We start from the raw sequence: 72089 nt of genomic DNA, 5'->3' as shown, positions 1-72089 counted from the left end.
ATTAATATTATAGTGAGAAAATATTTCACTAGCTTCTTTCATGATATGCCCAAATTCACAAGCTAGAAATATAGCGGTAACATGCTTAACGGAAGGATCGTGAATATTAGAAAAATCTAAGAATATCCTTTGTATGCATGGATGCATGCGAACAAATTATCTTTCAAGTTCAACTATAAGCAAAGATATTGCATCCGCAAGACTAGAAGTTTTGTTAAGAATTGATCCTCCTAGGATAGGTAATGTACCGACACAAGTAAATAAATCTTGGATAACGATAACCCATGATACATCTCCAACGTATCTATAATTTTTGATTATTCCATGCTATTATATTATCTGTTTTGGATGTTTTATATGCATTAATATGCTATTTTATATGATTTTTGGGACTAACCTATTAACCTAGAGCCCAGTGCCAGTTCCTGTTTTTTTTCCTTGTTTATAGTTTCGCAGAAAAGGAATACCAAACGGAGTCCAAACGGAATAAAACTTTCGGGATGATTTTTCTTGGACCAGAAGGCACCCAGTAGACTTGGAGTGCAAGTCAGAAGAGCCACGAGGCAGCCACAAGGGTGGAGGGCGCCCCCCCCGACCTTGTGGCCCCCTTGGTGATCCCCTGACCTAGATCTTCCTCCTATATATTCTCAAATACCCCCAAAAACTTCCAGGGGAGCCACGAAACCACTTTTCCACCGCCGCAACCTTTTGTACCTATGAGATTCCATCTAGGGGCCTTTTCTGGCATCCTGCCGGAGGGGGATTCGATCACGGATGGCTTCTACATCAACACCATTGCCTCTCCGATGAAGTGTGAGTAGTTTACCACGGACCTACGGGTCCATAGCTAGTAGCTAGATGGCTTCTTCTCTATCTTTGATTCTCAATACAAAGTTCTCCTCGATGTTCTTGGAGATCTATTCGATGTAATACTCTTTTGTGGTGTGTTTGTCGTGATCTGATGAATTATGGATTCATGATCAACTTATATATGAATATTATTTGAATCTCCTCTGAATTCTTATATGCATGATTTGATATCTTTGCAAGTCTCTTTGAACTATCAATTTGGTTTGGCCAACTAGATTGGTTTTTCTTGCAACGGGAGAAGTGCTTAGCTTTGGGCTCAATCTTCCGGTGCTCAATCCTAGTGACAGAAGGGGAACCGACACGTATTGTATTGTTGCCATCAAGGATAAAAAGATGGGGTTTTCATCATATTGTTTGAGTTAATTCCTGTACATCATGTCATCTTGCTTAAGGCGTTACTGATGACCCACAAGTATATGGGATCAATTGTAGCTCTTTTTGATAAGTAAGAGTGTCGAACCCAACGAGGAGAAGAAGGAAATGACAAGTGGTTTCCAGTAAGGAGATGTCTGCAAGTGCTGAAATTGTAAGTAGCAGGGTAGTTTGATAGCAAGATAATTTGTAACGAGCAAGTAACGATAGTAGTTACAAAAGTGCAACTAGGTAGCCCAATCCTTTTAAGGCAAAGGACAGGCCAAAACGGTCTCTTGTAATAAGCAAAGCGTTCTTGAGGGTACACGGGAATTTCATCTAGTCACTTTCATCATGTTGGTTCGATTCGTGTTCACTACTTTGATAATTTGATATGTGGGTGGACCGGTGCTTATGTGTTGTTCTTACTTTAAAAAACCTCCTACTTATGATTAACCCTCCCGCAAGCATCCGCAACTACGAGAAAAGTATTAAGAATAAATTCTAACCATAGCATTGAACTTTTGGATCCAATCGGCCCCTTACGGAATAGCGCATAAACTGGGGTTTAAGCTTCTGTCACTCTCGCAACCCATCATCTAATTGCTACTCGACAATGCATTCCCTTAGGTCCAAATATGGTGAAGTGTCATGTAGTCGACGTTCACATGACACTACTAAGGGAATCACAACATACATACTATCAAAATATTGAACACATATCAAATTCACATGATTACATGCAACATGATTTCTCCCATGACCTCAAGAACAAAGGTAACTACTCACAAATAATAATCATGCTCAAGATTAGAGGGGTATTAAATAGCATATTGGATCTTAACATATAATCTTCCACCAAATAAACCATATAGTAAACAACTACAAGATGTAATCAACACTACTAGTCGCCCACAAGTACCAATCTATAGTTCCGATAACAAGAATGAACACAAGACATGAACTAGGGTTTGAGAGGAGATGGTGCTGTTGAAGATGTTGACGGAGAGTGCCCTCCCCAAGATGGGAGAGTTGTTGGTGATGATGTTGACGATGATTACCCCCGGGAGGGAAGTTCCCTCGGCAGAATCGCTTCGCCGGAGGGAAAAAGTGCTCCTGCCCAAGTTCCGCCTCGAGGCGGCGGCGCTTCATCCCGAAAGTCCTCCTCTTATTTTTTTTCTTGGTCAAAATGACTCATATACCAAAAGATGGGCACCGGAGGTGGGCCGAGGAGGCCACAACCCCCCAGGGCGCGCCAGGGGGCCCTGGCGCGCCCAGGTGGGTTGTGCCCACCTGGTGGTCCCCCTCTGGTATTTATTTACTCCAATAATTCTTATATATTCCATAAAAAATCCCCTTGAAGTTTCAGCTCATTTGGAGTTGTGCAGAATAGGTAGCCTGATGTAGCTTTTCCAGGTCCAGATTTCCAACTGCCAGAATTCTCCCCCTTGGTGTGTACCTTCTAAATTATGAGAGAAAAAGCATTATAATTACTCCAAAAAACATTATTATGGATAAAAACATTATAAATAACAGTAAGAAAACATGATGCAAAATGGACGTATCAGTTACTCCGTTCTTTATGAACTTAATACTCTAGATGCATGCTGGATAGCGGTAGATGTGTGGAGTAATAGTAGTAGATGCAGAATCATTTCGGTCTACTTGACATGGACGTGATGGCTATATTCATGATCATTGCCTTAGATATCATCATAACTTTGCACTTTTCTATCAATTGCTCGGCAGTAATTTGTTCACCCACCGTAACAATTTCTATCTTGAGAGAAGCCTCTAGTGAAACCTATGGCCCCGGGTCTATTTTCCATCATATAAGTTTCCGATCAACAATTATGGTTTCCTATTTACTTTCTTTGCAATCTTTTACTTTATGTTCCATAAACCAAAAATATTACTTTACCGTTTATCCATCTATATCATATCTCATTTGGCAAATAACCGTGAAGGGATTGACAACCCCTTTATCGCGTTGGGTGCAAGTTGGTGTTTGTTTGTGCATGTATTCGGTGGCTTGTTGCGTTGTCTCCTACTGGATTGATACCTTGGTTCTAAAAAGCTAAGGGAGATACTTACTCTACTTTGCTGCATCACCCTTTCCTCTCCAAGGGAAAAACCAACACAAGCTCTAGAGGTAGAACGAAGAATTTCTGGCACCGTTGCCGAGGAGATCTATGCCAAGCCGAGACATACCAAGTACCCACTATAAAATCTCATCCCTTGCATTACATTATTCGCCATTCTCCTCTCATTTTCCTCTCCCCCACTTCTAAAACGATTTTCGAAAAGATTTTCCTTTTCTTCGCCCTTCTTCCGTTCATCTTCTTCGTTTGCTTTTTTGTGCCCGTGTGTTTTAAAACCCTTAGCTCTCATGGCTATTCCTCCCATTATCGTGAGTAATCCTGATAATGAAGTTCTCAACTTCAAACAAAGGGAAGGAGAAAATTTGAAAGATGCTTGGTATAGAATTTGCAATGGTCAAAATAGATCTACTCAAAAACAATCTACTGTTGTCCTTCTTCGTAATTTTTATGTAGGCGTTACTCCTTAGAATAGATATGTTCTAGATACCATTATAGGAGGAAATTTCTTGGGGAACCATACTTTTGATTCTTATAATGCTATGATAGATTTGTTAGGCCCCCACCTCTTTTGGTTAACAGTATTGCTTTAACTTTGGAGCATGTGATGCAAAGACCTGATATTATTGAGAATAAAATTGCTACCGTTGAGTTGATTGAAAATTTGGATAAAAAGATTCATAATCAGATTACTCAATATGGATCTAAAGTATGAGTTACTTTAAAGAATCTTAGGGAAAAGGAACCACTAGTTAATGAAAAGATAGATCAAGATTCTACTAGAATTGGCAAGTTAGAAGATATTATTACCAACTTGGGTTCCGCTTTTTCCTTCGTTAAAACTGCTCGAAATCTTCCTCCTACCAAGATTGCCAAGTTTACTTATGTTCCTAAGAATAAGGGTGAATCTTCCAGTAAAGACAATGAAGATCTTAAATCAATTAGTATTCACCCCAATTTTCTCGATATTATTAAGGAACCTATTGTCACGAATGAATCTCTCGATTTCTTGCCTAGGGATTTGATCATTTATAGAACCAAAGAATCTCCTAAAAATCATAAGTGTGTGATTAAATATTTACATGCCAAAGATGATAACACTTAGATGTATTCGTGTTTTATGCCTAGCTAAGGGCGCTAAACAATAGCGCTTGTTGGGAGGCAACCCAATTTTATTTTTGATTTTGATTTTTAGGTTTTGTTTTGCAATAAATAATTCATCTAGCCTCTAGTTAGATGTAGTTTTATGTTTTAATTAGTGTTTGTGCCAAGTAAGACCTTTGGGATAGCTTACGGTGATAGTTGATTTGATCCTGCTGAAAAACAGAAACTTTTGCGCCGAGGAGATTAGTTTTCATTTTCAATAGAAGCACGAAAAAATACTGATTATTTTTGCAGAGGATTAATAAAAACGTTTCCTTGGACTTCCTAATTTCTTAGGATTTTGGTAGTTACACAAGTATTCGAAATATCCAGATTGCTACAGACTGTTCTGTTTTTGACAGATTCTGTTTTTTGCGTGTTGTTTGCTCATTTTAATGAATCTATGGCTAGTATTGGGGGTATGAACCATGTAAAAGTTGGAATACAGTAGACATAACACCAATATAAATAAAGAATGAGTTCACAACAGTACCAAAAGTGGTGATTTATTTTCTTGTACTAACGGAGCTTATGAGATTTTCTGTTGGAGATTTGTGTTGTGAAGTTTTCAAGTTCTGGGCAAGTATTTGATGGACTATGGAATAAGGAGTGGCAAGAGCTTAAGCTTGGGGATGCCCAAGGCATCCCAAGGTAATATTCAAGGACACCAAGAGCCTAAGCTTGGGGACTCTTCGTCTATCAGTAACTTTACTTGAGGCTATATTTTTATTCACCACATGATATGTGTTTTGCTTGGAGCGTTTTGTATGATTTGAGTCTATGCTTTTTAGTTTGCCACAATCATCCTTGCTGTACATACCTTTTGATAGAGATACACATGAATCATGATTTATTAGAATGCTTTATGTGCTTCACTTATATCTTTTAAGCTAGGCAAATTTGCTCTAGTGCTTCACTTATATCTTTTTAGAGCACGGCGGTGGTTTTATTTTAAAGAAATTGATGAACTCTCGTACTTCACTTATATTATTTTGAGAGTCCTTAAAACAACATGGTAATTTGCTTTGGTTATAAAATTAGTCCTAATATGATAGGCATCCAAGAGGATATAATAAAAACTTTCATAAAAGGGTTTTTTATCATTTTTGCCATCGGCTATATAATGCTACTCAGTTTTGCCACTAAAAATCTTTACTACTCAAAAATGCCACCGTTAATGTTTGGTCAATACACGTTGACTGAAGGTAGATGACGAAACTATCCCTGTCCCATTTGTAAGGGGCGTATGAGAAAAAGAGAATAAAATTTGGGATGGTGGGGGTTCGAACGAAAGACCATAGGCTACACAGCGGGCGAGCTGACCAACTGACCCAAGGAAATGCTCTGTTGTGTAAGGAGATATATGTCTTATATACATATATCCGAACCTAACTAAACAGAACCCTTATCTAATCCTTTACCCGATCTGTTGTGGCAGTTTCCCCAGCCGGAACCAACATCCCCAGCCACCGCCGCCTACCAAACTCCTCACCTGGCACCGCCAGTCGCCGGGCTGCCCGACCAGCTCCGGCGCACCCCCACTGGCCGCAGCTGCGGCGCCTCCCGCCGACTGCCGCCACCCATTGCAGCTTCGACTCTTCCTCCCGCCGGGCACCGCCATCGGAGGCAGTCAGCTCTGGCGCTTCTCCCGCCTTACTCCGTAGCTCCTCCCGAGTCTTGAAGTGCAGTTGTTCCACGACAATGGCGACAGACAGCAGGACCGAATCGGAGGGTTGTGTCGGCCACAGGACGCCCCAACATGAGACAGGATCTGAAGTTCTTGCATTGTGAGTATACTAATTCTCAGTGTGCGTGTGTGGTTGAATATAACTTGTAGAGGTCAAAATTTGTTCATAGAATTTGTAGTAGCTGACTTTGCCTTACTGATAATCGCGTGCAATTTGGTACTTGTGTTCCTGATGGTTAGGATGGATGCGGATACTGCTTGTATGCTAAAAGTGTTGATGGAAACAAGCTGTGAGAGTAGCGATGGTCTCAAGTGATATGTTGGCGGCTTTGATTTTCCTCTATTCGTAGAACCTAGTATCACACACAAAACATTGCTGCACAAGCTGTGTGATAGCTATGCATGGGGGCGGTGTGATTATGTTGAGTTGAAGTACTATGACAGGGAGAAGAATAAATGGGTTGTTGTTGTATGTGATGATGATGCAGCAATGATGGTTGGAAAACATCAAGATTCAAAGAAAATCTCTATGAAAATTGAGGTTCTTCAAAAATCCCAAACTCCTAGCACACCTAGCCATAATCCACCTACACAACCTTGTTACAGTGAGAGTCAACATATAGGGAGTCAGGCAGTTGATGTTGATATAGTCAAGATACAGGGAGTCAAGCAGTCTACTAGTGTTGATGATGCTAATAGAGACATAACCGATGATGCTATACCTAATGATGTCGTTCTCTCGGATAATGATGATGATCAATAGTATCCAGACTTAGTCAAGAAGTCTACAAAAGAAGATGATTCAGCAGATATGGAAGAGGAAGATAATCCTCCAGCAAAGGAATCCACTGACACTGAAGAGGAAGATAATCCTCCAGCATATGAATCCACTGACACTGAAGAGGAAGAAGAGAATAGAGACATGGGTTTAGTTGATGAAGAGGAGGAGGAGGAGGACAGACCTGTTGTAGTATATGACAAGGAGAATCCATTATTTGGAGAAGGCTTGGTATTCCCCTCTTTGTTGGACTGCAAGAATGCACTTTCTACTTTTGCAATCAACCGTGAATTTGACTATACAGTCGAAAAGAGTGATTCTAAGAGGTTGAGAGCAAGTTGTGCATATAAGAGGTGTAAGTGGAGAATTCATGGCTCTTATATGAGGAATGGCACAATATTTTAGGTATAATTTGCTAACATCTAATTGATTTGTTTATTGTACCCTTTATTTTGTGGAACTAGTAACTATACAAATGTGGCAAGTTTAACATAGTAGCAACATACTAACTGATTTTGTTGTTTCCTACAGATCAAGGTGTGTCCTTTCTCTCATACATGGCCAACTAAGCTGAGAAGTTAGAAGTTCAAGCCGGCAAAGAGCAGGTGGGTTGCTGATGTTGTGCTGGATTGGGTGAGAAAGAACCCAGATATTGGCCCTACTGCTCTTCAAGAGAAGATCCATGAGAAGTACCACTTCACGGTGCCATACATGCGTGTATCTCGTGGTAAGGACAAAGCAATGGATATGATTAGTGTAAAATGGGAAGATAGCTTCCATCGTCTCTATAGTTTCAAGGCTGAGGTGGAGAAGTGTTCTCCTGGTAGTGTAGTGGAAATAGACAAAGAGACTATGCAGTACACAATCAAAGGAAAAGTGAGGGAGAAGGAATGCTTTAGGAGGGTCTTTGTTTCATTCAAGGCATGTTGGCAAGGCTTTTTAAATGGATGTCAACCATACTTGGCTGTAGACTCAACTGCACTAAAGGGGAGATTCAAAGGGCAACTAGCTTCTGCTTGTGCCATTGATGGCCGTAATTGGCTTTGCCAAGTTGCATATAGGGTGCTAGAGACAAAATCATCTGAAAGTTGGGCTTGGTTTCTTCAAAATCTGTGTGGGCTTATTGGGCATCCTGAAGGACTAGTCATACACATTGATGCTTGCAAAGGTTTAGAGACAGCAGTAGAACACGTGTGGCCTGGAGTGGAGCATAGGGGTGTATGAGGCATCTTGCTGCAAATTTTCGAAAAAAATTCAAGGGCAAGGTCTATGATGATAATCTTTGGGCTGCAAGCTTAACTTTCATCTCTAGAAAGCACAATTGGCATATGAAACAAATCCTTGCTAAGAAGAGTGTCCAAAAATATATGGCTGAACACCACACAAAGATATGGTATAGAAGCAAGTTCAATGAAATATGCAAGGTTGACTACGTCAATAACAACCTCGCAGAGTCATTTAATAGCAAAGTCAGGAAAGTTAAGTCTCTTCTTATTGTTTACATGTTGGACAAGATGAGGCAGATGATAATGGAGAAGTTTGATCTACGGATGAGGGTAACATTAGAAAAATGGCTTGGCCATCTCATAATACCAAGTGTGATAAAGACACTGCATGCCAAATCCAAAGGTAAATGTCTTGTATTCTTTCAATTGATTAATTTCATAACAACTAAATTCAATGATTAGTGTTTTGTGTTCTTTTCAGGGCTGAAGATGATGGTAATTAGACGCACTAATGCTGAGGTAGAAATTACTGCAGTGGACAAAGAGAAAAGGGAATGGAGGTACCCTGTTGACAAAGCAAAGGAAACATGTAGCTGCTGGCAATGGAAGGTCAAGGGTTCGCCATGTATCCATGCTCTGTACTTTATTACTTCAGTATGAGGTCTGGTATCAGAAATTGAACCATATGTACATGAGTTCTACTCCATTGCAAAATTTAAGGCCGCGTATGCGGACAACATACCTGCAATGGTAGGCAAGCAACAATGGGACATTGTTGACCCTGGCTTCAAACTAAATGCTCCAGTGTTGAGGAGGCCAAAAGGCCGACCAAGGAAGACTAGAATTAGATCTAGTGCTGAAGGTGCTGGCGTGGGCGCTAGGAAAAGGAAGTGCAAGCGATGTGGAGGCTTCAGGCACATTGCCAAATTGTGCACAAATCCTGTTGAACCAGCATTTGGAGAAGATGAGGCTGACCTCCAAGCTAGGGAAGCCCCTTTTGTGGCAGGAGAAGGCGACCTTGAACTATCAATGGTTGCAATCCCTGGACTATAAATGATTGCAAGTTCTGCTAGGTAACATGAAAAGAACATGTGCTTTTCTATATGTATTTTCAACATCTATTTTCATTCTTTTATGCAACATGACTAACTTCTGTACAGCTCAAAGACAAGTTTGAAGAAAACAAGTGTGAAGAAAACATAGAAGAATACTAGGAAAAGGAAGGACATGCAAAATGAAGTTTGTACCACAACCAAAGGACGTGCTGGTGGATTTGTTTCGTCTCCCATGCATATTCGAGTTGAAAATGCGGAACCACCAGACAGTCCTACTAAAAACACAAAAAGAAAAACGAAGCTACATATGTGAAGTTTGTGTGATCGTGACCTTATGCTTGTGAACCTGGACATCCTTCTTTTCAACCTTATGCATGTTTAAGAATTTGGACATTTATATTTCGACCAACAAGTGGATGTTATTGAACCTTATTTATGTTTGTGAACCTGATTTGCGTGTGCTAAGAAACCAACAAGTTGATATATTGAACCTTATTTATGTCTGTGAACCACTTTGTGTTTGTGTCATTTTCAGAAAATGGGCAGCCACCATGCTGAAATTTTCAGAGAAATTTAGAATACCATGTGATCCTGCTGTCATATGTGTTGTTTCTGTCAATTAGTGTGTGACCGTCAGAAAAAATTGGGCGTGATAGTCTGCCTCATTTGTTTATGTCTACTAGTACATATATGGGATATATCTCCTTCTACACCATAACATCTCCTTAGCTCAGTTTGTTAACTCGTGCCTTACTGGAGGTCATGGTCTTGGGTTCGAAACCCCATGATGCAATTTTTATTCTCTTTTCATGCGCCCCTTACATATGGTCCCACAAGTCAACAGAGAGAGAGGGGGGTTCACAAATAGGGATAGGGGTATTTCTGTCATCTACCTCCAGTCAACGTGCATTAACCAGACGGTAACGGTGAAAAATGGTATTTCTGAGTTTGTGTCTAACGGAACAGTGGCATTTTTGATTAGTGAAAACATTTAGTGGCAAAATTGAGTAGTGTTATACAGCCGGTGGCAAAACTGATAAAAACCTTTCATATAAAGTGCATTGAATACTATGAGAAGTTTGATTCCTCATGATTATTTTGAGATATGAAGATGGTGATATTAGAGTCATGCTAGTAAGTAGTTGTGAATTTGAGAAATACTTGTGTTAAAGTTTGTGAGTCCCGTAGCATGCACGTATGGTGAACTGTTATGTGATGAAGTTGGAGCATGATTTATTTATTGACTGTCTTCCTTATGAGTTGTGGTCGGGGACGAGCGATGGTCTCTTGCTACCAATCTATCCCCCTAGGGGGATGCGCGTAGTACTTTGTTTCGATGACTAATAGATTTTTCCAATAAGTATGTGAGTTCTTTATGACTAATGTTGAGTCCATGGATTATACACACTCTCACCTTTCCACCATTGCTAGCCTCTCTAGTACCGCGCAACTTTCACCGGTACCATAAACCAACCATATACCTTCCTCAAAACAGCCACCATACCTACCTAATATGGCATTTCCATAGCCATTCCGAGATATATTGCCATGCAACTTTCCACCATTCCGTTTATTATGACACGCTTCATCATTGTCATATAGCTTTGCATGATCATGTAGTTGATATCGTATTTGTGGCAAAGCCACCATTCATCATTTTTTATACATGTCGCTCTTGATTCAGTGCACATCCTGGTACACTGCCGGAGGCATTCACATAGAGTCATATTTTGTTCTAAGTATCGAGTTGTAAGTAAATAAAAGTGTGATGTTCTTCATTATTAGAGCATTGTCCCATCTGAGGAAAGGATGATGGAAACTATGATTCCCCCACAAGTCGGGATGAGACTCCGGACAAAAAAAAGAGGCCAAAAAATGAGAGAAGGCCCAAGAAAAAAATGAGAGAAAGAGAGAAGGGGCAATGCTACTATACTTTTACCACACTTGTGCTTCAAAGTAACACCATGATCTTCATGATAGAGAGTCTCCTATGATATCATTTTCATATACTAGTGGGAATTTTCATTATAGAACTTGGCTTGTATATTCCAATGATGGGCTTCCTCAAAATGCCCTAGGTCTTCATGAGCAAGCTGTTGGGGAACGTAGCATGCAATTTAAAAAAATCCTACGATCACGCAAGATCTATCTAGGAGATGCATAGCAACGAGAGGGCGAGAGTGTGCCCATGTACCCTCGTAGACCGAAAGTGGAAGTGTTTACTTAACGAGGTTGATGTAGTCGAACATCTTCTCGATTCAACCAATCAAGTACCAAACGTACGACACCTCCGAGTTCTGCACACGTTCAACTCGATGACGTCCCTCGAACTCTTGATCCAGCAAAGTGTCAAGGGAGATTTTCCTCAGCATGACGACATGGTGACGGTGATGGTGAAGTGATCCGCGCAGGGCTTCGCCTAAGCACTACGACAATATGACCGGAGGAGTAAACGGTGGAAGGGGGTGCCGCACACAGCTTGGAACAATTGATGTGTGTTAGAGGCGCCCCCTGTCCCCATATATAAAGGAGGGAGAGGGGAGGAGGCCGGCCCTAGGGCGCCTCAAGTGGGAGGAGTCCCACTTGGGCTCCTAGTCCAATTCGCCCCCTTCCTTTTATCGGAGGGGGAAAGGGGAAGGAGAGGGAGAAGGAGAAGGAAAGGGGGGCTCCACCCCTTCCCTAGTCGAATTCGAACTCCTCCCTTGGGGGGCATGCGCCACCCCTTGTGGGCTGGCCTGCCTCCCTCCTATGGCCCATATGGCCCATATCTTCCCCCGGGGGGTTCCAGTAACCCCCCGCTACTCTGATACGTACCCGATACATTCCAAAACACTTCCGGTGTCTAAATACTATCGTCCAATATATGAGTCTTTACCTCTCGACCATTTCGAGACTCCTCATCATGTCCGTGATCTCATCCGGGACTCCGAACAATCTTTGGTCACCAAAACACATAACTCATAATACAAATCGTCATCGAACGTTAAGCGTGCGGACCCTACGGGTTCGAGAACTATGTAGACATGACCGAGACACCTCTCCGGTTAATAACCAATAGCGGAACCTAGATGCTCATATTGGTTCCCACATATTATATGAAGATCTTTATCGATCGAACTGTAATGACAACATACGCAATTCCCTTTGTCATCGGTATGTTACTTGCCCGAGATTCGATTGTCGGTATCTTCATACCTAGTTCAATCTCATTACCGGCAAGTCTCTTTACTCGTTCCATAATGCATCATCCTGCAACTAACTCATTAGTCACATTGCTTGCAAGGCTTATCATGATGTGCATTACCGAGAGGGCCCACATATACCTCTCCGATACTCGGAGTGAAAAATCCTAATCTTGATCTATGCCACCCCAACAAACACCTTCGGAGATACCTGTAGAGCATTTGTATAATCACCCAGTTATGTTGTGACGTTTGATAGCACACAAGGCATTCCTCCAGTACCCGGGAGTTGCATAATCTCATAGTCAAAGGAATATGTATAGATCATGAAGAAAGCAATAGAAATAAAAAATTGTGATCATTATGCTAAGCTAATGGATGGGTCTTGTCCATCAGATCATTCCCCTAATGATGTGATCTCGTTCATCAAATGACAACACATGTCTATGGTTATGAAACCTAACCATCTTTGATTAACGAGCTAGTCTAGTAGAGGCATACTAGGGACACTGTGTTTTGTCTATGTATTCACACATATATCAAGTTTCCGATTAATACAATTATAGCATGAATAATAAACATTTATCATGATATAAGGAAATATAAATAACAACTTTATTATTGCCTCTAGGGCATATTTCCTTCAGTCTTCCACTTCCACTAGAGTCAATAATCTAGATTACATTGTAATGATTCTAACACCCATGGAGTCTTGGTGCTGATCATGTTTTGCTCGTGGAAGAGGCTTAGTCAACGGGTCTGCTACATTCAGATCCGTATGTATTTTGCAAATCTCTATGTCTCCCTCCTTGACTTGATCATGGATGGAGTTGAAACGTCTCTTGATGTGTTTGGTTCTCCTGTGAAATATAGATTCCTTCGCCAAGGAAATTGATCCAGTATTGTCACAAAAGATTTTCATTGGACCCGATGCACTAGGTATTACACCTAGATCGGATATGAACTCCTTCATCCAGACTCCTTCATTCGCTGCTTTCGAAGCAGCTATGTACTCCGCTTCACACGTAGATCCCGGCACGACGCTTTGGTTGGAACTACACCAATTGACAGCTCCATAATTCAATATGAATACGTATCCGGTTTGTGACTTAGAGTCATTTGGATCAGTGTCAAAGCTAGCATCGACGTAACCATTTACGATGAGTTCTTTGTCACCTCCATAAATGAGAAACATATCCTTAGTACTTTTGAGGTATTTCAGGATGTTCTTGACCGATGTCCAGTGATCCACTCCTGGATTACTTTGATACCTCCCTGCTAGACTTATAGCAAGGCACACATCAGGTCTGGTACACAACATTGCATACATGATATTACCTATGGCTGAGGCATAGGTAATGACTTTCATTTTCTCTCTATCTTCTACAGTGGTCGGGCATTGAGTCTGACTCAACTTCACACCTTGTAACACAGGCAAAAACCTTTCTTAGCAAATCCATTTTGAACTTCTTCAAAACTTTATCAAGGTATGTGCTTTGTGAAAGTCCAATTAAGCGTCTTGATCTATCTCTATAGATCTTGATGCCCAATATATAAGCAGCTTCATCGAGGTCTTTCATTCAAAAACTCTTATTCAAGTATCCTTTTATGCTATCCAAAAATTCTATATCATTTCCATTCAACAATATGTCATCCACATATAATACTAGAAACACTACAGAGCTCCCACTCACTTTCTTGTAAATACAGGCTTCTCCAAAAGTCTATATGAAACCATATGCTTTGATCACTTCATCAAAGTGTATATTCCAACTCCGAGACGCTTGCACCAGTCCATAAATGGATTGCTGGAGCTTACACACTTTGTTAGCACCTTTAGGATCGACAAAACCTTCTGGTTGCATCATATACAACTCTTCTTTAAGAAATCCATTACGGAATGCAGTTTTGACATCCATTTTCCATATTTCATAATAATAAATGTGGCAATTGCTAACATGATTCGGACAGACTTAAGTATCGCTACGGGTGAGAAGGTCTCATCATAGTCAACTCCTTAAACTTGTCAAAAAACTTTTGCAACAAGTGGAGCTTTGTAGACAGTAACATTCCCATCAACGTCAGTCTTCTTCTTGAAGATCCATTTATTCTCTATTGCTTGCGATCATCGAGCAAGTCAACAAAGTCCACACTCTGTTCTCATACATGGATCCCATCTCAGATTTCATGGCCTCAAGCCATTTTGCGTTATCTGGGCTCATCGGCGCTTCCTCATAGTTTGTAGGTTCGTCATGGTCTAGTAACATGACTTCCAGAACAAGATTACCGTACCACTCTAGTGTGGAACGTACTCTGGTTGACCTACGAGGTTTGGTAGTAACTTGATCTGAAGTTTCGACCAAACTCGTAACTCAAATATTTGCCTCCGTGATCAGATCGTAGAAAACTTTATTTTCTTGTTATGATGATTTTCCACTTCACTCTGAAATTCTTTGAACTTTTCAAATGTTTCAGACCTATGTTTTATTAAGTAGATATACCCATATATGCTCAAATCATCTGTGAAGGTCAGAAAATAACGATACCCGCCGCGAGCCTCAACACTCATCGGACCGCATACATCAGTATGTATTATTTCCAATAAGTCAGTGGCTCGCTCCATTGTTCCAGAGAACTAAGTCTTAGTCATCTTGCCCATGAGGCTTCGTTCGCAAGCATCAAATGATTCATAATCAAGTGATTCCAAAAGTCCATCTGCATGGAGTTTCTTCATGCGCTTTACACCAATATGACCTAAACGGCAGTGCCACAAATATGTTGCACTATTATTATTAACTTTGCATCTTTTGGCATCAATATTATGAATATGTGTATCACCACGATCGAGATTCAATAAAAATAGACCACTCTTCAAGGGTGCATGACCATAAAAGATATTACTCATATAAATAGAACAACCATTATTCTCTGATTTAAATGAATAACCGTCTCGCATCAAGCAAGATCCAGATATAATGTTCATGCTTAACGCTGACACCAAATAACAATTATTTAGGTCTAAAACTAATCCCGAAGGTAGATGTAGAGGTAGCGTGCCGACGGCGACCACATCGACCTTGGAACCATTCCCGACACGCATCGCCACCTCGTCCTTAGCCAATCTTCGTTTAATCTGTAGCCCCTGTTTCGAGTTGCAAATATGAGCAACAGGACCAGTATCAAATACCCAGACGCTACTATGAGCATTAGTAAGGTACACATAAATAACATGTATATAAAATATACCTTTGTTCACTTTGCCATCCTTCTTATGCGCCAAATACTTGGGGCAGTTCCGCTTCAAGTGACCAGTTCCTTTGCAGTAGAAGCACTCAGTTTCAGGCTTGGGTCCAGACTTGGGCTTCTTCCCAAGAGTGACAACTTGCTTGCCATTGTACCGCCCCGGACACACCCGCCGATGGTCGTTACTCCTGGTGGGATCTAGACTGGCCCCACAGATCAATACTAGTCTTTTCTGCACACTTTGTCCTCACTCGTGCGCACCCAGGAGCAACTTCCCGGTCGGTCACCCATCCTGAAACTACTCCATGCTGAGCACGCTTAACTTTGAAGTTCTGTCTGAATGGCTTTCAGAAAAGAAGGAATTCCTTATTGATATTAGTAGTCTATCATCCCTATTAAGCGAGGCTATCACATACACCCCCACTTAGAGGAACCGACGTCCTCATCGGGCCATAGGAACGTTCCCTCTTGCCACATACGTCTGTGCATTCAGTCCGGTACATGTGCCATGTCGTGTGCCACGATGGGTCACAAACGTCATGAACAACATGACCGCATACCTGTCCGCAAACATCCGTGTAACCGCGAGGGTCGGCTCTGATACCAACTTGTAGCGCCCAAGATGCGGTTCTATCCCAATCACGTGATGAATTCATGATTGGGGCTCAACCGCATTTCAAGCGCATAGCAAGGTGGATATCATTACAACATACCATGTACTGAATGGATGAGAATACAAGATAAAGGCTTACACTCGCCGCAAGCCACAACATGAATACATGAATACATCAATACATAGCAATCATCATACAGAAGAGCAGGATCTGACTACGGATGAAATAAAACCAAAAAAAGAACGACATCCACCCTGCTAATCCCAGGCTCCCCGACCCGGAACCTATCCATTGATCGAAGAAGAAGAAGAAGAAGAAGAAGAAGAAGAAGAACTCCAAAAGCAATCAAGCATCACTCTCACATTAGATCATCGCATTACATGTACCTGCAACTGTGGTTGTAGTAAACTGTGAGCCAGGAGGACTCAGCAATCCCATTAACATGGGTATCAAGACTAGCAAAGCTTAATAGGTATGGAATGGATAAGTGGTGAGGTTGTAGCAAGCACTAAGCACTGTATGGTGGCTAACTTATGAGTACAAGAGTAAGATGAGAAACTACGCAAACGGTTGCAAACTAGTAATGATCAAGAAGTGGTCCTGAACTACTTACATTCAAACATAACACCACCGTGTTCTCTTCTCGAACTCATTCGAAAAGAGACACGTCACGGTTACACACACGGTTGGTGTATTTTATTTTGAATCTCGTGTCAAGTTCTCTACGACCGTACATTAAAAATTCCCATCTGCCACATAGCCGCGGGAATGGCTCTCGAAAGTTTAAACTCTGCAGGGGTGTCCCAACTTAGCCCATGACAAGCTCACAATCCGTGGAGACAATCCTACATCTCTGGACCCTCCGATCAGACTCGGAATCCCGGTGCACAAGACATTTCGACAATGGTAAAACAAGTCTAGCAAGACATCGCGGCGTGCCGACACCCTGATAGTAGCCGCGCGTATCTCGTCCCATGCCACGTCCGGATGAACACTACGTACGGCAACCAAATACCCTAGGTGAAGGGGCGGCACCACAAGTGGCTCTGTTTTGGGACCAACACCATCAGCACAGGCCCCCTGTATTATGTTGAAAGAATCCCCGGGGACGCAACCGCCTATGCTAATTAATTAATTATCAGGTTTAGTTATTATGTTGGGAAAAAGGTAAAACCAATGTTGGGCCTTGCTGGAAGAGTTTTATTCAAAGCGAACTGTCAAGAGGGGCCCATAAACCCTCATCATGTTAGGGACGCAAAATCAAGGAACATAACACCGGTATGACGGAAACTAGGGCGGCAAGAGTGGAACAAAACACCAGGAAAAAGGACGAGCCTTCCACCCTTTACCAAGTATATAGATGCATTAATTAAATAAGAGATGTTATGATATCCCATGATATCCATGTCCCAACATGGTGTTGGAGATATGCCCTAGAGGCAATCATGTATGATGATATTTCCTATGTGTTTATGAATAAAGATAGTCCTTGGACATTATCAATGATGTGTATCAGCAAGTACATGACTTGTTTGTGGGACTATGCATTGTACGATGACTGTCCTAAAAGGTCCCTAGTCGAAAGTGCTGTGTGGACGCGTAGCCAACTAGACTAGCATATGACACGGTCGATGGCTTGGTCTCACTAGCCATGGAGCATTGGATGCTAACCAGATAATATGGACTTGGAAGGATCTGGTCGAATTCGACGTAGTCGGATCCGAGTCGGGAAAAGGTCCGAGTCAGACAGACCCAACTATGAGACGCAGCGATATGTCATCTGTGAGTCTCGAGTACAACATATGTTCTATGTCCTAAGACCTGAGCTGACGCATGTACTCGGGATGGTGACAGACTTGCTTTGGGCCAACCAAACGCTACTCCGTAACTGGGTAGTTATAAGGTAGGTTTCGGGTTTGTCCAGAACCATGCTGCGAGATGTGGTCGAGCAAGATGGGATTTGCCCCCTCCGATCAGGAGAGATATACTCTGGGCCCCTCGTGTGATCCGACCAGGATAAGCATGGACATGTGACAAGGACTATGAGATAATCTGGTTTTTGGTCGGCATCACTGGAACGAGAAAGAGGTCAGGCTAGCACAAGGATGACAGACTCGCCTTGAGCCCGACAACATATATCGTGTGGCAAAAGAAATGGAAGTATGATGTACAGGTTCGCCTAACTTGCTTCATAGTCTGTTTGGTGTTCGGCATGCCTTGCTAGAGGCTGCTACCAACTGTGCAGTTCGGAGGTGATCCAAACTACAACCAAGCCGGCTTGAACCTAAGGGGTCGCGCGCTTAAGGGAAGGAACCTACGAGGTTGGATCCGATGGCACTGGTCGGATGTGATCCAGCTATATTCGGATTGTGTCCGAGTAGACTTATGGGCTTTAGGGACCGTGCGAGGCCCTGAGCCCGCGACGGACGCCTATATAAAGTGGAGGTGCCGCACACTCACACGATTGATCGCTTCAGGGCTGTCACTAGGGTTTGCATGTGTTGCGAATAGACACCTCCACTCGCCGCCGGTTGTATGATCGGACCTAGCAGTCCGCCGCACGACATTCCTCCTACATGCGCAGATACCGTTAAAGGCAGTGCACTTGCGCCGCTCTGGCGAACCTGTGCGTGGGAACCGACTACCGGCTGTACGAGGGAGATCGGACGAGGATGAGATGATCCACGTGGACGCGCTGCCCCAACTCTTCTTCTGCTGCATGACACTACGCATCTAGTGGTAACGAACTATGATCCATCTCCCGTAGCATGTTCTTCGTTGTTCTGCGCATAGGAAAATTTTAATTTGCAGTCAACACACCCTACCGTAGAACCCAACACATGGAACAACCTGCAATTGCACCTGCAACTAGCAATGCTATAAGAGGGGTTGAGCAAAGCGGTAACATAGCCAAACAACAGTTTGCTATGAAGGGTGAAAAGGTTAGAGGCTGTCATGGCAAGTTGGGAGGCTTGATAAACGAGCGGTAGGTAGCGCGACATAGCGATAGCATCGAGTCAACTAGCATAGAAAAGATAGTAGTGAGATCCAAGGTGATGGTCATCTTGCCTGAAATCCCGCTAGGAAGAAGACCAAATCCATGTAGAAGAAGATGAACCAATGTAGTCGAACAGATCCTCACAATCGCAACGTAACTGGAACTTTCGAGAAGAAGCACAACCGGAAAGAAGCAAACAACACGGTGAACCAAGAAACATAAACATGGCATGATGCACAACCAAGTATGATGCATGTCCATTTAAATAAGGCATGGCATGACAAAGTACAACAAACAGTACTACAAGTTAAGTGGAGCCCAATATGTAACGAGTTGCATATTGACGAAGCACCACATTCAATTATTTAGTTCACTCTTGTTTATGTACTCAACAATATTAAATATTGGTTAACATGGCAAGAAGTGAGGCATAAGTAAACTACACATTTTAGGAAATTTAAATGAGGTTGAAAATAACAAACAACAATTCTGGAAAAAATCCCCATATGCATATTTTGAATTAATGCAAACAACAATTTTAAACATCTTAAATGTTGTTATCATGATGCGGATGACATGCACAAGTTTTATGCGATTTTTATGAAAATGTTGACATGAGCATGTTATGAAGCACTTGTCACCGTGGCAAAACGAATGGGGTGCCACGACAATGACAACGGAAATGGTGCCATGACAATATTCCGATGATCTGACAACTCGTCGAGATGTTGGTGCAAAAGAAAGTGTGACAGGAGCGTGTTATGCAAGGATGACGGGGTGATTCTAGATACCAAGTTCCCACGTGTCATGGCAAATGAGGAATGCACAAGCGGCGATTCCAACATGGTGCAAACACAAGCATCTCATAAGACGCATGTGCATTCGCCCACGGACGGTCGTCTCGGGGTTATACCTTCGAAGCGTGCATTCGGGGTGGTTTGGGTCAAGCGGTGTAGTCGTTCACGGTCGTCGTGGAAAGTAGTGGTACTCGGCGATGGTGGTGGAAGTAGTGGTACACGTTTCGTAGTCGTACACATTCTGTAGATGTTCAGGGTCGTAGTGAGGAACTTGACGTCCACAGGATCTTCGAGGGTCGACGGTAGTGGTACACACGAAGGTAGTCGAACTTGACCCTTGCGTTACACGTGTCTTCAGTGATGGTAGTCGTACACATGTTGTAGTTGAACTTAACGGATCCGAGGGCTCCGGGCGTCGTGGTACTTGGCGTCCAAGTGGGTTCAGGGAGACTTGTGTATTTGTGTAGTCGTACACGGGACATGTTGCCGCGGTCTTGGCGGCTTGAGCAGGGCTAGCGCGGAGGCGATCGAGGCCGCTGGGACTTGAGGGATGTGTGGCATGCGGATGCTGGCGAATGGGGCCCACACTGACGTGGTCAGCACGGGCACGCGCATGGCCTCCAGCAGGACTTGGCGAACAATGCAGAAGCAAGGCAGTGGCGACGCTGCTCCTGCGGCTTGGCAAGTGGCCTGCGGTGGAGGTCAACTCCAACACGGACGGGGCACCAGAGTCAGATCCGGCAGTGACCTTGCCAGATCTTGGGACGAACAACGCAGGTGGTGGACTTGGAACTCCGGACGTCGATGCGACTGGAGCATGGGGAGGCGAAGCAGGCGTCAAGGCAGGGGCAACGAGAGCCGGAGGGGACGCGGGGTCGCGATGGTGGCGGCAGGCCGGCCTGGTTCACGGGCGGAGATGGCCGCTTCGATGGTGGCGCGGGAGGCCGGGTGCGACGCCATGGGGAGGCGGCGACACGAAGTAGGGGAGGCTGCAGGGGCAGCGCTGGTTGTCGATGAGGGCGACGGGGAGGCCCGATGGCGTGACACCAATGGCGGTGAGGAGGAGGCTCACGCGGAGGAACGACGCTCGGCGGCGAGGCCGGTATCGAGGAGGAGGTCGGCGCCGCGATGAACAAGGAGGGGATCAAGGGAAAGGGACGATGGGATCGGGAGAGAGAGGCCGCTAGGGAGATGGGGATCGAGGGGAGATGGCGGCGCTGCGGGAGGGAGAGGGTGAGATCGAGAGGAGGGGGGTCGGGCGCCCTAGTGGCTAGGGCTAGGAGCGGGGGCTGCTTGGGCTTAGGTGCAGATGGGCCTAGGAGGGCTGGCATGGGAGTTGGGAGGCCCAGTTGAGCTGGCTCTCCACTCTCTCCCTCTCTCTCTAATTCTAATCTTAACAGAAAACTTGCAAAGAAAAATGAAGGGTAGAGCTGGAATTCCAACAAGTGACATATTTTCCTGGAGACAGAAAAATATAGAGGATTTAATGAAAATGGTTGGAAACAGTTTAGAAGATACAAATTCAAATGAATTTGAATAAAACTCAAATTGTTTGAATTTGGAAGCTATTTAAATAGAGACCAAATGAGATGAGATTTTAAGTGGTAACCCTACATGAATAGCATGATTTATGGGCAGAAGCTGGACATTTATGGATAAACTAAAATTGCAACTCAATTTTGCTAAAAGGCTCCAAAGGAAGAAAAGAAGTTAAGTTGGATAAAAAGGAAATTTGAAGAACGGTGCAAATGTGTTATGGGTGATTCCAAGACAATGGAAAGGTTTAATATAGCTCCCTAAATATTGGGAGGATATGTTATAAAGAGAACTCACCATGTGAATTCCCTCAGTTTAAATCATTGTTGAGGAAATCGTTAACTGGTAGCTGCTCGGTCGGCTGGTGAGTAGGGGATTAATAGGCTAATTGGCAAGTTAATCGGCCATTTAATCAATTAATCGGACGATTTATCAGGTAATCGGCTACTCGGGGACCCTATGAGTAGGGATTAATCGGCAAGTTAACTGGTTAATTGGATGAAATCTTGAACAGGGGTTTAAATAGATCTAAAGATCTATGCAATTTAGAGAAAACATTTAAGTTGGTAATGATGACATGATGCAATGCAAATGATGCAATGATGAGATGCAACAAACAACTAAAACACACAGCAACAACGAAATAACTGGAAGGCCTCTGGAGCGTCGGTCTCGGGTCATTACAACTCTCCTCCACTTACAAGAGATCTCGCCCCGAGATCTAGGGATGGCACAGGAGAGAAGTGGAAAAGGAAGAGGTAAAACAAAGTTGCTTCTTTGACAAACGAGTGAGACCACGAGCCTTGAGAGGTTGGACAACTTTAAAGAAAGAATGCAACGGAGATGAATGAGATTGAAAAGCTCCATTATAAAAGAGGAACAAGGAACATTATGAGAACCTTGTGGGTTGAAAGTCATGACACAAGAGCTTAACGAACCAAAATAATATGAAACCTGATACGTCTCCAACGTATCTATAATTTTTGATTGCTCCATGCTATATTATCTACTGTTTTGCACATTATTTGGCTTTATTATCCACTTTTATATTATTTTTGGGACTAACCTATTAACCGGAGGCCCAACCCAGAATTGTTGTTTTTTGCCTGTTTTAGGGTTTCGAACAAAAGGAATATCAAACGGAGTCCAAACGGAATGAAACCTTTGGGAACGTGATTTTCTCAACGAATAAGACCAGAGAGACTTGGACCCTACGTCAAGAAAAGAAACAGGAGGCCACGAGGTAGGGGGGCATGCCTGCCTACCCTAGGCGCGCCCTCCACCCTCGTGGGCCCCCTGTTGCTCCACCGACGTACTCCTTCCTCCTATATATATCCACGTACCCCCAAACAATCAGATACGGAGCCAAAACCCTAATTCCACCACAGCAACTTTCTGTATCCACGAGATCCCATCTTGGGGCCTGTTCCGGAGCTCCGTCGGAGGGGGCATCGATCACGGAGGGCTTCTACATCAACACCATAGCCCCTCCGATGAAGTGTGAGTAGTTGACCTCAGACCTACGGGTCCATAGTTAGTAGCTAGATGGCTTCTTCTCTCTTTTTGGATCTCAATACAATGTTCTCCCCCTCTCTTGTGGAGATCTATTCGATGTAATCTTCTTTTTGCGGTGTGTTTGTTGAGACCGATGAATTGTGGGTTTATGATCAAGTCTATCTATGAATAATATTTGAATCTTCTCTGAATTCTTTTATGTATGATTGGTTATCTTTGCAAGTCTCTTCGAATTATCAGTTTGGTTTGGCCTACTAGATTGATCTTTCTTGCAGTGGGAGAAGTGCTTAGCTTTGGGTTCAATCTTGCGTTGTCCTTTCCCGGTGACAGTAAGGGCAGCAAGGCACGTATTGTATTGTTGCCATCGAGGATAACAAGATGGGGTTTTCTTCATATTGCATGAGTCTATCCCTCTACATCATGTCATCTTGCTTAAGGCGTTACTCTGTTTTTAACTTAATACTCTAGATGCATGCTGGATAGCGGTCGATGAGTGGAGTAATAGTAGTAGATGCAGGCAGGAGTCGGTCTACTTGTCTCGGACATGATGCCTATATACATGATCATAGCTAGATATTCTCATAAATATGCTCAATTCTGTCAATTGCTCAACAGTAATTTGTTCACCCACCGTAGAATACTTATGCTCTTGAGAGAAGCCACTAGTGAAACCTATGGCCCCCGGGTCTATCTTTATCATATTGATCTCCTACTACTTAGTTATTTCCTTTGCTATTTACTTTGCCTTTATTTTACTTTGCATCTTTTATCATAAAAATACCAAAAATATTATCTTATCATATCTATCAGATCTCACTCTCATAAGTGGCCCTATAGGGATTGACAACCCCTATTTGCGTTGGTTGCGAGGATTTATTTGTTTTGTGCAGGTGCGAGGGACTCGCGCGTAGCCTCCTACTGGATTGATACCTTGGTTCTCAAAAACTGAGGGAAATACTTACACTACTTTGCTGCATCATCCCTTCCTCTTCGGGGAAAACCAACGTAGTGCTCAAGAGGTAGCAAAACCACACTGGTATAACGAGATAGACAAGGAACAAGAATGACATAATTTGGACAGCACTCCGCTTGAACATGGAACGAATGGAACATGAACTTGACAAGATGGGGTGATAACTCGAAGAGAGCAGCAACACAATGCCTCAGGAAAAGAATAGAAGCTCAATCGTTTGAAATAAAAAGAACGAAGTAGAAAATGACAACTTCTACCACATTGAAGTAGAAAAACATCCTTACAAAGAAGGATTGAACGGAGTTGTTGGAAAATCAACAACGAAAAGACAAAGATTGTTGTGAGATTATGGAAAACATCCCAAAACATGAGGTGACAACCGGCCACTAATGGAAACAGTTGATTGGATTGAGATCAACAAGGAGATGAAAACTCCTTTGCCGAGAGAATAGGAGGAAACTTGGATTATTGATAGGCACCACAATTAGCAACATTCCTTATGGAAGGCTTTAAGTGAAATATAACCCAAGATAACTCCAATGAAGAAACTATGGGTTCAAATATCTCATTCTTGAGAATTAAGAATGATATACTGCCACCTCAAAAGATAAGGGAGAACCATTGCACTTCGGAATGCAAGATGAAGAATGCTTGAGCTCCTCTAACAAGAATCTTGGAGAACACTTCAAGAAGGAATTAAATCCTTGATGAACCACCATGAAGAAACTCTCGAAGAACTCTGGCGGTCGCAAAGAAAGGAAGCTTGAAAAGAATAAGATGAATCCTTGCATTGATTAGATGGAGCTTCGCGATGATATAATCGAGAAAACTTGGAACCCCGAAAAAGAAAGATGAACAATTGAAACCAATAATTTTGATGAACCTCCGGAATAAGGAATTGAATTTACTCGATGAAACAAGAATAAGAATTACATTATGCTTATCCTTCATCAAATAAATTGATGACCAATGGATTTGGCATACTACTCATTCTTGTTGAAAAGGGGTTAAGGAGAGATATAGCGCAAACTTGGGAAAGTCTTGAACGAACCACCAGTAGGAATTGAAAAAGAACGTAGCAAAGGGATGAATCACTGGGAAGAATTAGAAAACGAACTTGACAGAATTTAGATACATGAGAACGAATAGATCATGAGCTGACTAGAGAATACTTGAATGATGCACCGGAACAATTGGGGAATGAGAGTTGAACATTGAGAATGAATAAACCCGAAATGATGGCCTTCGTAGGAATAAAATGGAAAGAACTCATGAAATTCTTCGGATGGGTATGAAAAGAATTCTCACAACTAGAAATGATTTGAGAGGATGGCATGAAGGTAGAACCACGAAACTTTAAGAGAACGGACCAAGAATTAGGAAAAATTCTTCTTCGGTCTTCAAATGTTGAGACTGATGATGAGAACCACCATGACAATTGATGAGCCACTCCGGAACAATGAAGAATAGAAATGATGAACCAACGATGAAAAGAATTTGGAAGCGATCTTGGAGAAGGCATTAGACTGATGAAAATTCATTCTTACGTCAAACTATGAAAAGAATTTGAGAATAGCTCCGGAAAAATTAGAATAGTCGGGCAAGATCCTGGGAAAAGACATGTGGGTTAGGTCCCACTCAAAAGAAACACCGTTGGAAAACATTGCTTAGGAAGCGATAATGCACCGGTTGATTTGAATGGCTTGTATGAGATAACTACCTCAAAATACCTTGAACGGATTGAGAATAGAAATGAATCTTCCAAGATATCTTCAGCACTCGGAACAAATGGAAAGCGAGAGGTGAATGATTAAGAGATACACCGGCATAAGAAAGCACTTGAAACGAGGAAGGGGATAAGATCAACACCGAAAGCTTGAATTGAATCCACTAGAAAAGAATACGAGAATGAAAAATAATAAACTTGAAGCTTCATGAGCATCTTCCTGAGAATCACCGGATAAGAACATTGAAAGAAAAGACGGAAGAGACTTCTCACAAATAAAAGGATACATGATTATGAAATCTGAATCCCTGAAGAAAAAAGGGGTGGGAGGACGGGATAAACAAAGACAACTTGGGACAGATGAAACAAACAACATTGAGAAAGCTGAGAATTGATCTCGCCAATGTTGAAATGATCGGATCCACTTGAAGAGAAGCACGCCGGTTGGAAAAGAATTAACATGACAACCTCGATGATCAAGAAGGATTAGTATTCACATACAAATATGAGAACACCGCTTAGGAAATGTATGGATTCAACACTTGATATTGAAGCAACTCAAATACAACAACTCAAAAGAAAACAAAGGATTTGGCTTGCAAAAGTAGCCAGAAACAAATACATAACCCATCATGCATTTGTTGGAAGGATAACCCTAGGTAACTACTTGAATTCCCACCTATGTACTCCTGAAACTCTCTGGTTATGCAATCTGGTGTTGGGGATACTGGGAGGCACAAATATCTCACACAACTAACAAATCCTACACTCCAACACTATCCATCCGTCAACACATAACCGAGAAAACCTCGGAAATTGTGTACCTCAGACCTTCGAAAACATCCGATATACTAGATGTGGAAATACATCTGATCGCTCTCCCAGTACTGGCTGTCGTCAAACTACTTTCACCACAAATAGTATAGAAGCATTTTCGATGTCGGTGACCTCTTATTCCGGAACTGAAAAGATAAACACTGTGACGAAAACACCATGGAGATCAACTCATCGGGACACTGCCACAACCCCTAAATGACAGGAGGCACCAAGACAGAATTCCCATCACAATGATATCGCAACAATCCAACAATACCCGCATGATCCTAAAAAATTGAGTGAAAAAGGATAGAAGAGTGGGAAAACACCTACGTCATGATTCCTCACGATAGCGACGAAGGGGCTGAGGAGTAAAAAGAATTCCTACTCTCCGATATAACTAGACTCAAAAATAGATTTCTTCTAGACTCAACAACGGCAGTGGTTCGATCAATCAAGGGGGCTCCTAAGGTCAGTAAGGCTCTGATACCAACTTGTAGAGCCCCGGACACACCCGCCGGTGGTCGTTACTCCTGGCGGGATCTAGGCTGGCCCCATAGATCAATACTAGTCTTTTCTGCACACTTTGTCCTCACTCGTGCACACCCGGGAGAAACTTCCCGGTCGGTCACCCATCCCGAAACTACTCCAAGCTGAGCACGCTTAACTTTGGAGTTATGTCCGAATGGCTTCCGGAAAAGAAGGAATTCTTTATTGATATGAGTAGTCTATCATCCCTATTAATCCAGGCTATCACACCATTCTTCTTGAAGTTCCCCTTCTTTCCCTTGCCATTTTTCTTGAAAATAGTGGTCTTGTTAACCATCAAACTTGATGCTCTTTCTTGATTTCTACCTTCCCAGCTTTGAGCATAGCAAAGAGCTCGGGAATTGTCTTATCCATCCCTTGGATATTATAGTTCACCATGAAGCCTTTGTAGCTTGGTGGCGGGATTAAACACCTCTGTCAATAACATTATCATCCGGAAGATTAACTCCCAGCTGAGTCAAGTGGTTATGGTACCCAGACATTTTGAGTATGTGTTCACTGATAGAACTGTTCTCATCCATCTTACAACTATAGAACTTGTTGGAGACTTCATATCTCTCAACTCGGGCATTTGCTTGAAATATTAACTTCAACTCCCGAAACATCTCATATGGTCCATGATGTTTGAAACGTCTTTGAAGTCCCAATTCTAAGCCATAGAGCATGGCACACTGAGCTATAGAGTAGTCATCACACCGCGTCTGCCAGATGTTCAAAGTGTCTACATTAGCGGGAGGGGGCTTTTCACCTAGCGGTGCATCAAGGACATAATAATTCTGTGCAGTAATGAGGATAATCCTCAAGTTACGGACCCAGTCCGTGTAGTTGGTACGATCATCTTTCAACTTAGCTTTCTCTAGGAACACATTAAAATTCAAGGGAACGGTAGCACGGGCCATTGATCTACAACATAGATTTGCAAAAACTATCAGGACTAAGTTCATGATAAATTAAGTTCAATTAATCAGATTACTTAAGAACTCCCACTTAGATAGACATCCCTTGAGTCATCTAAATGATCATGTGATCCATATCAACTAAACCATGTCCGATCATCACGTGAGATGGAGTAGTTTTCAATGGTGAGAAGCTCTATGTTGATCGTATCTACTATATGATTCATGTTCGACCTTTCGGTCTCCAGTGTTCCAAGGCCATGTCTGTACATGCTAGGCTCGTCAAGTTTAACCCGAGTATTCCGCACGTGCAAAACTGTCTTGCACCCGTTGTATGTGAACGTAGAGCTTATCACACCCGATCATCACATGGTGTCTCAGCACGATGAACTGTCGTAATGGTGCATACTCAGGGAGAACACTTATACCTTGAAATTTTAGTGACATATCATCTTATAATGTTACCTCCTTACTAAGAAAAATAAGATGCATAAAAGATAAACATCACATGCAATCAAAATATGTGACATGATATGGCCATCATCATCTTGTGCCTTTGATCTCCATCTCCAAAGCACCCTCATGATCTCCATCGTCACCGGCTTGACACCTTGATCTCCATCGTAGCGTCGTTGTCGTCTCGCCAACTATTGCTTCTACAACTATCACTAACACATAGTGATAAAGTAAAGCAATTACATGGCGATTGCATTTCATACAATAAAGCGACAACCATAAGGCTCCTGCCAGTTGCCGATAACTTTTTACAAAACATGATCATCTCATACAATAACGTATATCACATCATGTCTTGACCATATCACATCACAATATGCCCTGCAAAAACAAGTTAGACGTCTTCTACTTTGTTGTTGCATGTTTTACGTGACTGCTACGGGTTTCTAGTAAGAACCATTCTTACCTACGCATCATAACCACGACGATGTTTCGTCAAGTTTGTTGTTCTAACCTTCAACAAGGACCAACCATAGTCAAATTCGATTCAACTAAAGTAGGAGAAACAGACACCCGCCAAGCACTTTTATGCAAAACAAGTTGCATGTTTGTCGGTGGAACCGGTCTCATGAAGGTGGTCATGTAAGGTTAGTCCGGTCCGCTTCATCCAACAATACTGCCGGATCAATATAAGCCGTTGGTGATAAGCAGTATGACTATCATCGCCCACAACTCTTTGTGTTCTACTCGTGCATATCATCTACGCATCTAGCTCTAATAACATTGTTGGGGAATGTAGCATGCAATTTCAAAAAAATTCCTACAATCACGCAAGATCTATCTTGGAGATGCATAGCAATGGGAGGGGGAGAGTGTGTCCACGTACCCTTGTAGACCAAAAGCTGAAGTGTTTACTTAACATGGTTGATGTAGTCGAACATCTTCTCGATTCAACCGATCAAGTACCGAACATACGACACCTCCGAGTTTTGCACACGTTCAGCTTGATGACGTCCCTGAACTCTTGATCTAGCAAGGTGTTGACGGAGTGTTTCATCAGCACGACGGCATGGTGACGGTGATGGTGAAGTGTGATACGTCTCCAACGTATCTATAATTATTTATTGTTCCATGATATTATATTATCAACCTTGGATGTTTTATATGCATTTATATGCTATTTTATATGATTTTTGGGACTAACCTATTAACCTAGAGTCCAGTGCCAGTTTCTGTTTATTTCCTTGTTTTAGAGTATCGCATAAAGGAAAATCAAACGGAGTCCAATTGACCTGAAACTTCACAGAACTTATTTTTGGAACAGAAGAAGCCCACGGAGTATCAAAGATGGACCAGGGGAGTCTCGGGCTGCCCACGAGGGTGGGGGGCACGCCCACCCCCTGGGCGCGCCCCCTGCCTCGTGGACAGCCCGGAGGTCCACCGATGTACTTCTTCCTCCCATATATACCCATATACCCTTAAAACTTCGGGGAGCACAATAGATCAGGAGTTCCTCCGCCAGTAGCCTCCGTAGCCACCGAAAACCAATCTAGACCCATTTCGGCACCCATCCAAAGGGGCAATCCTTCTCCGGTGGCCATCTTCATCATTCCGGTGCTCTCCATGACGAGGAGGGAGTAGTTCTCCCTCGGGGCTGAGGGTATGTACCAGTAGCTATGTGTTTGATCTCTCTCTCTCTCTCTCTCTCTCGTGTTCTTGAGGTGGTACGATCTTGATGTATCGTGAGCTTTGCTATTATAGTTGGATCCTATGATGTTTCTCCCCCTCTACTATCTTGTAATGGATTGAGTTTTCCCTTTGAAGTTATCTTATCGGATTGAGTCTTTAAGGATTTGAGAACACTTGATGTATGTCTTGCGTGGTACCCGTGGTGACAATGGGGTATTCTATTGATCCACTTGATGTATGTTTTGGCGATCAACTTGCGGGTTCCGTGACCTTGGTAATCTATGCATAGGGGTTGGCACACGTTTTCGTCTTGACTCTTCGGTAGAAACTTTGGGGAACTCTTTGAAGTACTTTGTGTTGGTTTGAATAGATGAATCTGAGATTGTGTGATGCATATCGTATAATCATACCCACGGATACTTGAGGTGACATTGGAGTATCTAGGTGACATTAGGGTTTTGGTTGATTTGTGTCTTAAAGTGTTATTCTAGTATGAACTCTAGGGTTGTTTGTGGCACTTATAGGAATAGCCCAACGGATTGATTGGAAAGAATAACTTTGAGGAGGTTTCGTACCCTACCATAATCTCTTTGTTTGTTCTCCGCTATTAGTGACTTTGGAGTGACTCTTTGTGGCATGTTGAGGGATAGTTATGTGATCCAATCATGTTATTATTGTTGAGAGGACTTGCACTAGTGAAATTATGAACCATAGGCCTTGTTTCAACACATTGCATTACCATTTGTGCTCACTTTTATCATTAGTTACCTTGCTGTTTTTATACAATTTCAGATTACAAAAACCTTTATCTATCATCCATATTGCACTTGTATCACCATCTCTTCGCCGAACTAGTGCACCTATACAATTTACCATTGTATTGGGTGTGTTGGGGACACAAGAGACTCTTTGTTATTTGGTTGCAGGGTTGCTTGAGAGAGACCATCTTCATCCTACGCCTCCTACGGATTGATAAACCTTAGGTCATCCACTTGAGGGAAATTTGCAACTGTCCTACAAACCTCTGCACCTGGAGGCCCAACAACGTCTACAAGAAGAAGGTTGTGTAGTAGACATCAAGCTCTTTTCTGGCGCCGTTGCCGGGGAGGTGAGTGCTTGAAGGTATATCTTTAGATCTTGCAACCGAATCATTTTGTTTCTTGTTTTATCACTAGTTCAGTTTATAAAAGAAAACTACAAAAAAATGGAACTAAGGATGCCTCATATGCTTCATCTTTTTAATATCTATCATGAAAATAAGGATTCCGATAATTGTGCTCAAGTGCTAGAAGAAGAATGCATTAGAATGTTTGGCACTAAATATTTGAATGATGAGCTTTATTGCAATGTTGTTAGTATGAATTCTTTGAATATCCATGATGCTAATGATATGCAAAGCCACAAGCTTGGGGATGCTACGTTTGATGAAGATATTTTTAGTCCCCCAAGTTTTGATGTGCAAATTTATTATGATGAGAGCATGCCCGCTATCTATGATGATTATTGTGATGACTTGTATGCTATAAAGAATAATGATATCCATGAAACTTGTCATCATGATTTTAACTTTCAATTGGATTATGCCTCACATGATAGTTATTTTGTTGAGTTTGCTCCCACTACTATTCATGAGAAGAAATTTTCTTATGTGGAGAGTAATAAAATATGCTTGTGCATCATGGAAATAGTTCTTTATGTGATAGTTATATTGTTGAATTCATTCATGATGCTACTGAAAATTATTATGAGGGAGGAACATATGCTTGTAGGAATTGCAATAATATCAAGTTTCCTCTCTATGTGCTTAAAGTTTTGAAGTTATGCTTGTTTTGCCCTCCTATGCTAGTTGATTATTGTTCCCACAAGTTGTTTGGTCACAAAATCCCTATGCATATGAAGTGGGTTAGACTTAAATGTTCTAGTCATATTCTTCATGATGCTCTTTTTATGTTACAAGTCTTATCTTTTATGTGAGCATCGTTGAAATCATCATGCCTAGCTAGGGGCGTTAAACGATAGCGCTTGTTGGGAGGCAACCCAATTTTATTCTTGTTCCTTGCTTTTTGTTCCTGTTTAGTAATAAATATTTCGTCTAGCCTCTGTTACGATTGAGTTTTTATGTTTTAGTTAGTGTTTGTGCCAAGTAGAACCTTTGGGACGACTTGGGGAAAGTCTTGTTGATCTTTCTGTAAAAAACAAAAACTTTAGCTCTCACGAGAATTGCTGCCATTTTTTTATTGGAGAGTGATATTTAGTTAATTATTTTTGCAGATCATTAATAGATAAATTCCTCACGTCCAGCAGTTTATTTTAGAATTTTTGGGGTTCCAGAAGTTTGCGTTAGTTACAGATTACTACAGACTGTTCTGTTTTTGACAGATTCTATTTTTCATGTGTTGTTTACTTATTTTGATGAATCTATGGCTAGTAAAAGAGTTTATAAACCATAGAGAAGTTGGAATAAAGTAGGTTTAACACCAATATAAATAAAAATGAGTTCATTACAGTACCTTGAAGTAGTGTTCTGTTTTCTTTCGCTAACAGAGCTTACGAGTTTTCTGTTAAGTTTTGTGTTGTGAAGTTTTCAAGTTTTGGGTAAAGATTCGATGGACTATGGAATAAGGAGTGGCAAGAGCCTAAGCTTGGGGATTCCCAAGGCATCCCAAGGTAATATTTAAGGACAACTAAGAGCCTAAGCTTGGGGATGCCCCGGAAGGCACCCCTCTTTCGTCTTCGTTCATCGGTAACTTTACTTGGAGCTATATTTTTATTTGCCACATGATATGTGTTTTGCTTGGAGCGTCATCTTATTTAATTTTGTTTTGATTTCTCTTTGAATAAAACACCAATATCTAAAATTATTAAATGTTTGAGAGTCTTCACATAGTTGCATAATTATTCGACTACTCATTGATCTTCACTTATATCTTTCAGAGTAGTTTGTTGTTGCTCTAGTGCTTCACTTATATCTTTTTAGAGCACAGTGGTGGTTTTATTTTATAGAAATTAATGAACTCTCAAGCTTCACTTATATGATTTTGAGAGTCTTTAGAACAGCATGGTAGTTTTCTTTGGTTATGAAACTAGTCCTAATATGATGGGCATCCAAGAGGGATATAATAAAAACTATCATAAAAAGTGCATTGAATACTATGAGAAGTTTGATACTTGATGATTGTTTTGAGATATGAAGATGGTGATATTAGAGTCATGCTAGTTGAGTAGTTGTGAATTTGAGAGATACTTGTGTTAAAGTTTGTGATTCCCGTAGCATGCACGTATGGTGAACCGTTATGTGATGAAGTCGGAGCATGATTTATTTATTGATTGTCTTCCTTATGAGTGGCGGTGGGGGACGAGCGATGGTCTTTTCCTACCAATCTATCCCCCTAGGAGCATGCACGTAGTACTTTGTTTCGATAACTAATAGATTTTTGCAATAAGTATGTGAGTTCTTTATGACTAATGTTGAGTCCATGGATTATACGCACTCTCGCCCTTCCACCACTTCTAGCCTCTCTAGTACCGCGCAACTTTCGCCGGTACCATAAACCCACCATATACCTTCCTCAAACAGCCACCATACCTACCTATTATGGCATTTCCATAGCCATTCCGAGATATATTGCCATACAACTTTCCACCGTTCCGTTATTATGACACGCTTCATCATTGTCATATTGCTTTGCATGATCATGTAGTTGACATAGTATTTGTGGCAAAGCCACCGTTCATAATTCTTCCATACATGTCACTCTTGAGTCATTGCACATCCCGGTACACCGCCGGAGGCATTCATATAGAGTCATATCTTGTTCTAAGTATCGAGTTGTAATTCTTGAGTTGTAAGTGAATAAAAGTGTGATGATCTTCATTATTAGAGCATTGTCCCAAGTGAGGAAAGGATCATGGAGACCATGATTCCCCCACAAGTCGGGATGAGACTCCGGATGAAAAATAATAATAAAATAAAAGAGGCCAAAGAAGCCCAAAAAAAAAAAAGAGAAAAAAAGAGGCCATAAAAAAAGAGAAAGGCCCAAATAAAAAAATGAGAGAAAAAGAGAGAAGGTACAATGCTACTATCCTTTTACCACACTTATGCTTCAAAGTAGCACCATGATCTTCATGATAGAGAGTCTCCTATGTTGTCACTTTCATATACTAGTGGGAATTTTTCATTATAGAACTTGGCTTGTATATTCCAACAATGGGCTCCCTCAAATGCCCTTGGTCTTCGTGAGCAAGCAAGTTGGATGCACACCCACTTAGTTCCTTTTGTTGAGCTTTCATATACTTATAGCTCTAGTGCATCCGTTGCATGGCAATCCCTACTCACTCACATTGATATCTACTGATGGGCATCTCCATATCCCGTTGATACGCCTAGTTGATGTGAGACTATCCTCTCCCTTTTTGTCTTCTCCGCAACCATCATTCTATTCCACCATAGTGTTATATCCATGGCTCACGCTCATGTATTGCGTGAAGATTGAAAAAGTTTGAGAACATCAAAAGTATGAAACAATTGCTTGGCTTGTCATTGGGGTTGTGCATGATTTAAATATTTTGTGTGGTGAAGATAAAGCATAGCCAGACTATATGATTTTGTAGGGATAGCTTTCTTTGGCCATGTTATTTTGAGAAGACATAATTTCTTGGTTAGTATGCTTGAAGTATTATTATTTTTATGTCAATATTAAACTTTTGTCTTGAATCTTATGGATCTGAATATTCTTGCCACAATAAAGAGAACTACATGGATAAATATGTTAGGTAGCATTCCACATCAAAAATTCTATTTTTATCATTTACCTACTCAAGGACGAGCAGGAATTAAGCTTGGGGATGCTGATACGTCTCCAACGTATCTATAATTTTTGATTGTTTCATGCCACTATATTATCAACCTTGGATGTTTTATATGCATTTATATGCTATTTTATATGATTTTTGGGACTAACCTATTAACCTAGAGCCCAGTGTCAGTTTCTGTTCTTTCCTTGTTTTAGAGTATGGCAGAAAAGGAAAATCAAATGGAGTCCAATTGACCTAAAACTTCACGGAACTTATTTTTGGACTAGAAGAAGCCCATGAAGTATCGGAGATGGACCAGGGGAGTCCCGGGCTGCCCACAAGGGTGGGGGCGCGCCCACCCCCTGGGCGCGCCCCCTGCCTCGTGGACAACCCGGAGGTCCACCGACGTACTTCTTCCTCCCATATATACCCATATACCCTTAAAACTTTGGGGAGCATAATAGATAGGGAGTTCCTCCGCCAGAAGCCTCTGTAGCCATCGAAAACCAATGTAGACCCGTTCTGGCACCCTGCCGGAGGGGGAATCCTTCTCCGGTGGCCATCTTCATCATTCCGGTGCTCTCCATGACGAGGAGGGAGTAGTTCTCCCTCGGGGCTGAGGGTATGTACCAGTAGCTATGTGTTTGATCTCTCTCTCTCTCTCGTGTTCTTGAGGTGATACGATCTTGATGTATCACGAGATTTGCTATTATAGTTGGATCCTATGATGTTTCTCCCCTTCTACTCTCTTTTAATGGATTGAGTTTTCCCTTTGAAGTTATCTTATTAGATTGAGTCTTTAAGGATTTGAGAACACTTGATGTATGTCTTGCGTGGGATACCCGTGGTGACAATGGGGTATTCTATTGATCCACTTGTTGTATGTTTTGGTGATCAACTTGCGGGTTCCGTGACCTTGGGAATCTATGCATAGGGGTTGGCACACGTTTTCGTCTTGACTCTCCGGTAGAAACTTTGGGGAACTCTTTGAAGTACTTTGTGTTGGTTTGAATAGATGAATCTGAGATTGTGTGATGCATATCATATAATCATACCCACGGATACTTGAGGTGACATTGGAGTATCTAGGTGACATTAGGGTTTTGGTTGATTTGTGTCTTAAGGTGTTATTCTAGTACGAACTCTAGGGATGTTTGTGGCACTTATAGGAATAGCCCAGCGGATTGATTGGAAAATATAACTTTGAGGTGGTTTCGTACCCTACCATAATCTCTTCGTTTGTTCTCCGCTATTAGTGACTTTGGAGTGACTCTTTATTGCATGTTGAGGGATAGTTATGTGATCCAATTATGTTATTATTGTTGAGAGGACTTGCACTAGTGAAAGTATGAACCCTAGGCCTTGTTTAAACACATTGCATTACCGTTTTTGCTCACTTTTATCATTAGTTACCTTGCTGTTTTTATATTATCAGATTACAAAAACCTTTATCTATCATCCATCACCCTGTGCATTTCAAAACTGAACCGAAAAACCATACCGAAAATAAACCGAACCGAACCGATTTTATGGTTTTTATGGTTTCTGGTTTCGGTATGGTATGAACTTTTCATACCGATTTGAACTTTGGTTTTTATGGTATATACCGAAAAACTGAATGGTTAACCAAATAAACCGAAGTAAAAATAAATTTATATTTCTTGAGATGAACAACCATACAAGTTGTCATTTTTCTTGTACATGAATCAAATTCACTAATAAGCATGTAAAATTTTCTTCTAACATAGTCATTTTTCTCTTTTTAAAATGCTAAGCACGTCCATAACCATCAACAGATGAATTAATGCATGCATATATACTTATATATATAGTCATATACTATTTGTGTAAAATAGTATGTGTTTTGAGTCATAAATTTGCAAATTATTATTACGTCATTTTCAAATTCGCGTCAACTTTGGTTTTTATAGTATATACCGAAACCATACCGAAATAATTTGGTATATACCGAAACCGAACCGTATTTTAATTTCATACCGCATTTACCGAAGTATTAATACTGTACAAACTGAAAAACCGTATAAACCGAACCATGTAAACCGAATAAACCGAACGCACAGGGTGAATCATCCATATTGCACTTGTATCACCATCTCTTCGCCGAACTAGTGCACCTATACAATTTACCATTGTATTGGGTGTGTTGGGGACACAAGAGACTCTTTATTATTTGGTTGCAGGGTTGCTTGAGAGAGACCATCTTCATCCTACGCCTCCTACGGATTGAAAACCTTAGGTCATTCACTTGAGGGAAATTTGCTACTGTCCTAGAAACCTCTGCACTTGGAGGCCCAACAACGTTCACAAGAAGAAGGTTGTGTAGTAGACATCAAAGTGATCCGCGGAGGGCTTCGCCTAGGCACTACGACAATATGACCAAAGGAGTAAACGGTGGAAGGGGGACGTCGCACACGGCTTGGAACAATTGATGTGTGTTAGAGGCGCCCCCTGCCCCTGTATATACAGGAGGGAGAGGGGAGGAGGCCGTCCCTAGGGCGCCCCAAGTGGGAGGAGTCCCACTTGGGCTCATAGTCCAATTCGGCCCCCCTTCCTTTTATCAGAGAGGGAAAGGGGGAACCAGAGGGGGGGAGAAGGAAAGGGGAATCCGCCCCCTCCCTTAGTCCAATTCGGACTCCTCCCTTGGGGGGGGGGGGGCTCCCCTTGTGGGCTGGCCTGCCTCCCTCCTATGGCCCATATCTTCCCCCGGAGGAGGAGTCTCCTCCTTTGGTCCTTTATATTTGATAACTATTTCTTCCTTATAAATGTTCCTTTGATTGAAGTCTCTAAGTCTTTCTTTAATAACAAGCCCTAGCCCATTATTTTGTATAGCAAAATTATCATTGAATTCAGAAATCTTATCAACCAAGACATCTGGAGGAACCTTTTTTCGTAGATTTTCATTATAAGTGGCATAATCTGGAGATTGTAATCTCCTTATGTCTTCTTGATTAAAGAGGATCTCCTCTATAGGAGGGCAACCACCATTAATATTATAGTGAGCAAATATTTCACTAGCTTCTTTCATGATATGCCCAAATTGATAAGCTAGAAATATAGCGGTAACACACTTAACAGAAGGATCATGAATATTAGAAAACTCTAAGAAGATCCTTTGTATGCATGGATGCACGTGAACAAATTCTCTTTCAAGTGCAACTATAAGCAAAGATATTGCATCTGCAAGACTAAACGTTTTTTAAGAATCGATCCTCCGAGGATAGGTAATGTACCGACACAAGTAAATAAATCTTGGATAATGATAACCCATGATACGTGTCCAACATATCTATAATTTTTGATTGTTCCATGCTATTATATTATCTCTTTTGGATGTTTTATATGCATTACTACGCTTTTATATGATTTTTGGGACTAACCTATTAACCTAGAGCCCAGTGCCAGTTCCTGTTTTTTCCTTGTTTTAGAGTTTCGCAGAAAAGGAATACCAAACGGAGTCCAAACAAAATAAAACTTTCGCGATGATTTTTCTTGGACCAGAAGACACCCAGGAGACTTGGAGTGCAAGTCAAAACAGCCACGAGGCGGCCACAAGGGTGGAGGGCACGCCTAGGAGGGTAGGGTGCGCCCCCGACCTTGTGGGCCCCTCTGTGACCCCCTGGCCTAGATCACAGAGGGCTTCTACATCAACACCATTGCCTCTCCATGAGGCGTGGAGTAGTTTACCACAGACCTATGGGTCCATAGCTAGTAGTTAGATGGCTTCTTCTCTCTCTTTGATTCTCAATAAAAATTTCTCCTCGATGTTCTTGGAGATCTATTCGATGTAATACTCTTTTGCGGTGTGTTTGCCGAGATCCGATGAATTGTGGATTGATGATCAGCTTATCTATGAATATTATTTGAATCTCCTCTGAATTATTATATGCATGATTTTATATATTTGCAAGTCTCTTCAAACTATCGATTTGGTTTGGCCAACTAGATTGGTTTTTCTTGCAATGGGAGAAGTTCTTAGCTTTGGGTTCAATCTTGCGATGCTCGATCCTAGTGACAGAAGGGAAACCGACACATATTGTATTGTTGACATCGAGGATAAAAGGATGGGGTTTTCATCATATTGTTCGAGTTAATTCCTCTACATCATGTCATCTTGCTTAAGGTGTTACTCCGTTCTTTATGAACTTAATACTCTAGATGCATGCTGGATAGCGGTCGATGTGTGGAGTAATAGTAGTAGATGCAGAATCGTTTTGGTCTACTTGACACGGACATGAAGCCTATATTCATGATCATTTCCTTAGATATCGTCACAACTTTGCGCTTTGCTATCAATTGCTCGGCAGTAATTTGTTCACCCACCATAATAATTTCTATCTTGAGAAAAGCCTCTAGTGAAACCTATGGCCCCCAGGTGTATTTTCCATCATATAAGTTTCCGATCTACAATTCTAGTTTCCTATTTTCTTTCTTTGCAATATTTCACTTTCTGTTCCATAAACCAAAAATACTAAAAATATTACTTTACCATTTATCCCATCTATATCAGATCTCACTTTGCAAATAACCGTGAAGGGATTGACAACCCCTTTATCGCGTTGGTAGCAAGTTGGTGTTTGTTTGTGCAGATATTCGGTGGCTTGTTGTGTTGTCTCCTACTGGATTGATACCTTGTTTCACAAAAGCTAAGGGAAATACTTACTCTATTTTGCTGCATCACCCTTTCCTCTTCAAGGAAAAAACCAACGCAAGCTCAAGAGGTAGCAACCCACAAGTATAGGGGATCGCAACGGTTTTCGAGGGTAGAGTATTCAACCCAATTTTATAGATTCGACACAAGGGGAGCCAAAGAATATTTGTAAGTATTAGCAGTTGAGTTGTCAATTGAACCACACCTGGAGATAAAATATATGCAACAAAGTGATCAGTAGCACAGTAGTATGATAGTTTTGATAGCAGTGGTAACGGTAACAGCAGTAACAGTTTTGTAGTAGTTGTAACAGTAGCAATAACAATAGTAACTTAGCAATAGCAATATGTGGAAAACTCGTAGGCATTGGATCTGTGCACTCATTGGATGATATTCATCATATAATAGTCATAACCTAGGGCAATAGAGAACTAGATCCAGTTCATAAATATAATGTAGGCATGTGTTCCGTAAATGGTCATACGTGCTTATGGAAAAGAACTTGCATGACATCTTTTGTCCTACCCTCCCGTGGTGGCAGGTTCCATTAGGAAACCAAGGGATATTAATGCCTCCTTTTAGTAGAGAACCGGAACAAAGCATTAGCACATAGTGAATACATGAACTCCTCAACCTACAGTCATGTAACGCCCCGAGAACGTTGCACCACATGTCTTCCAGTTATTCGCTGTTGTTGCCTTGTCTTTTGCTTGCGTGTCATGCATTCCATATCTTTTCATCATGTGCATCGCATTTGCATACATGTTCGTCTCATGCATCTGAGCATTTTCCCCGTTGTCCGTTTTGCATTCTGGCGCTCCTATGTCCTCCGATGTCCCCTTTTACCTCTTTTCGTGTGCGGGTGTTAAACATTTTCGGATTGGACCGAGACTTGCCAAACGGCCTTGGTTTACTACCGGTAGACCGCCTGTCAAGTTCCGTACCATTTGGACTTCGTTTGATACTCCAACGGTTAACCGAGGAACCGAGAAGGCCTCGTGTGTGTTGCAGCCCAACACCCCTCCAAAGTGGCCCAAAACCCACCTAAACCACCTCCATCATCGTTCGATCAAGATCGCGTGGCCGCAAACCGTGCTCAATTTGGAGCCTCCTAGCTCCCTCTACCTATAAAAAGGCCACTCCCCCAAAAAACCCAGGTCAATCCACCCCTAACCCTAGCCTCGCTCCTCTCCGCGCGCTGGACATCATCGCCGCCGCCACGCACGCGATGCCACGTGGCGTGCCGCCGGCCTCTCCGCCGCCAACCCGGGCAGCCCAGATCGGGCCCTCGGAGCCCATCGCCGCCCCCGCGCCTCGGCCCCACCGCCCGACGCCGCCACGCCCATGCCTCGTCCCACCACCTTCCTCGCCGGCGAGCACCGCCCGGCGCGGCCACCGACCTCGCCGGCCGCCGCCGACGCGCCTCGCCGCCCCGCAGCTCCTCCTCTGCCGTCGCAGCGCCTCCCCGCCGCCTCTTCGGCTCGGATCCGGCGAGATCCGGCGCCCCGACCTCGCCGGCCCTCTTCTCCGACCTCCGGCGACATTCCGGTGATTCTCGAAGTTCGTGCCACGAGGAACCCTAGATCTGCGAGGGTATAACTTTCCCTAAGTCATTTTGTCCCGGTAATATTTTGCATTTTTCATTGTGTCATATCTCATCATCCGTGGCTCCGTTTTGGGCGTGTAGCATATCAAATTGTTCGCCTCGACGAGTACTTCATTTCATTCCATTGCACCATGTTCATTTGAGTTCATCTCTATGCCCTAAATGTTGTTGCAAGAGTGCTATGCGATGTTAGTTTCAGACTCTTATCAGTAATTGGTCTTTTGTCATTTTTGCCATGATTAATGTGTGCCTCCCATGATCTAGAGTCCTACATGTGTTTTGAAGTATGCCATGCCATCTTACAGGGGTGTATGCCATGTATTTTTGTGATCTCTGTGGTGACTAGCACAAGCATGCAAAGTAGCTCTCATGATGTTGCTGTTTTCAGGGACTTAGAAATCTTTTCCTAATTATATTTTTATGCCATGTATTCATGTTGCTATAGAGTGAGCCATGCCTCTTTTGAGCATGGTCAGTAAGGGTGATTTTTGAGATATTGTTATGCTCTATCCATCCATGTCTTTTTTTGCAATTATTGAGCACCCTAGCTTGACTCAATCGAGCTCTACTTTTGCTATAAAATGTTCTTGGCAGATTGTTTACATGTTAAGCAATTTTGCCGAGCTTGTTGTTGTTGATCCATGCATGTTATGAGGTTGTTCTTGCCATGTTTAGCTTATATGCCATGTCTACTTGCTGGGTGTATGCTTAGTTTGTCATGCAATGCCTTGTGGTGAGCGCATCGAGCTCGCAAACATGCCTATGTAAATATGTTTTGCCATGTTCCAGTTTTTTGCTAAGACTGAATCTGTTAACAATAATTGCTATGTTCACATGGTTGCCATTGTATCTTTTGATCCCTTTTGGCTTATGGTTAGTAAGGGACTTTTGTTATATGCTTTGTGTAGTTTCATGCCATGCATTGCTTTGCCATGTTATGTTCCTGTAGCATGTTGTTATCTTGCTCTAAACATTGCTTCCTGATGTTAAATTCCTGATATGTTATATTCACTATGTCTGTGAACCTGATATCTTTTGACTTTTAACATGCTTGTTTGAACCTGCTATTTTGTGAATTAGCCATAGCTCAGTGTTCATCTTTTGTCAAGCATCTTGAGTGGATCACTGCCATGTGTTTTGTTGTTATGTTAGAGTGCAATAGCTTACTTTTCTTGATGCATTTAGATGGCCTCGTGCTGTTAATCGCAGCTTTGTGCCATTATTGTTTTGCTTGCCATTTGCTAACCGTGCATCCGATTCCGGTGATCCTTATATCGATTTCGACCGAAATTAACTCATGTTTACAGCGGCACTCTTGGTTTTCCAAGTTGAGGCCTGTTTCAATCTTTCCCTTCCGAAGCACGCATATGCATTGCATATTACTTCCCGCATATCATGCCATGTTTTGCATCATGTTGCTTGAGCATTGCACCGTGGTTGATTGTGTCTCCCTTTGCTTGTGTTCTTGCTTTGGGTAGAGCTGGGAGATGAGTTCGCGTTCGAGGAACCTGTTGAGTACGCTTTCGAGGATCAAGCTTTTGTCTTCTCGGAGAACTTTGCAGGCAAGATGACCATACCCTCGAAATCACTTCTATCTTTGCTTGCTAGTTGCTCGCTCTATTGTTATGCCTATGCCGCGATACCTACAACATGCTTTATCATGCCTCCCATATTGCCATGTTCAGCCTCTAACCCACCTTGTCCTTGCAAACCGTTGTTTGGCTATGTTACCGCTTTGCCTAGCCCCTCTTATAGTGTTGCTAGTTGCAGGTGAAGATGAAGATTGGAGTTTGTTCCTTGTTGGAACATGATTATTGTTGGGATATCACAATATCTCTTATTTAATTAATGCATCTATATACTTGGTAAAGGGTGGAAGGCTCGGCCTTATGCCTGGTGTTTTGTTCCACTCTTGCCGCCCTAGTTTCCGTCATACCGGTGTTATGTTCCTTGATTTTGCGTTCCTTACGCGGTTGGGTGATAATGGGAACCCCTTGACAGTTCGCCTTGAATAAAACTCCTCCAACAAGGCCTAACCTTGGTTTTAAATTTGCCTAACAACCTATAACCTTCCCTTGGGTTTTCGCAAGCCCGAGGGTCATCTTTATTTTAAACCCCCCCCCCCTGGGCTAGTGCTTCTCTAAGTGTTGGTCCAACCCAGAGCACTGTGCGGGGCCATCCCTTGGCAACTTGGGTTACGTTGGCTCCCGTACGCTTAGCTTATCTGGTGTGCCCTGAGAACGAGATATGTGCAGCTCCTATCGGGATTTGTCGGCGCAGCAGGTGGTCTTGCTGGACTTGTTTTACCATTGTCGAGATGTCTTGTAACCGGGATTCCGAGTTTGATCGGGTTTTCCCGCTAGAAGGAATATCCTTCGTTGACCATGAGAGCTTGTGATGGCCTAAGTTGGGACACCCCTGCAGGGTTTTGAATTTTTGAAAGCCGTGCCCGCGGATATGAGCAGATGGGAATTTGTTAATGTCCAGTTGTAGAGAACTTGACACTTGACTTGATTAAAATACATCAACCGTGTGCGTAGCCATGATGGTCTCTTTTCGGCGGAGTCTGGGAAGTGAACACGGTGTTGGAGTTATGCTTGAGCGTAAGTAGTTTCAGGATCACTTTTTGATCATTATTAGTTCTCGATCGTGCTTTGCCTTCTCTTCTCGCTCTCATTTGCATATGTTAGCCACCATATATGCTAGTGCTTGCTGCAGCTCCACCTCACCACCCTTTCCTACCTATAAGCTTAAATAGTCTTGATCGCGAGGGTGTGAGATTGCCGAGTCCTCGTGACTCACAGATACTTCCAAAACCAGTTTGCAGGTGCCGATGTAACCGTGCAGATGCCGCAACCGAGCTCAAGGAGGAGCTCGATGAAGATCATGTTCGTTATGTTGTTCCGTTTCCAGTTGATCAGTAGTGGAGCCCAGTTGGGGTCGATCAGGGATCTTTTGAATTAGGGGTAGTCTTCTTTTATTTTGGTTCCGTAGTCGGACCTTGTTTGTATCTGGATGATGTAATGCTATATTTATGTTTTGTGTGAAGTGGCGATTGTAAGCCAACTCTTTATCCCTTTCTTATTCAATACATGGGATGTGTAAAGATTACCCCTCTTGCGACATGCCTACAATGCGGTTATTCCTCTAAGTCGTGCTTCGACACGTGGGAGATATAGCCGCATCGTGGATGTTACAGGTCATCACCGAATTACTATCACCCTAGGGTTTACAGATCATACCGCATAATAGGTGCATATGACTTGCAAGATCGGATCAAGAACATAGATATAATGGTGAAAGCATAAATGGTTCAGATCTAAAATCATGGCACTCAGGCCCTAGTGACAAGCATTAAGCATGGTAAAGTCATAGCAACATCAATCTCAGAACATAGTGGATACCAGGGATCAAGCCCTAACAAAGTTAACTCAATTACATGGTGAATCCCATCCATCTCCTCACCGACCAGCGAGCCTACGAAGGAATTACTCACTCCCGGTGGGTAGCATCATGGAATTGGTGATGAAGGGGGGTTGGTGATGACGAAGACCAAAGATTCGCCTCTCTGGAGCCCCGAACGGGCCCCAGATCTGGCCTCATGATGAAGAACAGGAGGTGGTGGCGGCTCCCTATTGTAAAACGCGATGAAACTTCCTCTGCTATTTTTTTCTCCAAAAATAGGAATTTATAGTGCTAGAATTAGGGTTTGTGGAGCCCCGAGGGCCCTACAACCCACCAGGGTGCGTCTGGAGGGGGTGGCCCGCCCTGGTGTCTTGTGGTCAGCCAGGGCCCCCTCTCTGATGGTTCTTGGTTCCAGTATTTTTTATTTATTCTAAAATAGTTCTCCAAAAAGTTTCATCAGAATTCAAGAACTTTTTATTTATGCACAAAACAACACCATAGTAGTTCTGTTGAAAACAACGTCACTCCAGGTTAGTTTCATTCAAATCATGCAAATTAGAGTCCAAAACAAGAGCAAAAGCGTTAGGAAAAGTAGATACGATGGAGATGTATCAGATAACACCTTTTCCAATAATATTACCGCTACATGCACGGAGTTTTTTAGTGTGCATGATAGTAGGTTCTTCTTCATGAAGATCACCATTAGCAAAATCATAAAAAAATTCTCAAGATTATTACTAGTTTTTCAACGATAACCTCCCCAGATTCAGACATGATGACAAGCAAGCAAAAAGCAAATGAGAAGACGAACGAAAAGAAGGCGAATAAAAAGGAAAATATTTTTGTGTTTTTTTGAAAACATTTTAGAAGTGGGGGAGATGAAAACGAGAGGCAAATGGGGAATAATGTAAATGCAAGAGATCAGAGTTTACGATAGGTACTTGCTAGGCTTGATGTAGAACCTCCCCGACAATGGCGCCAGAAATTCTTCCTACTACTTCTTGAGCTTGCATTGGTTTTCCCTTGAAGAGGAAAGGGTGATGCAGCAAAGTAGAGATAAGTATTTCCCTCAGTTAAGAACCAAGGTATCAATCCAGTAGGAGGAACAGACAAGTCTCCAATGATAGCACCTGCACACACTAACAATTACTTGCACCCAACGAGATAAAGGGGTTGTCAATCCCTTCACGGTTACTTGCAAGGATGAGGTCTGATAGAGATAGGCATAAAAGATAAATAAAAGTGCAAAGTAAAGTAAAGGCAAAAAATTGCAGCAAGGTATTTTTGGGTTTTTTGTTTTATAGATCTGAAAATAATATGATAGAATAGACTCGAGGGCCATAGTTTTCACTAGAGGCTTCTCCCTTGAAAGAACGCATATGGTGGGTAAACAAATTACTGTTGAGCAATTGATAGAAAATCGCAAAGTTATGACGATATCTAAGGCAATGGTCATGAATATAGGCATCACATCCGTGACAAGTAGATCGACTCCTGCCTGCATCTACTACTATTACTCCACACATCGACCGCTATCCAGCATGCATCTAGTGTATTAAGTTAACAAGAATGGAGTAACGCCTTAAGCAAGATGACATTATGTAGATGGATAGATCCAATCAATATGAAATAAACCCCATATTTTTATCCTTGATGGCAACAATACAAATACATGCCTTGCTAACCCTTCTGTCACCGGGTGAGGACACCGCAAGACTGACCCCAAAACAAAGCACCTCTCCCATTGCAAGAAAAATCAATCTAGTTGGTCAAACCAAATCAATAGATTGGAGAGAAATACAAAGCTATCTTTAAAAGAGTTCAGAGAAGAATCAAATAATATTCATAGGTAATCTGATCATAAATCCACAATTCATCAGATCGCAACAAACGCACCGCAAAAGAAGATTAAATCGAATAGATCTCTGAGAACATTGAGGAGGACATTGTATTGAAGATCAAAGAGAGAGAATAAGTCATCTAGCTACTAGCTATGGACCCATAGGCCTGTGGTAAACTACTCACACGTCATCGGAAGGGCAGGAAGGTTGGTGTAGAGGCTCTCTGTGATCGAATCCCCCTCCGACAGACTACTGGGAAAGGCCCCAAGATGGGATCTCACGAGAACAAAAACTTGCGGCGACAGAAAAGTATTTTTGGTGTGCCCTCTAGTATACGGGGAATATTTGACTATTTATAGAGCTGAGATTAGGGTTGGAGGAGTCCCAGGGGGCCCACAAGCTCATAGGGCGCGCCTGGTGAGCTTGTGGCTCACCCGTGGCTCTTCTGGCCTCCTCACAAAGCTTCGTGGGTGTCTTCTTTTCCAAGAAAAATCATCGAAAAGTTTCATTCCATTTGGACTCCATTTGGTATTGATTTTCTGTAAAAGACAAAACAAGGAAGAAATAGCAACTGGCACTGAGCACTAGGTTAGTAGGTTAGTCCCAAAAAAATGATATAAAATAGCATAATAATGCATATAAAACCTCCAAGATGGATAATATAATAGCATGGGACAATAAAAAATTATAAATATGTTGGAGACGTATCAAGCATCCATTCTCAAGGGACCACAAGATCTCGCAACTATATTGCACACTACATTGCTCTTGTCAGTACCTCTTGCCCTGTATCACTATACTTACATTCACAGTTGGTTGATTATGTAGCATAACTGCACATGTTAGCTTCCATATCCTCCGTTTGGTCCAAATTATAAGATCTAAATTTACTATTACATTATGTAGAATAAACCCGATGCTTATTAAGAAACTTAGCTCTAGATTGTTCTTGTAAGGACCATATGTCATGTATCACTATGCTTATATTGACAACTAATTGACTGTGTAGCATTACTCCCAATCTTATATTCCCACCCTCCATTTCCTCCAAATTAGCAAATCTATATTTACTCTTACCAAAATGTTGAATAAAGCCACTACCACTGTAGAAGTTTAGCTCTACATTGCTCTTGTCAGTACCTTTTGCCTTGTAACAATCAACTTACATTGATACCAAGGTGATTATGTAGCATTACTCTACATTTTAGCTTCATTATCCTCTATCTGTTCCAATATTATCACATATATATTTACTCTCTCGACAAAATCTAGAATAAAGGCAATGTTTATGAAGAATTTTATATGATGAAATTCTTCAATTATACGTCCGAAATGGAGAAGGGCTTTATAGAGCCAGAATAATTGCGAATGTAAGTCCATCCTTCTCAAGCCTTCAATTTTTGTGCTAGTACAGATTTGGATAGCATAATTTTCTAAAATGTTGTTTAGTTTGGTGTTTGTATCAAATTGCATGTTTGCAACAATTGCGAGTTTCAATCTTTAGTTGTAAAACCAAGTTTCATACCATGCACATTAATCAAAACAGATCCAATGGTTTTATTTAGCCCTGCATGTATGCCTGTGTTGTTGATCTGTAATCAAATGGTGTGGTGAAGCTACCCACACTTGCACCATGTTATTTCCTCATCCGTCTTAATTGATTTTGCAGATGATATGAACAACATACCATGCACATTAATCAAAATAGGTCCAATGATTTTCTTTAGCCCTGCATGTATGCTTGTGTTGTTGATTTAAATCTAGTGGTGTGGTGAATCTGCCCACACTTGCACCATGTCATTTCCTACTTTATCTTAACTAATTTAGCCGATGATATATGAACATTGCCATGTTATGTTAATGCCATTTTAAATTGTATATTTATTTGTCAATATAAAATGAGATGGAATTTATAGCACACTCTTCATCGTTTCTTATATATACGTGCAAAATATGTTATCTGTCTGCTTGTTTCTCTTTCATAGTGATATCCCTAATGACAGATAGAAGTCTCCTGAAGATTGTGAGACAAACCCATTGCTTGTCCCTCTAACATATATTGCAGTGAAGAAGGCAAACCATCTTGAAGATAGCAAGACAACCCCCAAGTCATGTCTTGATGTAGTGTTCAAGATACTCACCACTAGCCATGACACAAGCTTGCAGAAGACGCTACTTGAATCAGTTTGACTTCTTCAATCTCTTAACTTCAAGTGAAAGACATGGTTCAACTCAGCTCCTACATGAAGTCTAATCTCTAAAAAAGATCGCAGGGAACTCCAATGTGTACATCATTGCTAACAACTAGAGCTGGAAGATATGAGCGACAAACTAGGGCGGTCTCATCAGCTTGCTTAGCTACTTGTGCAGTAGCTCTTGTGCTAGGATAACGTTTCTTAAACTATGTTGAAGTGGTCTCGGTTCTATATATTATTTTGTTGGCGCATTTATTTGCACTAATGTATGTAATCTACTGTTTGGTTGTGCTTTATCATAACTGGTGGCCAACTTTGATGCCCAGTGGATATAATATGTTGTAATTTCTTCATTGTATTGTAGGTTCATTCTTAGTTAATATGTCATAATTTCTTTATTGTACAGTGTACATTAATTCATAGTTATTGTATATGCTATCATTGCTCTTTCGTAAAGGCTGAAAGATTCGATGGAGGCCAACAGGCGCAAATGTTATTGGGCCACCAAAAATAAACATGCAACACAAATGAGGCGGTAGGTATAGCCAGCCATAATTGGGCTGACCCACAACTGGCTATAGTTGGGCCAAAACTTAACTAGACCAAATTAATATGGGCCCTTCATGGACCAGATCGACCCACCGTCATTACACGGGCCCATAACCATGACGGGCCATTAGCATGCCCAAACGTAAGGTGGGCCCCCAGTAACTTCGGGTTGTTAATAGACCAAACAATCCGCATGCCTTAATTGGTCCAAAAGATACCATAAGCATTTAATAGGCTGAAAAGCAAATTTGGCCTGAATTATGTTGAAGAGTCCATGGGCTGATAGTAGGCCGAGATATACCATGGGTCATGATTTTCCCAATTACACGACGGGCCGTTAACAAGCCAAATGTACCTCGGGTTTGGTTGGCCCAATCACATCCTGGGCCATTAACAAGCCGAAAGCCAAGTCGGTCCATAGACGAGCCCAAATAAACCACGGTCCTTTAACAGGCCGGAAGTCAGGTCGGGCTAGAATTTTGCTACCGTGAACATGGGCCATTAATAGGACGAAAGTCATGTGGGACCAGAAATGGGTCCAAGTGTAGTACGAGCCATTAACAGTTCGAAAGACACACTAGGCTGGCAATGGGCCCATCAGTACAACGAGCCGCTAACAGGCCGAAAGACATATTTGGCAGAAAACAACCCAATTCCACTAAGGGCCGCTAACAGGCCGAAATGGGTCCAAGTATACCATGGGCCTTTAACAAGACGAAAGACACACCGGCTGTAATTGGGCCCAAAGACATAACAGACTATTAATGGGTCAGAACTGCCAGTGGGTCATAATTGATCTAGCTGCAATCAAGAGTTATTGGGGCAACCCACTAACTTTTGAATAAATCCTATGGGCATTTGACTGGGCCATCCTTTTTAACTAAAAGGACCACTGTTGGGTCTGGCCACGTGTCATCATTTCATAGGAGCATATCGTCCATTGGATGGGCGGCACTTGCCACAACGTAGAGCTAACGCGTGGCTCCGTTGGCAAAGGAGAATCCGACATGTGGAAAATCATCATTGGTCAAGGTGGTTAACGGGTATCAGATCCAGGACCCGTACCCGATAGCTTAATGGTGACCCATTATGGTGGCTGCCACATGTCGGTTACCCTTGATGGAAACACTTCCATGACACATCATTTATCATCATGGAATTGGACACTTCCGTGATGAAAAAGTGATTATTCTCATGGAACACAAACCTGAAAACATAGGCATGACTATCTTGAATCTGTCATAAAACTGTCACAGATGTGCATGGGTGACAGAAAATGTGACTTGTTGTGACAAATGTGTGTCATCACATATGTGTCTTTTTTGGTAGTGGCACGAGCATATCTCCATGGAGGCGCAGATCGAGGCGCGGCTTGCTGATGCATACATCATGGCTCTATACCACACGGATCCGGAGTTTGAGGAGATGCGGACGACCATTGACGCCCTCTTGAAGTCCGCCAGGGAGGCGAGGAGGCGAGGTCAACGCACGCGATGAAGCAACGCCAAATGGAAGAGATTTTGTGGGAGGTCGACGTGTTCTTCACGCCAGTTCCTTTCAATGATGAAGAGGAAATGTCATGCACGTCGGCAAACTCTCCCCTACATCCCGCAACATGGAGGCCTCTACCTCTAACAACAAGGACATTGTCATCTCTACAACGACGACGAGGCGATCAACGCTCCGGCAATTTCAGGCAACTAAATGGGTGCGCCAGCGATTTAGTTTAGTTAGGTTATATTTCGTGATTTGAACAGTGGTGTTGAAATCTTGAATGTATGTAGTGAAATCAGATGTATTAGTGGTATGTGCTTCTCCTCGAGTACTACTAGTATATGGTTTACTAGTGGTGTGCAACACACACAAACCACTCATAAGTTTTGTATTAGCCCACACATCACTTGTATCCACTTACCAGTAGCGTGATATAATTGCCATACCAGATATACAACACTAACAAGTTTAGTACACTGTTAGTAGGCTTTCTTGTGTCAGTGATATATTGGGGTATTCTCACCACCTCATAGCAATGAGGTCATCACAACAAGCTAACCACCTCTCACCCCTTCAACAAAGGGCGGCGATAGGCACCAGCAGACCGGCCGAACTGTTGGGCTGGTCTATCCCCAGCTGTCCGATTGAACGAGTCAGGGCCGTCTGATCTGCGCGCGAGCCCCCACCAAATGAACTGTTGCAGCAGAAATAAACAAGACCCATTGCAACCGTTGTTTCTCCCCACCACAATGAGGAAACAGGGGAACCACTTGCTCCCACGTCGTCCCGTCCCAGATCCGTGGTGGTGGCGGCCGAATTCACTGGATTTTTGTTTCCGGCTACATGCTCAGCTCGAGGAAGGCCCCCCATCTATCTTGTGACCTCTAATTTTATTCAACCATGTATTACATATGTGGTAACCTCCTTGCCGCCATGGATTTGGGTTCAAGCTCTGGGATGAGCTCCTCCGCAGTTGATGGCCAAAGGCGGCAAGACCCTGATTACCCACAAGTGTAGGGGATCTATCGTAGCCTTTTCGATAAGTAAGAGTGTCGAACCCAACGAGGAGAAGAAGGAAATGATAAGCGGTTTTCAGTAAGGTATTCTCTGCAAGCACTGAAATTATTGGTAACAGATAGTTTTGTGATAAGGTAATTTGTAACATGTAACAAGTAATAAAAGTAAATAAGGTGCAGCAAGATGGCCCAATTCTTTTTGTAGCAAAGGACAAGCTTGGACAAACTCTTATATAAAAGAAAGCACTCCCGAGGACACATGGGAATTATCGTCAAGCTAGTTTTCATCATGTTCATATGATTCGCGTTCGGTACTTTGATAATTTGATATGTTGGTGGACCGGTGCTTGGGTACTTCCCTTCCTTGGGCAAGCATCCCACTTATGATTAACCCCTATTTCAAGCATCCACAACTACAACAGAAGTATTAAGGTAAACCTAACCATAGCATGAAACATATGTATCCAAATCAGCCCCTTACGAAGCAACGCCTAAACTAGGGTTTAAGCTTCTGTCACTCTAGCAACCCATCATCTACTTATTACTTCCCAATGCCTTCCTCTAGGCCCAAACAATGGTGAAGTGTCATCTATTCTACGTTCACATGACACCACTATAGGAAAGACAACATACATCTCATCGAAATATCGAATGAATACCAAATTCACATGACTACGTATAGCAAGATTTCTCCCATGTCCTCAGGAACAAACGTAACTACTCACAAATCATATTCATGTTCATAACTAGAGGGGTATTAATATGCATAAAGGATCTGAACATATGATCTTCCACCTAATAAACCAACTAGCATCAACTACAAAGAGTAATCAACACTACTAGTAACCCGCAGGTACCAATTTGATGCTTTGGGACAAAGATTGGATACAAGAGATGAACTAGGGTTTGAGATGAGATGGTGTTGGTGAAGATGTTTATGGAGATTGACCCCCTGCCAATGAGAGGATCGTTGGTGATGACGATTGTGATGATTTCCCCCTCCCGGAGGGAAGTTTCCCCGGCAGAACAGCTCCGTCAGAGCCCTAGATTGGTTCCGCCAAGGTTCCGCCTCGTGGCGGCGAAGTTTCATCCCGTGAGCTAGCTTATGATTTTTTTCCTCCATGAAAGACCTCATATAGAAGAAGATGGCATCAGAGGGCTACCAGGGGGCCTACGAGGCAGGGGGCGTGCCTAGGGGGTAGGGCGCGCCCCCACCCTCGTGGACGGTGGGTGGCCCCCCTCTGGTACTTCTTTCGCCCAATATTTTTTATATATTCTAAAACTTGCTCCCGTGAAGTTTCGGGACTTTTGGAGTTGTGCAGAATAGGTCTCTAATATTTGCTCCTTTTCCAGCCCAGAATTCCAGCTGCCGGCATTCTCCCTCTTCATGTAAACCTTGTAAAATAAGAGAGAATAAGCATGAGTATTGTGACATAATGTGTAATAACAGCCCATAATGCAATAAATATTGTTATAAAAGCATGATGCAAAATGGGCGTATCAACTCCCCCAAGCTTAGACCTCGCTTGTCCTCAAGCGAAAGCCGATATCGATAAATATGTCCACAAGTTTAGAGATAGGGGTGTCGATAAAAATAAAATATGGACATGAGGGCATCATGATCAATCTTATAATAGCAACATATATAAATATTGTCATATGATTTCTTATGCTAAAGTAACAATGCATTCACAATTTCAAGTATGAATCAGAAACTTTATTGAGAACCAACAAGCTATAATCTCAGTCATTGAAGCAATTGCAATTTATCATAACATCAAAAACAGTCAACATAAGAGCTTTTCAGCAAGTCCACATACTCAACCATCATTTAGTCTTTCACAATTGCTAACACTCGCGCAATATTTATGGTTATGAAGTTTTAGTCGGACAGAGAGAAAGATAGGGGCTTATAGTTTTGCCTCCCAACCTTTTACCTCAAGGGCAATTTCAACAATAATAGTTCATGAAAACTCACATCCAATTAGCCATATATATCAGGATCTTTCCAACACATTGTGCTTGCCAAAGGATAAAATGTAAAAGGGAAAGGTGAAGATCACTGTGACTCTTTGCATGAAGTATAAAACAAAAATAAAAGATAGGCCCTTCACAGAGGGAAGCAGAGGTTGTCATGTGATTTTATGGTTGGATGCATGAAGTCTTAATGCAAAAGAACGTCACTTTATAGTGCCACTTGTGATATGGACCTTTATTATGCAGTCCTTCGCTTTTATTTCTTCCACATCACAAGATCGTATAAAGCTTATTTTCTCCACACTAATAAATCATACATATTTAGAGAGCAATTTTTATTGCTAGCAACAATGACAACTTACTTGAAGGATCTTACTCAATCCATAGGTAGATATGGTGGACTCTCATGGCAAAACTGGGTTTAAGGATATTTGGAAGCACAAGTAGTATCTCTACTTGGTGCAAAGAATTTGGCTAGCATGAGAGGGAAAGGAAAGATCAACATGTTGGATGATCCATGACAATATAATTTATCTCAGATGTAAGAAAACATAACCCATTACGTTGTCTTCCTTGTCCAACCTCAACTCTTTAGCATGTCATACTTTAATGAGTGCTCACAATCATAAAAGATGTCCAAGATAGTATATTTATATGTGAAAACCTCGCTTTCTTTATTAATTCCTATTAATTGCAACGATGACCAAAATTATGTTTGTCAACTCTCAACAACTTTTATTCATCATACTCTTTATATGTGAAGTCATTACTCTCCATAAGATCCATATGATCCCTTTATTTCTTTTTGTTCTTTCTCTTTTATTTTATTCCCTCAAGATCATAGTAAGATAATCAAGCCCTTGACTCAACACTAATCTTTATTATATAAAGCTCACGGACTCGATTACATAGAAGGATCCTAAAGCAAAACTCAAAACTAGATCATACTAAAGCTTTATTCTACTATATCAAGATATTACCAAAAGGATCAAACTAAGAAAAGCGGTAAAGATAAAAGTGATGGTGATACGATACCAGGGCACTCCCCCAAGCTTGGCAGTTGCCAAGGGGAGTGCCCATACCCATGCGTTTATATCTCTTTCTTCGGGGATGGTGATGATGGAGTTGTTGATGGCAAGTGCTCTTCTTCCTTAATTTGTGCTTGAGGATAGAATTTTGCTCCCTTAGGTCCTCGATCTCCCGCTCAAGGCTTAATAACTTTTTGCATAGTTCTTGTTTTTTCTCCTGCAAGAGACAAAAAGGGATAAACTCGATCTTAGGTTTCTTTGCTCTATTGGGGAGGCTTGACATTTTGAACTCCACATGCATGTCCCCAGGTTGAGGTAATGGGACTTCATCTTCATCTGAGATCATCTCCTCCTTTCCCCTAGGCTCATAGTCTTCTTCTTCCTCCGTGGTCCAACCACAATGCTCCAAGTCCCCGTAGACCTTATGATCTGCAAGGTAATCAGCCACATAGCTTTCTCCCTCCGAATCTTGGGATGACATATTGCTCTAATCTGCAGCAGAAACAACTCGAAACAAAGACAGAGGATATTTGCGTGATACGGTGGTCAAAACCTTCGTGAGATTGTATAGTGAATTTTTACCGACCAAAAGAAGTATTGTGCAAGAAAACAGAGTCCGGAGAGCACACGAGGTGCGCACGAGGCAGGGGCACACCCAGGGGGTAGGGCGTGCCCTCCACCCTCGTGGACGCCTTGTGTCCTTCCCGGACTTCTTCTTATTTTCCTGTTTTTGTTAAATATTCCAAAACGGAGAGAAATTGCTATTAGAACTGTTTTGGAGTCGGTTTACTTACCATACCTCAGACCTATTCCCTTTCAGAGTCTGAAACGTTCTGGAGAGTGTCCTTTATGTATTCCTTTGGGGTTACGGTTTCAATAACATTAGTTTCAACATTTATAGGATTACCTGAGATATAATGTTTGATTCTTTGACCATTCACCACCCTCGGATTTGTGCCTTTGAAGTTGTTGTTTTTTATGGCACTGGAACGATAGACCTCCTCGATGAAGTAAGGACCTTCCCATTTAGAGAGGAGTTTTCCTACAAAAAATCTTAAACGAGAGTTGTATAACAATACACAATCACCTACATTAAACTCACGTTTGTGTATCCTTTTGTCATGCCATCTTTTAACTTTTTCTTTAAACAGTTTGGCATTCTCATAGGACTGGGTTCTCCATTCATCAAGTGAGATAATTTCAAAAAGCCTCTTCTCACCGACAAGTTTGGAATCATAATTGAGCTCTTTAATGGCCCAATATGCCTTATGTTCTAGTTCGAGGGGTAAATGACATGCTTTTCCATAAACCATCTTATATGGAGACATACCCATAGGATTTTTGTATGTAGTTCTATAAGCCCATAGTGCATCATCAAGTTTCTTGGACCAGTTCTTTCTAGATCTATTAACAGTCTTTTGCGAACTTAATTTAAGATCTCTATTGCTCAGTTCCACTTAACCACTAGACTGTGTATGATATGGAGATGCAATTCTATGATTAACATCATACTTAGCAAGCATTTTACGAAAGGCACAATGAATAAAATGTGAACCACCATCAGTCATTAAGTATATAGGGACTCCAAACCTCGGAAAAATAACTTCTTTAAGCATCTTAATAGAGGTGTTATGATCAGCACTACTAGTTGGAATAGCTTCTATCCACTTAGTAATGTAATCAACAACAACTAAAATATGTGTATAACCATTAGAGGAAGGAAACGGTCCCATATAGTCAAAGCCCCAAACATCAAATGGTTCAATAACAAGTGAATAGTTCATAGGCATTTCTTGACGTCTACTGATATTACCAATTCTTTGATATTCATCACAAGACAAGACAAACTTACGGGCATCCTTGAAGAGAGTAGGCCAATAAAAACCAGTTTACAATACATTATGTGCAGTTCTATCTCCAACATGGTGTCCTCCATAAGCCTTAGAGTGACACTTGCATAGGATCTGTTCATGTTCATGCTCACGTACACAACGTCTAATGACACCATCTACTCCTTCTTTATAAAGGTGTGGGCCATCCCAAAAGTAATGTCTTAAATCATAGAAGAACTTTTTCTTTTGCTGGTATGTGAAACTAGGTGGTATAAATTTAGCAACAATATAATTAACATAATCAGCATACCATGGAGCAGTATGAGAGGCATTTATGACAGCTAATTGTTCATCAGGAAAGCTATCATCAATAGGTAGTGGGTCATCAAGAACATTTTCTAACCTAGACAAGTTGTCTGCAACAGGGTTCTTAGCTCCCTTTCCATCAATAATATGCAAATCAAATTCTTGTAGCAAGATAACCCATCTAATAAGTCTAGGTTTAGCATCTTTCTTTTCCATAAGATATTTAATAGTAGCATGATCAGTGTGAACAGTTACTTTAGAATCAACTATATAAGGTCTGAACTTATCACAAGCAAATACAACAGCTAAAAATTCTTTTTCAGTAGTAGCATAATTTCTCTGAGCATTGTTTAGGGTTTTACTAGCATATTGAATAACGTTTAATTTCTTATCAACTCTTTGCCCTAAAACAGCACCTACAGCATAATCACTTGCATCACACATGATTTCAAATGGTAAATTCCAATCAAGAGGCTGAACAATAGGTGCAGAAATCAAAGCTTTCTTAAGTATTTCAAATGCTTCTACATAATCATCATCAAAGACAAAAGGAACATCTTTTTGTAAGAGATTAGTCAGAGGCCTAGAAATTTTAGAGAAGTCCTTAAATGAACCTCCTATAAAAACCGACATGACCAAGGAAACTTCTTATACCTTTAATGTCCTTAGGACACGACATCTTTTCAATAGCATCAACCTTAGCTTTATCAACTTCAATACCTCTTTCGGAAATTTTATGCCCCAGGACAATACCTTCATTAACCATAAAGTGGCACTTCTCCCAATTTAAGACAAGATTAGTTTCTTCACATCTCTGCAAAACTCGATCAAGGTTGCTTAAGCAGTCATCAAAAGAAGTTCCATAAACAGAAAAATCATCCATGAATACCTCAACAATCTTTTCACAAAAGTCAAACAATATAGCAGCATACATTTTTGAAAAGTAGCAGGTGCATTGCATAAACCAAAAGGCATACGTCTATAAGCAAAGGTACCGAAAGGGCAAGTAAAAGTTGTCTTTTCTTGATCCTCTTTTGACACGGCTATTTGACAGAAACCAGAATAACCATCTAGAAAGCAAAAATGTGTATGTTTAGATAATCTTTCTAGCATTTGATCAATAAAAGGTAAAGGGTAATGATCCTTTTTAGTAGATTTATTTAATTTGCGGAAATCAATTACCATTCTATAACCTGTAACAATTCTTTGTGGGATCAATTCATCTTTATCATTAGGAACAACAGTAATACCTCCCTTCTTAAGGACACAATGGACAGGGCTTACCCACTGACTATCAGCAACGGGATAAATTATACCTGACTCCAAAAGCTTTAGTATTCCTTTTCTTACCACTTCTTTCATCTTAGGATTTTACCGTCGTTGGTGATCAACAACCGGTTTTGCATCCTTCTCCAGTTTTATTTTGTGTTGGCATAGAGTGGGACTAATGCCCTTAAGATCATCAAGAGTATATCCAATAGCCGCACGGTGCTTCTTCAGAGTTTTCAATAATTTCTTTTCTTCATCCTCTGAAAGGTTAGCTCTAATAATAATAGGATATATCTCTTTCTCATCAAGATAAGCATATTTAAGTGTACCGGGTAAAGGTTTAAGCTCAAACACGTGATCACCCTTAGGTGGAGGAGGATCCCCTAGGATTTCAACAGGCAAGTTGTGTTCCAAAATAGGTCCCTGTTTAAAGAATACTTCATCTATTTCCCTTCTTTCTTTCATTCATAAACATATCATTTTCATGGTCTAGCAAATATTGTTCTAAAGGATCACTAGGAGGTACGGCAATAGAAGCAAGACCAATAATAACATCTTTACTAGGCAATTATTTATCACGGGGTTGTCTACGAAATTTTAGCAAAGTTAAATTCATGAGACATATCCCCTAAACCAACAGAAACAATATCCTTATTGCAGTCTATCTTAGCATTAACAGTATTCAAGAAGGGTCTACCAAATATGATGGGACAAAAGTTATCTTGTGGGGAACCAAGAACAAGAAAATCGGCAGGATATTTAACTTTCCCACACAAGACTTCAACATCTCTAACAATCCCAAATGGGTAAATGGTGTCTCTATTGGCAAGATTAATAGTAACATCAATTTCCTCTATCTCAGCAGGTGCAATATCATGCATAATTTCTTTATATAAGGAATGAGGTATTGCACTTGCACTAGCACCATATCACATAAGCCATGATAGCAATGATCTCCTATTTTAACAGAAATAATAGGCATGCCTACAACAGGTCTATGTTTATTTTTAGTATCGGGTCTAGCAATTCTAGCAGCTTCATCACAGAAATAAATAACATGCCCATCAATATTATCGGCCAAGAGTTCTTTAACCATAGCAACATTAGGTTCAAGTTTAGTTTGCTCAGAGGGAGTAGGTGCTCTAGTATTACTCACGAACTACAGCTGAAGCTTTAGCATGATCCTTTATTCTAACAGGGAAAGGTGGTTTCTCAATATACGTAGTAGGAACAACAAGATCATTATATGTGATAATATTTTCTTATAGGTGCAAATACTTTTACTTCAATGGGAGGATTATATTTAAACCATTTCTCCTTAGGTAGATCAACATGAGTAGCAAAGGATTCACAGAAAGAAGCTACTATCTCAGAGTCAAGTACATATTTAGTGCTAAATTCACGGAAAGCATCAGTATCCATAAAAGGTTTAACACAATCAAACTTAGGTGTTATACCTGACTCCTTACCTTCATCGAGATCCCAATCTTCAGAGTTGCGTTTAATTCTTTCCAATAAATCCCATTTGAATTCAATAGTCTTCATCATAAAAGAGCCAGTACAAGAAGTATCTGTTGGGGAACGTAGTAATTTCAAAAAAAATCCTACGCACACACAGGATCATGGTGATGCATAGCAACGAGAGGGGAGAGGTTGTCCACGTACCCTCGTAGACCGAATGCGGAAGCGTTAGCACAACGCGGTTGATGTAGTCGTACATCTTCACGATCCGACCGATCCAAGTACCGAACGCATGGCACCTCCGAGTTCTGCACACGTTCAACTCGATGACGTCCCGCGAGCTCTGATACATCAAAGCTTCATAGGAGAGTTTCGTCAGCATGACGGCGTGGTGACGATGATGATGATTCTACCGATGCAGGGCTTCGCCTAAGCACCGCTACGATATGATTGAGGTGGATTATGGTGGAGGGGGGCACCGCACACGGCTAAGAGATCAATGATCAATTGTTGTCTCTATGGGGTGCCCCAGCCCCCGTATATAAAGGAGCAAGGGGGAGGAGGCGGCCGGCCAGGGAGAGGCGCGCCAAGGGGGGAGTCCTACTCCCACTAGGAGTAGGACTCCTCCTTTTCCTAGTACGAGTAGGAGAGGGAAGGAAAGGGACATGAGGAGAAGGAAAAAGGGGGACGACCCCCCTTGCCCTAAACCAATTCGGTTTGGGCCTTGAGGGGGGCGCCCCACACTCCCTTTGCTGCCCTCTATTTCCACTAAGTCCCATGTAGGCCCATTAAGCCCCCCGGGGGGTTCCGATACCCCCCAGTACTCCGGCATATGTCTGAAACCTTCTGGAACCTTTCCGATGTCCGAACATAGTCGTCCAATATATCGATCTTTACGTCTCGACCATTTCGAGACTCATCATCATGTTCGTGATCATATCCGGGACTCCGAACTACCTTCGGTACATCAAAACATAACAACTCATAATACCGATTGTCACCAAACTTTAAGCGTGCGGACCCTACGGGTTTGAGAACTATGTAGACATGACCGAGAAATGTCTCCAGTCAATAACCAATAGCGGAACCTGGATGTTCATATTGGCTCCCACTGAAGGAAATATGCCCTAGAGGCAATAATAAAGTTATTAATTATTTCCTTATATCATGATAAATGTTTATTATTCATGCTACAATTGTATTAACCGGAAACGTAATACTTGTGTGAATACATACACAAAAAGAGTGTCACTAGTATGCCTCTACTTGACTAGCTTGTTGATCAAATATGGTTATGTTTCCTAGCCATAGACATGATTTGTCATTTGATTAAAGGGATCACATCATTAGGAGAATGATGTGATTGACTTGACCCATTCTGTTAGCTTAGCACTCGATCGTTAGTATGTTGCTATTGCTTTCTTCATGACTTATACATGTTCCTATGACTATGAGATTATGCAACTCCCGTTTACCGGAGGAACACTTTGTGTGCTACCAAACATCACAACGTAACTGGGTGATTATAAAGGTGCTCTACAGGTGTCTCCGAAGGTATTTGTTGGGTTAGCGTATTTCGAGATTAGGATTTGTCACTCCTATTGTCGGAGAGGTATCTCTGGGCCCACTCGGTAATGCACATCAATTAAAGCCTTGCAAGCATTGCAACTAATGAGTTAGTTGCGGGATGATGTATTATGGAACGAGTAAAGAGACTTGCCGGTAACGAGATTGAACTAGGTATTGAGATACCGACGATCGAATCTCGAGCAAGTAACATACCGATGACAAAGGGAACAACGTATGTTGTTATGCGGTTTGACCGATAAAGATCTTCGTAGAATATGTGGGAGCCAATATGAGCATCTAGGTTCCGCTATTGGTTAATGACTGGAGATGTGTCTCGGTCATGTCTATATAGTTCTCGAACCCGTAGGGTCCGCACGCTTAAAGTTTCGATGACGGTTATATTATGAGTTTATGAGTTTTGATGTACCGAAGGTTTTTCGGAGTCCCGGATGTGATCACGGACATGACGAGGAGTCTCGAAATGGTCGAGACATGAAGATTGATATATTGGAAACCTATATTTGGATATCGGAAATGTTCTGGGTGAAATCAGGATTTTACCAGAGTACCGAGGGGTTACCGAACCCCCCCCCCCCCGGGGGGGGGGGGGGGGCTTAATGGGCCTTAGTGGAGAAGAGAAGAGGCGGCTAGGGCAGGGCCGCGCGCCCCTCCCCCTCTAGTCAGAATAGGACAAGGAGAGGGGGATGACGCCCCCCTTTCCTTCCTCTCTCCCTCCTCTTTCCCCCTTCTCCTAATCCAACAAGGAAGGGAGGGAGTCCTACTCCCGGTGGGAGTAGGACTCCTCCTGGCACGCCTCCTCCTAGCCGGCCGCACCTCCCCCCTTGATCCTTTATATAACGGGGCAGGGGGCACCCCAAAGACACAACAATTGATTGTTTGATCTTTTAGCCGTGTGCGGTGCCCCCCTCCACCATAGTCCACCTCGATAATACTGTAGCGGTGCTTAGGCGAAGCCCTGCGTCGGTAGAACATCATCATCATCACCACGCCGTCATGCTGACGAAACTCTCCCTCAACACTCGGCTGGATCGGAGTTCGAGGGACATCATCGGGCTGAACGTGTGCTGAACTCGGAGGTGTCGTATGTTCGGTACTTGATCGGTCAGGTCATGAAGACGTACGACTACATCAACCACGTTGTGCTAACGCTTCCACTTTTGATCTACGAGGGTACGTGGACACACTCTCCCCTCTCGTTGCTATGCATCACCATGATCTTGCATCTGCGTAGGAATTTTTTTGAAATTACTACGTTCCTCAATAGTGGAATCTGAGCCAGGTTTTATGCGTTGATGTTATATGCACGAGTAGAACAAAAGTGAGTTGTGGGCGATACAAGTCATACTGCTTACCAGCATGTCATACTTTGGTTCGGCGTTATTGTTGGATGAAGCAGCCCGGACCGACATTACGCGTACGCTTACACGGCACTGGTTCTACTGACGTGCTTTGCACACAGGTGGCTGTCGGGTGTTTGTTTCTCCAACTTTAGTTGAACCGAGTATGGCTACGCCCGGTCCTTGAGAAGGTTAAAACAACACTAACTTGACGAACTATCGTTGTGGTTTTGATGCGTAGGTAAGAACGGTTCTTGCTCAGCCCGTAGCAGCCACGTAAAACTTGCAACAACAAAGTAGAGGACGTCTAACTTGCTTTTGCAGGGCATGTTGTGATGTGATATGGTCAAGACGTGATGAGATATAAGTTGGTCTATGACATGATCATGTTTTGTTGAAGTTATCGGCAATTGGCAGAAGCCTTATGGTTGTCTCTTTATTGCATAAGATGCAAGTGCCAAATAATTGCTTTACTTTATCGCTATGCGGTAGCAATAGTTGCAAGAGGAATAGTTGGCGAGACGACCATGTGACGACACATTGATATAGATCAAGATGATGGAGATCATGGTGTCATGCCGATGACGATGGAGATCATGACGATGCTTTGGAGATAGAGATCAAAGGCACAAGATGATGATGACTGAGGGAGTCCTGGATTAGGGGGTGTTCGGGTAGCCGGACTATACCTTCAGCCGGACTCCTGGACTATGAAGATACAAGATTGAAGACTTCGTCACGTGTCCGGATGGGGCTTTCCTTGGCGTGGAAGGCAAGCTTGGCGATACGATATTCAAGATCTCCTACCATTGTAACCGACTCTGTGTAACCCTAACCCTATCCAGTGTCTATATAAACTGGAGGGTTGTAGTCCGTAGGACAGAATCAACTCCATACACAACAATCATACCATAGGCTAGCTTCTAGGGTTTAGCCTCTTTGATCTCGTGGTAGATCTACTCTTGTACTACCCATATCATCAATATTAATCAAGAAGGAGTAAGGTATTATCTCCATCGAGAGGGCCCGAACCTGGGAAAAACAAAGTGTTCCCTGCCTCATGTTACCATCCGGCCTAGACGCACAGTTCGGGACCCCCTACCCGAGATCCGTCGGTTTTGACACCGACATTGGTGCTTTCATTGAGAGTTCCTCTGTGTCGTCGCCTTTAGGCCCGATGGCTCCTTCGATTATCAACAACGATGCAGTCCAGGTTGAGACCCTTCTCCCCGGACAGATCTTCGTTTTCGGCGGCTTCGCACTGCGGGCCAATTCGCTTGGCCACCTTGAGCAGATCGAAAGCTACGCCCCTGGCCATCAGGTCAGGTTTGGAAGCCTAAACTACACGGCTGACATCCACGGGGACTTGATCTTCGGCGGATTCGAGCCACAGCCAAGCGCGCCGCACTGTCTCGATGGGCATGATATAGCTCTGCCGCCGAACAGCGCTTTGGAGGCCGCACACGCACCTGTTCCGACCATTGATTCGGAGCCTACTGCACCAATCGAGGATGAGCGGTTGGACATCACCTCAGGGGCTGCGATCCCAAAAGCGATCGAGCCGAACGCTAGCCCCGCACTCTACACAACCCATGACTCCAAGGGTTCGGACTCCACCCCGGACTTCGAACCCCCCGCGCCCCTGCCAATCGAATCCGATTGGGCGCCGATGATGGAGCTCACCGCCGCAGACATCTTTCAGCACTCGCCCTTAGGTGACATCCTGAATTCTCTGAAGTCTCTCTCGTTGTCAGGAGAGCCCTGGCCGGACTACGGTCAGCAAGGTTGGGATGCGGATGATGAAGAAATCCAAAACCCACCCACCACCCACTTTATAGCCACTATCGACGATCTAACCGACATGCTAGACTTCGGCTCCGAAGACATCGACAGCATGGATAACGATGCAGGAGATACCGACGAACCAACACCCATAGGGCATTGGACACCCACCTCATCTCACGATGTGTACATGGTGGACACCCCTAAAGGAAGCGATAACGAGGAAAAAGGGGATGGGACGAGAGATCGACCCCTGGAAAAGCAGTCAAAGCGTCGGTGTAAACGCCGACCCAAGCCCCGCCTTGACAAAAACCCATCCACAGAGCAGGACGAGCCGGTAGACGACGAGCAGGCCTTAGAGCAACCGTCCGAATAGGGCAACACGGATAGAGAAACCGAACATCCCTCCCCCGGCGAAAACGGCATTCCGGACGACCTCACGCCAAATAAACCTATGGAGCAGAAGAATCTCCATAGTCTAAAAAAGGCTCGTTGCAACTGCACACAGTCTAAAAAAGTAGAAGCAGAAGCTAAAAACAGCGGAAGATGCACTCCGGATCAGATGGAGCAAGGTAATCAATGCCACAGATAAGTACGGCGACAGTCGCCGCACTAAAAGCTATCCGAAAAGAAAGCTACTACCTGAATTCGACGAAGAGGCCTTAGAACCCTCGCATTCAAAAAATGAGAAAGCCACAGGGTCGGATAGACGACCCCATAAAGCGGCAAGTGGCGCCGCACCTAAATCGGCATGTGACCCTCTTAATGATTCGCATCATGGCCCAGTCAGGTCCATTTACGGGCCAACAAAGCAAGCTCTTGTAAGCAACACTATGAAGCCATCATCAGAATCTGGCACACCCAAATACAGGGGCGCCGCACACCCCCTATGTTTCACCGATGAGGTCCTGGACTATGAATTCCCAGAGGGATTCAAACCCGTAAACATAGAGGCATATGATGGAACAACAGACCCTGGAGTCTGGATCGAGGACTATATCCTCCACATACACATGGCTAGAGGAGATGATCTCCATGCCATAAAATACCTACCCCTTAAGCTTAAAGGGCCAGCCCGGCATTGGCTTAAAAGCCTTCCAGAAAACACAACTGGAAGCTGGGAAGAGCTCGAGGATGCTTTCCGAGCAAACTTTCAAGGGACCTATGTCCGTCCTCCGGATGCAGACGATCTTAGTCACATAACTCAACAACCCGGAGAATCAGCTCGGCAGTTCTAGAATAGATTCCTCACTAAAAAGAATCAGATAGTCGACTGTCCGGACGCCGAAGCCTTAGCAGCTTTCAGGCATAACGTCCGAGACGAATGGCTCGCCATACACCTCAGCCAAGAAAAGCCAAGAACAATGGCCGCACTAACAAGCCTCATGACCCGCTTTTGTGCAGGGGAGGACAGCTGGTTGGCAAGATGCAGCACCAGCGACCCAAGTACATCCAAAACTAGGGATGGAAATGGAAAACCGCGACGCAACAAGGACCATCGCTGGACTAAGGCCAAAAGTCCGAAGAGCACGACAGTCAATGCCGGATTCAAAGGCTCACGGCAAAGTCAGGAAAAATCGCCCCCCCAGGATAACAGGGACGATCCATCCAACCTAAATAAAATCCTGGACAGGATATGTCAGATACACAGTACTCCCGGGAAGCCTGCTAACCATACCCACAGAGATTGTTGGGTCTTCAAACAATCTGGCAGACTCAATGCCGAACACAAGGGGCTCGACACACCAAGCGAAGACGAGGACGAACCCCAAAAGCAGAGCACCAGGAAACAAAAGAACTTCCCACAAGAAGTAAAAACAGTGAACTCACTTCACATAACAAAACGTGTGGTGCCTGTAAAGGTACGCACCAAACGGCCCATCCCCAAAGGGTCCTGCCACTGGTTGTTAAAACCGATCATCTTCGATCAGCTAGATTATTCTAGGAATATCAAGAATGTAGGATGGACTGCCTTGATACTCGATCCAATAATCGGCGGACTCAAGTTTTCAAATGTCCTTATGGACGGCGGCAGTGGACTAAACCTGATATATCAGGATACAATACAGCACATGGGGATAAACCCAGCAAGAATCCGTCGCAGCAAAACCTCCTTTCAAGGGGTAATACCTGGTCCATACACCAATTGTACGAGTTTTCTCTGGCTCACAGTCACATTCGGCTCTGCCGATAACCTCCGCCGCGAAAAGCTGACCTTCCACATCGTCCCGTTCTCAAGTCGCTATCAAGCACTACTGGGACGCGAAGCTTTCGCTTGATTTAACGCAATACCGCATTATGCATCTCTTACGCTTAAAATGCCCGGTCCACGAGGCATCATCTCTTTGAAGGTGAAAGTGCAACTATCCCTAGGTGGTTTTGGTAATTCATAACAACATATAGCTCATTGAGCTAATGCTATTCCAAGATGATTATTTCAGGAAAGCTCAATGATTGGCATGGCATGGATGTGAAAGTGGAACCCTCAAAATGCTAAGGACAAAGGATTGGCTCAAGCTCAAAAGCTCAAGACTCTTCATTTTATATTTTAGTGATCCAAGATCACATTGAGTCTTTAGGAAAAGCCAATACTATCAAGGAGGGATGAGGTGTTGCTTAATGAGCCTCTTGCTTCATGTGCTTAGTGATATGCTCCAAAACCCTCAACTACTTTCCCATATCCACATATGACCTAAACCCTAAGCCAAACTCGGTCCTACCGATTCTTCCTATCCGGCGCCACCGAGTTTCATTTGTCATAAGCCACTGCCAAACCCTAGCAATTCGGTCCTACCGATAGGGATCTCGGTCTCACCGAGATGGGGTTGCAAACTCTCTGTTTCCCTTTCATAACTTTTCGGTCTCACCTAAAGAGCGAATCGGTCCCACCAAGATTGCAATGTAAATTCAGGGTTTCCCCTTTGTAACTTTTCGGTCTCACCGAAAGAGCAAATCGGTCCCACCGAGTTTGCCTGACCAACTCTCTGGTTAGCTAATTACCAAATTCGGTCTCACCGAGTTTGTGTAATCGGTCGCACCGAGATTACGTTATGCCCAAACCCTAACCATATCGGTCCTACCGAGTTGCATGTCAGTCCCACCGAAAATCTCTAACGGTCACTAGGTTTACATTTTCGGTCCGACCAAGTTTGTTGATTCGGTCCCACCGAGATTGGAAAACTGTGTGTAACGGTTGGATTTTGTGTGGAGGCTATATATACCCCTCCACCTCCTCTTCATTTATGTAGAGAGAGCCATCAGAACACACACACCATTCCAACTCATATGTTCTAAGAGAGAACCACCTACTCATGTGTTGAGACCAAGATATTCCATTCCTACCATATGAATCTTGATCTCTAGCCTCTCCAAGTTGCTTTCCACTCAAATCTTCTTTCCACAAAATCCAAATCCTATGAGAGAGAGTTGAGTGTTGGGGAGACTATCATTTGAAGCACAAGAGCAAGGAGTTCATTACCTACACACCATTTGTTACTTCTTGGAGAGTGGTGTCTCCTAGATTGGCTAGGTGTCACTTGGGAGCCTTCGACAAGATTTTGGAGTTGAACCAAGGAGTTTGTAAGGGCAAGGAGATCGCCTACTTCGTGAAGATCTACCGCTAGTGAGGCAAGTCCTATGTGGGCGATGGCCATGGTGGGATAGACAAGGTTGCTTCTTCGTGGACCCTTTGTGGGTGGTTGCTTCTTCGTGGACCCTTCGTGGGTGGAGCCCTGTGTGGACTCGTGCAACCGTTGCCCTTTGTGGGTGGAGCCCTGTGTGGACTCTCGCAACCGTTACCCTTTGTGGGTTGAAGTCTCCATCAACGTGGATGTAGGATAGCACCACCTATCCGAACCACGGGAAAAACATCCGTGTCTCCAATTGCATTTGAATTCTACAAACCCTTCCCTTTACATTCTTGCAAGTTGCATGCTTTACTTTCCGCTGCCAATATACTCTTTGCATGCTTGCTTGAATTGTGTGATGCTTGCTTGACTTGTCCTAAAATAGCTAAAATCTGCCAAGAACTAATATTGGGAAAGGTTAAGTTTTTATTTGGTCAAGTAGTCTAATCACCCCCCTCTATACATACTTTCGATCCTACAAGTGGTATCAGAGCTTTGGTCTCCATTTGCTTTGATCTCCATAGCTTTTGGTGGTCATAGCCTTGGTTTCACAACCTAGGAGAGTATGGCGTCTAGCAAGGGAAATTATCACCGTAGAGGTCCCTACTTTGATGGTACTAATTTTGCTAGTTGGAAGCATAAAATGAAAATGCATATTCTTGGACATAACCCCGCCGTTTGGGCTATTGTGTGTGTTGGTTTGCAAGGTGACTTCTTTGATGGGAGAGAACCAAACCGTGAAGCTACCGCGGATGAGTTGAAGATGTTGCAATACAATGCTCAAGCTTGTGATATTCTCTTCAACGGATTGTGCCCCGAAGAATTCAACAAAATCAGCCGTCTTGAGAATGCAAAGGAAATCTGGGACACTTTGATTGATATGCACGAAGGTACCGACTCTGTCAAGGAATCCAAGTTGGATGTGCTTCAAAGCCAACTTGACAAGTTCAAGATGAAGGATGGTGAAGGTGTCGCTGAAATGTACTCTAGGCTTGCTCTAATCACAAATGAGATTGCCGGCTTAGGAAGTGAAGAGATGACCAATAAATTCATCATCAAGAAGATTCTAAGAGCCTTGGATGGAAAATATGATACCATGTGCACATTGATCCAAATGATGCCCAATTACAAAGATCTCAAGCCAACGGAGGTGATTGGAAGAATTGTTGCTCATGAGATGTCACTTAAGGATAAAGAGGAACTTCACAACAAATCAAGTGGTGCCTATAAAGCCTCATGTGAAGCCCCTACATCATCAAGTGAGAAACAAGACTTCAATGAAGAATTGAGCTTAATGGTGAAGAACTTCAACAAGTTCTACAAGAGTAGAAGCAAAGATAGAAGCTCCAAGTCAAGGTCCTACAATGACAAAAGATCTTCTAGTCGAGAGCGAAACTGCTACAGTTGTGGAAGACCCGGACACTATTCCAATGAGTGTACGGCTCTCTACAAGAGAAGAGATTCTCCAAAAAGAAGAAGCAAAGAATCACCACCAAGAGAGAGAAGGAGTAGAGATGATCGTTATGAACGAAGATACTCACGGAGAAGCAAGGATTCGGAAAGGAAGGAAAAATCATCAAGGAGCTACACAAGACGAAGACATCAAGCTCATGTTGGTGAATGGGTATCCGGCTCCGACTCGGACAGCCACTCCGAGAGAAGTTATCACTCCGACTCCGAAGATACTCAAGATGAAGGTGTTGCCGGTCTAGCACTTGTGTCAACCAACTCCTACGACATATTTGACTCACCAAATGAAGGAATTGGAAGATGCTTCACGACCAAAGGTCCTAAGGTAACACACCCCGAGTATGTTGATTTCAATAGTGATGAAGATGACTTGTTAGGTGATGATTTGCTTGTCGACAACTCTAGTGATGAATACTATGATGAAATGTCAATTAAACATGCTAATCAAGATAAAACGAATGACAATGATAAGGAGAATATTGAGGCCCTAACTAAAGAACTAAACACTCTTAAGTTAGCTCATGAAACCATCTTCGAAGATCATCGAGAACTTTTAAGAGCTCATGAGAAATTACGCTTTGAAAAGCTCAATCTTGAGCAAGAGCATGAGTTCTTAAAAGCAATCAATGATGATCTCCGCAAGAAAAGTTCTTCTTACATTGCCAAGCGTTTACTCTTATCCACTTACATGCCTCAAGTCAAGTCTAGTAACAAGAACAAGAAAGATTCTTCCTCTAGTAGTAACAATGATCATGCTAATTCCAATATTGTTACTTCTAGTAGCTCTCTTGATTCCACTAATGATTCTCTTAGCCAAGTTACACTTGAGCAAGAAAATAGTTTATTGAAGGGAATTATAGAGAAAGGAGTGTACAAAAGCCTTGTCGGGAGTAAGCAATTCGAGGAAATTGTGCGCAAGCAAGGAATGCACCGGAAGAATCAAGGTGTTGGTTTTGAACGAAAGTTCAATGCCAATGGAGTTGAGTGGGAAGAAGATCAATACCCCAAGACAAAGTTTGTCCCTCAACAAGAGAAGTATACTTCTTTCAAGGGGACACAAGCTCAAGATGATCTTCCACCACAAGACTACAAGCAAAAAGGCAAGGACAAGCTTCAAGAGGAAATTGATGCATTTGAAGAAGCTCCAAAGACCTTAGTCAAGTGGATTCCCAAGACTACTTCAAGTTCCACTTCATCAAGTACGACTACAACTCCAAGGATTCCCATCAAGATGATGTGGATCCAAAAGAAGAAGAACTAGAAAGTTCTTGAGGGTGACTCCGCCAACATACTTCATTCTCATCATTTTGGCAAGAACAAGTGCAATCAACTTCCACATCGTGCACTAGTTCAAGGAGTCACAAACCCTCTTGTTGGTAAGACAAGGGACAAGGTAACCTAAAAGTTTTCATGGACATCATCTTTTATGTGCTTCACTCTATGTCTATGGATATCCTTGTTTGTTCCTTGTGGGACTAACCCATGTAGGTGTTGAAAGTGCAATTCACTCAAATGGATAGCTCCAAGTGATCTACATCAACATTGAGCATCCACATCTTCAACATCTACATGAAGTCATCATCGACAAAACCCAAGGTTAGTTCATCCCTCTTAGGGGGGATATCACATCTAGGGGGAGCTTTACTCTAAGACTTGAGCTAAAGCAACTCTAAAGATGTGAACAAAACAATGCTTTATGTAAAAGTGGTAACCCCACTTGAGCTTAAACGATGAGTATGACCTATGATCAAGTGTTCTCACTTGACTCCTAAGTCAATATACTCATATATAGATGACCTTGTCATCGCAAATTGCTTGATAGATGCTAGAATTGGTTGTGCATGCCTTGCCACATATTTCATTTGCCATCTTATTGTGTGAGGATGCTGGTTTCATATTTTACTCATTCGAGGACATCCACTTGTTGTTTTGATTGTTTGGTTTTATCTTCTTTTGCCAAGTGGATGGACAAGAATGCCTAAGAACCTCCTCTAGCTATCTATGCTTTTTCTTGTCTCAAACTCTATTCATGCTGCATCACAAAATTTGATCAAGTCAGATTCGAACCACTCTGTGTGAGGAGCGCTCGGAGTCCCCGATTCGTCATAGACTTAAACTTCCAAAACCTCTTTATGATTCTCGGTCTGACCGATACTCCACTTTCGGTCCTACCGAGATCATTAAGTTGATCTAGGTTTTCGATCTCGGTGCAACCGATTTGAACATTTCGGTCACACCGAGTTTCAGTAACTGCTTGCAGTTATGAATCTCGGTGCCACCGAGTTGTTCCACTCGGTCACACCGACAGTGTCGGGCTATATATAGTCATGGGCAAAATTTGGAAATTTCTCCGAACCCCTTCGCCCGCGCAATAGCCTGCTCTGCCAACGTGGTCTCCGGATCGTCTTCTCGCCGCCAGCCGCCTCCAGTCGCTGGTCTCCGTCGCCGTCAACGGGAATTCTGCCCCGCCGTTGCCGCCGTAGCAAGTCTCCGCCGAACTAGGGTATGGACTTGATCACAGTGCTATTCCCCGTCCGATTCCTAGCACATTGTGTTCTTCATGATTCTTGCCACGATTGAAACACTCCTATCCAGTCAATGCGCCCGTAGATTAGCTTTGATTCGAAAATTTTAGGGTTAGGT

This window comes from Triticum urartu, chromosome 3 (genome assembly GCF_003073215.2).
Source record: "Triticum urartu cultivar G1812 chromosome 3, Tu2.1, whole genome shotgun sequence".
In the NCBI taxonomy this organism is placed as follows: domain Eukaryota; kingdom Viridiplantae; phylum Streptophyta; class Magnoliopsida; order Poales; family Poaceae; genus Triticum; species Triticum urartu.
This window is presented reverse-complemented; position numbering follows the sequence as displayed.